Below are 72,089 nucleotides of genomic sequence, written 5' to 3'. Positions count from 1 at the left end.
TCATTTCCAATAGTTTCAACAAGGAAAAATAGACATGCTTTCAAATCTGGCAATTTAAGTCAAATCAGTTTATACAAGCCAAGTTCAAGTAAATATCGAATATAATATCTTCCAGAAGTTCAAATAGTGATATATGGAAGCTATCTGAAACAAAAATGAAAGCAAGTAGAACCTCTTAGGGTAACAGTCACTCAGACTTCCTCAATAGCTCATCACTCGGCACTCAGCCCTCAACACTCGCACTCAATATGTTCCTGTGCTTACTAGGGAAGTACAGACTCTGGAGGGGCTCCTACAGCCTAAGTGCTATATCCGCACGGACAACTCACATGTTGTAGCATCATATCAGGATCCACACAAAACAACTCATGTGCTATAGTATAAATATCTGGATCCGTACAGACAATTCACGTGCTATGGTATCAATATATTACAATCTAGCCCTCGGCCTCACTCATCATCAACCTCTCTAGTCTCACGGGCTCTTAGTAATCATAGAAATCAGCCCAAAACAGAAACGATACAACATATCAACAAGGAATAACGGAGACTGAGGTAAGATATACTGGTAAGACTATGACTGAGTACAAGTAGCAATTAGCAAGTAATTCAACAGGTATCACAGCCTCTGTAGGTCCCAATTGTACCAACACAAAGCCTAAACATGATTCTTGTCAAATTTCTATAACACATGGAGAGCATACAGCTAACAATAAGTTATTCAACTTTACAGTTCCACAGAATAGACCAAGTCACAATTCTCACGATTCACGCCCACACGCCCATCACCTAGCATGTGCGTCACCTCCAAAACAATCACATAACACATCATTCGGAGTTTCATACCCTTAGAACCAGATTTAGAACTATTACTTACCTCAATCCGAGCCAGAACTCTACTCCAATACGCCTTTGCCTCACAAGTCGGCCTCCAGTTGTCCCTAACCTAGCCACAAGCGGTACAATACAATCAATACAGGCTAAAGGAATCAATTCCACAAAACAATACAAAATTACAAGTCAAAATTCGAAATTGGCTAAAAGCCGGCCCCAGGCCAACGTCTCAAAATCCAACAAAAATTACAAAACCCGAAAGCCCATTCACTCACGAGTCTAGTCATACCAAATTCATCAAAATCCGACACCAAATGGTCAATCAAATCCCCAAAAATCAACTCTCCACATCCTTAGCCTCAAACCCCCCAAATTTCACCTCAAAAACACACCAACTAGGTGGAAAATAAGTAGAGAGACATAATTATTGAAGAAAAATAAACATAAGGAACTTACCTCAAGAATTTCCCTTGAAAACCCTCTCAAAAATCTCCAAAATCCGAGCCTAAAATGTTAGAAATTGTGCAAAATCTCGAAACCCTCGTATATATATGTTCTGCCCAAGCATTCCCGCACCTGCAGAGCCTGAAATGCACCTGCGCGTCCGCTTTTGCTGAAAGTCAAGCGCTTCTGTGAAAGTCACTAATCCCACCTGCCTCCACTCCTGCGACCAATATCCGCTTCTGCCCCAACACGTTCGTATCTGCGGCCTCGCATGTGCGGATGAATCTTCGCACCTGCGCCCTCTGCTTATCACTCCCTTGGCCGCTTCTATGACTCTCTTCCCGCTTCTACGGGCACGTATCTGCGGTTCCCACTCGGTAGGTGCAATTACGCCAGTAATGAAAATTTTCAGCAACCTTACAACTTTAAAACTTGATCCGTTAATCACACGAAATCAACCCCCCCCCCCCCCCCCCCGGACCTCAACCAAACATACCAATACGTCTTAAAACATTATACGAACTTAGTCGAATTCTCAAACCACCTCAAACAATATCAAAAAACACAAATTGCACATAGATTCAAGCCTAACGAACTTTGAAATTTCCAAATTCTACAAACAACGTCGAATCTTATCAAATCACGTCCAATTGATCTCAAATTTTGCACACAATTCAAAAATGACACCACGAACCTCTCCAACTTCCGAAAATTCAATCCGACTCGATATAAAAAAGTCCACTCCTGGTCAAACTTTAAAAAATTCCAACTTTTGCCATTTCAAGCCTAATTCCACTACAGACCTCCAAATCACAATCTGAACATGCTCCTAAGTCCATAATCACCCAACGGAGCTAACGAAACCATCAAAATTCAAATCCGAGGTCGTTTACACATAAGTCAACATCTGGTCAACTTTTCCAATTTAAGCTTTCAATTATGAGACTAAGTGTCTAAATTCACTTTAAATCACTCTGGACCCGAACCAACCAACCCCGTAAGTCATAAAACAAAAGTAAAGCAAAAAATGAGCAGTAATTAGGGGAATAGGGCTGCAACTTTCAAAACTACCAGCCGGGTCTTTACATCCTTCCCTTCTTAAAGAAACGTTCGTCCTCGAACGGGTCTAGAAACATACTTGGAGTCACAAATAGGTATGGATATCTGCTCTGCATCTCCCGCTCGATCTCCTAAGTAGCCTCTTCAATGGGTCGACCTTTCAATACCTTCACTGAAGTTATATACTTTAATCTCAACCTTCGAACCTGCCGATCCAAAATGGCCACTAGCTCCACATCATAAGTCATATCACCATCCAAGTGAACCGTGTTAAAATCCAAATCATGAAACGGGTCGCCGACATACTTTCGGAGTATAGAAACATGAAATACTGGATGCACACTCGACAAACTAGGTGGCAAGGCTAGCTTGTAAGCCACCTACCCAATCCTCTAAAGTACCTCAAACGGACCAATAAACCGTGGGCTCAACTTGCCCTTTTTCCCAAACCTCATAACACTCTTCATGGGTGAATACTTCAGTAGAACCTTCTCCCCAACCATGTAAGACACATCACGGACCTTCCTGTCGACATAACTCTTATTTCTAGACTGTATCGTACGAAGCTGCTCCTAAATCAGTTTAACCTTGTCTAATACATCCTGAACCAAGTCAGTACCCAATAGCCTAGCCTCACCCGGCTCAAACCAACCCACTACAGATCTATACAATCTCCCATACAAAGCCTCATACGGAGCCATCTGAATTCTCTATTGATAACTGTTGTTGTAAGCAAATTCCATGAGCGGCAGAAACTCGTACCATGAACCCCCAAAATCAATGACACATGCACGTAGCATGTCCTCCAATATCTAAATAGAGCGCTCGGACTGTCCGTCTATCTGAGGGTAAAGTGTTGTACTCAACTCGACCTGGGTGCCCAACACTCGCTACACGTATCTCTAAAACTGCAATGTAAACTACGTGCCACGATATGAAATGACGGACACTGGCACACCGTGAAGGCAAATAATTTTTTGGATGTAAATCTCAGCCAACTTATCTAAGAATAAGTAGTACCAACTGGAATGAAGTACGTGGACTTGGTCAGCCGATCCACAATCACCTATATAGCATCAAACTTCCTCGAAGTCCGTGGGAGCCCAACTAAAAAATCCATGGTGATTCGCTCCCACTTCCACTCTGGAATCTCTATCCTCTGAAGTAGTCCACCGGTCTCTGATGCTCATATTTTACCTGCTGACAATTAAGACACCGAGCTGCAAATCCCACTATATCTTTCTTCATTCGCCTCCATCAATAGTGTTGCCTTAGGTCCTGGTACATCTTCGCGGCACCCGGATAGATAACATACCGCGAGCTGTGGGCCTCCTCCAGAAACAACTCCCGTAGCCCATCTACATTGGGCACAAATATCCAACCATGCATCCTCACCACCCCTATCATCTTCAATAATACCATATTTGGCATCGCCGTGCTGAACCTTGTCCTTGAGGACAAGTAAATGAGGATCATCATACTGACGCTCTCTCATGCAATCAAATAAGGAAGACCGAGAAACCACACAGGTTAGAATCCGACTGGGCTCCGAAATATCCAATCTCACGAGCTAGTTGGCCGAGGCCTGAACATCAACTGCAAGAGGTCTCTCACCAACAAGAATGAATGCAAGGCTACCCATACTCACTATCTTCCTACTCAAGGCATCGGCCACCAAATTGGCCTTCCTCGGATGATATCGAATAGAAATATAATAGTCCTTTAGCAGCTCCAACCATCTATGCTACCTCAAATGTAGATCCTTTAGTTTGAGCAATGGCAGCTAACTCCAAATCATGAACATGGTATTTCTTCTCACGAGACTTCAACTGGCGTGAAGCATAAACAATCACTCTACTCTCCTGCAATAGAACACACCCAATACCGATCCGAGAAGCATCACAATATACTGTATAAGAATCTGAAGCTAAAGGCAGAACTAGAACTGGAGTTGTGGTCAAGGCAGTCTTGAGCTTCTGAAAGCTCTCCTCACACTTATCCAACCACATGAAAGGAGCACCTTTTTGGGTCAATTTTTTCAAAGGCAATGAGATAGACGAGAAACCCTACATGAAGCGACGATAATAACCAGCCAACCCAAGAAAGCTCCGAATCTTTGTAGATGAGGACGGTCTGGGCCAACTCTAAACCGCCTCACTAGACACCACATGCCCCAAGAATGACACTAAACTGAGCCTAAACTCACACTTAGAGAACTTGGCATAAAGATTCTCCTCCCTCAACCACTACAACACAATCCTCAAATGCTGGGCATGCTCCTCTTGGCTATGAGAGTACACCAGGATATCATCAATGAACACTATAAAAATGATTCGAGATAAGGCTGAAGCACATTGTTCATCAGATGCATGAACGCTACTGGGGCGTTTGTCAGCCCAAAAGACATCACGAGGAACTCATAATGACCATAACGGGTCTTGAATGCTGTCTTAAGAATATCAGACTCCCGAATGTTCAACTGGTGATACCCAAACCTCAAATCAACCTTGGAGAACACCCTTGCCCCTTGAAGCTAGTCAAACAGATCATCAATACGCGACAAAGGATACTTGTTCTTGATTGTGACTTTGTTCAATTGCCTATAATTGATGCACATTCGCATAGTACCATCCTTCTTCTTCACAAACAATACCAGTGCACCCCAAGATGACATACTAGGCCTAATAAACCCCTTATCAAGGAGTTGCTGAAGCTGCTCCTTCAACTCTTTCAACTCAGCTGGTACCATGCAATGTGGTGGAATATAAATGGGCTGAGTGCCCGGTACCAAGTCAATACCAAAGTTAATATCCCTGTTGAGCGGCATACCTGGCAGGTCTGCAGGAAATACATCCTAAAACTCCCGCACCACCGGAACAAAATCAATAGTGGGAGTATCAGCACTAACATCCTATACGAAGGCCAAATAAGATAAACAACCTTTAACAACCATCTATTGGGCCTTCAAATATGAAATCACTCTACTGGGAAGATAGTCTAGAGAACCTCTCTACTCAATCCTCGGCAACCCCGGCATCGCCAACGTCATGGTCTTAGTGTGACAATCTAGAACAACATGACATGGAGACAACCAACCCATACCTAAGATTACGTCAAAATCAACTATACTAAGCAATAAGAGATCAACTCCAGTCTCCAAACTCCCAATAGTCACTACACACGACTTATATACACGGTTCACAATAATAGTATCGCCCCCGTCGTAGAGACATGAACAGATGAAACTAAGGACTCACGAGGCATATCCATATAATGAGCAAATTATGATGAGACATACGAATAAGTGGAACTAGGGTCAAATAATATAGAGGCATCCCTGTATCAAATTGAGACAATACATGTGATCACTAGATCTAAGCAACACCATCTGGCCTGGCAGGAAGAGAATAGAATCGGGCCTGACCGCCACCTAATCGACATCCCCCTCTAGGGTGACCTCTAGCTGACTGAGCCCTACCCAGAGCTAGCTGAGCGGGTGGTGTAGCTTCTGGCGCTGGTGCCATCGGTGGAGAACTTTGTTGTGGAGTCCAAAGATTGTGGTTATATCTCTTGATATAACCAAGATTTTTGCACTCGAAATAACCTCTCCTCTAACGGAACTGATGCTCCTAATACCCCGAGGAACTACCTATAGAAACTTGAGTGGACGAGGCATGGTGAGAAATCTGCACTGGTACTGAACTGAATGAAGACTGGCCTGAGCGAGCACTGTTAGAACCGTGGCTAACTAATGCACCACAATGAGCTGGTCAAGCCACCTGAGCATGCCTGTAAGAACGACCCCTGTCGTGGTAGAACTAACCCCTAGAAGGAATACCGCTAAAACTACCCGGTCTACGAGGCCTCTTGGCCTCCCTCTCTCCTGGCTCCTGACTGCGGACCATCTCTATCAGCCAAGCAATGTCGACTACCTCATCAAAGTAGTACCAGATACCCTTTCTCGAGTCATAAGCAACTGCAGCTGATATGTGAGGCCATCAATGAGCCTCCTGATCCTCTCCTTATTAGTGGAACCAACAAAACTGAATGACGAGCCAACTTAGAAAACCACATCTCATACTGCATTATATACATATCATCTTGACGTAACTGCTCAAACAGTCTGCGTAGCTCCTCTCTACAAGACTGTGACATGAACTTCTCCAAGAATAGAATGGAGAACTCCTACCAAGTAAGTGGTACTACACCAATCGGCCTACGCCTCTCATAAGTCTCCCACCATCTGAAGGCAGCCCCAAAGAACTAAAAAGTAGTGAACGAGACCCCACTAGTCTCTAGAATACCTGTTGTATGGAGAATCCTCTAACACTTGTTCAAGAAGCCCTGGGCATCCTCCGCCTATGTACTAATGAAAGATGGAGGCTGGAGTTTCCCTAACCTATCCAATCTCCGTTGCTCATCATCAGATAAAATAGGAACCACATGGGCCTGAGCAGCTGCAAGTGGCTGGGCTGGTAGTGCCCCGGTGTCTAGAGACACTGCATCACCTGCTCTAGTGTGGGGGCGGCGGGAGTCTAAGTACCTCCCTGTCCTGAGAAGCGGCTACTGCAGCCGGAACAATGACCCCCTGATCAAGACTGGTGCACACGGTCAGAATCTAAGCCAAGACCTCCTAAAGGCCTGGAATCACAATAGGCACAGTTGGTGCTTGTACTGGCTCCACAGGCTCAATTGTATCTAGTAGCGCTCCTAAGCTTGAGCGACTGGTAGGTTTGCAGGTGTACGAGTTGCACCTCTACCCTTACCATGGCCCTAGCTGGTGGATTAGTGGTCGTCCATCCTGCCCAGTAGTATGTGTCCTCACCATCTGTAAGAGAACAGAATAACAGAAGTTTAGTTACTAGAATCAACAGATTCGCACGACAAGAATTCAAAAATGTGAGGTTTCCTAAGGGTTCGGCAACATCTCGCAGATAATTACAGACGTCTCTGTACCAATCCGCAAGATTCTACTAAACCTGCTCATGACTCGTGAGACCTATGTAACCTAGCTCTGATACCAATTTGACACGACCTAAATCCTACCTGTCATCATGGTGCCTATCGTGGTACTAGGCAAGCCGACATTTACAAAGTACTCCCAAATTTAACAGAAAACGAGTCAAGTAATTTTAAATATCCAAAGTTTTCATAAAACAGGTAAAGAACCCAAAACACAAATGTGGAAAACAACTCCCAAATCGGGGTATCACTGAGTTCATGAGCATCTAAACATCACCAGTCTAGAAAATAAATGTCTACAAAAGTTTGGATCAAAATACAATTAAAGAAAAGATAAGGAAGGAGAAACAAGAATTACGAACGCCAGGCAGCTACCTCGTAATCTCCAAAGGTCAACCGTGCATGATATTAATGCCCACTGTATCCAAAAATACCTGGATGTGCACACGAAGTGTAGGGTGTATTGTGAGTACAACCAACTCAGTAAGCAGCAATACTAAATAAAGAGTTGAAGATAGTGACAAGCTACACAATTATAGTTCATTTGCAGTAGTTTCAACAAGGAAAAATAGACATGCTTTCAAATCCGGCAATTTAAGTCAAATCAGTTTATACAAGCCAAGTTCAGGTAAAAACTGAATATAATATCTTCCTGAAGTTCAAACGGTGATATATGGCAGCTATATGCAACAACAATAAAAGCAAGTACAGCCTCTAAGGGTAACAGTCACTCAGACTTCCTCAATAGCTCATCACTCGGCACCCAGCCCTCAACATTCGCACTTAATAGGTACCTGCGCTTGTATAGACTCCGGAGGGGCTCGTACAGCCCAAGTGCTATATCCACACGAATAACTCATGTGCTACACGAACAACTCACATGCTATAATATCATATCAGGATCCACACGGACAACTCACGTGCTACAGTATAAATATCTGGATCCGCACGGACAACTCACGTGCTATGATATTAATATATCACAATCAAGCCCTTGACCTCACTCAATCATCAACCTCTCTAGTCTCACGGGCTATCAGTAATCATAGAAATTAGCCCAAAATAGAAATCATACAACGTATCAACAAGGAATAACAGAGACTGAGGTAAGATATGCAAGTAAGACTACGATTGAGTACAAGTAGCAATTAACAAGTAATTCAACAGGTATCACGACCTTTATAGGTCCCAATAGTACCAACATGATCTCTAACATAATTTACAGTCAAATTTCTATAACACATGGAGAGCATATAACTAACAACAAGTTATTCAACTTTGTAGTTCCACAGAATGGACCAAGTCATAGTTCCCACGGTTCACGCCCACACGCCCATTACCTAGCATGTGCGTCACCTCCAAAACAATCACATAATACATAATCCGAGGTTTCATACCCTCAGAACCAGATTTAGAACTATTACTTACCTCAATCCGAGCCAAAACTCTACTCCAATATGTCTTTGCCTCGTTAATCAGCCTCCAAATGACCCGAATCTAGCCCCAAGTAGTACAATGCAATTAATACGGGCTAGAGAAATCTATTCCATAAGAAAAATACAAAATTACAAGTCAAAATTCGAAATTGGCTAAAAGCCGGCCCTCAGTCCAACGTCTCGAAATCCAACAAAAATCACAAAACCCGAAAGCCGATTCACTTGCGAATCTAGTCGTTTACACATCAGTCAATATTCGGTAAACTTTTCCAACTTAAACTTTCAATTATGATACTGAGTGTCTCAATTCACTCTGAAATCACTCCGAACCCGAACGAACCAACCTGGTAAGTCATAAAACTGTAGGAAAGCACAAAATGAGCAGTAATTGTGGGAACGGGTCTACAACTCTCAAAACGCCAGGCCAGGTAATTGCATCCTCCCCCTCTTAAACAAACATTTGTCCTCGAACGGGCCTAGAAACATACCTCTTCTATCTAGACTATGGCGAGCGAAACCGCTCCTAAATCAACTTAACCTTGTCCAAAGCATCCTAAACCAAGTCAGTACCCAATAGCCTAGCTTCACTCGGCTCAAACCAACCCACTAGAGATCTATACCTACTCCCATACAAAGCCTCATACGGAGCCATTTGAATGCTCGACTAGAAGCTATTGTTGTAGGCAAACTCCACGAGCGACAGAAACTGATCCCATGAGACTCCAAAATCAATGACACAAGCTGGGTGAAATGATGTACTCAACTCAACCTAGGTGCCCAACTCCCACTGTACTGCTCTCTAGAACTATGATGTAAACTGCATACCCCAATCTGAAATGATTGACACTGGCACCCCATGAAGGCGAACAATCTCATGGATGTAAATCTCAGCCAGCTTCTCCAAAGAATAAGTAGTACTAACTGGAATGAAGTGTGCAGACTTGATCAACCGATCTTCAATCACCCAAATAGCATCGAACTTCCTCGAAGTCCGTGGGATCCCAACTATAAAATCCATGGTGATCCGCTCTCATTTCCACTCTAGAATCTCTAACCTCTGAAGCAATCCACCCGGTCTCTAATGCTCATGCTTCACCTACTGACAGTTAAAGCACCAATCTTCAAACCCCATTGTATCCTTCTTCTTTCTCCTCTACTAATAGTACTGCCTCAAGTCTTGGTACATCTTCGCGGCTCTAGGATAGATGGAATACCGCGAGCTATGGGTCTCCTCAAGAATCAACTCCCGTAACCCATCTACATTGGGCACACATATCCATCCTTGCATCCTCAACACCCCATCATCCCTAATAGGAACATTTATGGCATCACCGTGCTGAACCTTGTCCTTGAGGACAAGCAAATGAGGATCATTATACTTGTACTCTCTGATGCGATCAAATAAGGAAGACTGAGAAACTACACAAGCTAAAACCCGACTGGGCTCCGAAATATCTAATCTCACGAACTAGTTGGCCAAGGTCTGAACACCAACTACAAGAGGTCTCTCACCAACAGGAATAAATACAAGACTACCCATGCTCACTGCCTTTCTACTCAAGGCATCAGCCACCACATTGGCCTTTCCGGATGATAAGAATAGTAATATCATAATCCTTTAGCAACTCCAACCATCTCTGCTGCCTCAAATTTTGATCCTTTTGTTTGAACAAGTGTTGGAGGCTCCGATAATCCGTAAACACCTCACAAGACACACCGTAGAGATAATGCCTCCAAATCTTCAATGCATGAACGATGACAGCCAACTCCAAATCATGAACAAGGGTAGTTCTTCTCAGGAGGCTTCAACTGACACGAAGCATATGCAATCACTCTACCCTCTTGCATCAAGACACACCCAATATCAATCCAAAAGCATCATAATATAATGTATAAGAGCCTGAAGTTGATGGAAAAACTAGAACTGGAGTTGTGGTTAAGGTAGTCTGAGCTTCTAAAAGCTCTCCTCACACTCATCCGACCACCTTAAAAGAGCACCCTTTTGGGTCAATTTGGTAAAGGGCGATTCAATAGACGAGAAACCCTGCATGAAGCGACGATAACAACCATCCAAGCCAAGAAAGCTCCGAATATCCATAGCTGAGGACAGTTTGGACTAACTCTAACTGCCTCTATCTTCTTTGAGTCCACATGAATCCCCTCACTGGACACCACGTTCCCCAAGAACGTGAGCCAAAACTCACACTTGGAGAACTTGGCATAAAACTTCTCCTCCTTCAACCGCTGCAACACAATCCTCAAATGTTGGGCATGCTCCTCCTAGCTACGAGAGTACACCGGGATATCATCAATGAATCTATGACAAACAAGTCAAAATAAGGCTGAAATACATTGTTCATCTGATGCATGAACGTTGCTGGGACGTTGGTCAGGCCAAAAGACATCACAAGGAACTCATAATGACCATAACGGATCCTGAACGCTATCCTTAGAATATCCGAGTCCCGAATCTTCAACTGGTGATACCTAGACCTCAAATCGATCTTGGAGAACACCCTCGCTCCCTGAAGCTGGTCAAATAGATCATCAATACGTGGTAAAGAATACTTGTTCTTGATTGTGACTTTGTTCAGCTATCTATAATCAAAACACATCCTCATAGTAGCTTCCTTCTTCTTCACAAACAGCACCGGTGCACCCCAAGGTGACACTAGGCCTAATAAACCCCTTATTAAGGAGTTCCTGAAGCTGCTCTTTCAAATCCTTCAAATTAGTCAGTGACATACGGTACAGACGAATATAAATAGGCTGAGTGCCTAGCACCAAGTCAATACCAAAGTCAATATTCCTGTTGTGCGGCATGCCCGAAAGGTCTGCAGGAAACATATTTGGAAACTCTCGCACCACCGGGACAGAATCAATAGTAGGAGTATCAGCACCAACATCCTTCACAAAGGCCAAATAGAATTAAAAAAACCTTCCCAACCATCCAATGGGCCTTCAAATATGAAATTATTCTGCTGGGAACATAGTCCAGATAATCTCTCCACTCAATCCTTGGCAATCCAGGCATCGCTAATGTCATGATATTAGTGTGATAATCTAGAATAACATGACATGGATACAACCAATACATACCCAAGATCATGTCGAAATCAACCATACTAAGAAACAAGAGATCAACTTTAGTCTCCAATCCCCCAAAAGCCACTATACATGATCGATATACACAGTCAACAATAATAGTATTGCCCCCTGGCGTAGATACATGAATAGATGAAACTAGGGACTCACAAGGAATATCCAAATAATGAGAAAAATACGATGATATATACGAATAAGTGGAACCAGGGTCAAATAATACAGAGGCATCCCTATGGAAAACTGAGACAATACCTATGATCACTGTATCTGAAGCAACAACATCTGGTTTGGCAGGAATAACATAGAATCGGGCCTGACCGCCACCTGATCGGCCTCCCCCTTTAGGGCGACCCCTAGCTGACTGAGCCCCACCCCGAGCTGGCTGGGCAGGTGGTGAAGTAGCTGGTGCTGAAGCCGCATCCTGACTCCTCCACTGCACTGGACCTCCTAGATGATGAGGACACTGCCTCCACAAGTGCCTAAACTCCTCGCACTCAAAGAAACTCCCTGGAACTGGTGGTGGGGACTGAAGGGAGCCCCGAGCAGTGGGATAACTAGTAGAAGGACCTGGCACAAATGAGCCCTGGAGAGATGGAGTAGGGGATGAAATCTAAGCTGGAAGGGCACTAAGAGATGATGACCTTGATGAGAACTGTATGAACCATGGCTGGATGATGTACTATGGTGAATTGGACAAGCCGTCTGAGCTTGCCTATAGGGACAACCCCTGCCGTGGTAGAACTGACCCCCAGAAGGAACACCGTTGAAACCACCTGATCCACGAGGCCTTTTGGCCTCCCTCTCGCTCCGCTCCTGACTGCAGGCTATCTCTATCTACCGAGCAATGTCGACCACCTCGTCAAAAGTAGCACCAGACACCCTCTCCCGAGTCATAAGCAACCACAAATGATATGTGAGGCCATCAATGAACCTCCTAATCCTCTCCCTATTGGTGGGAACCAACCAAACTGCATGACGAGCCAACTCAGAAAATCTCATCTCGTACTGCATCACAGACATGCCATCCTAATGTAGCTGCTCAAACTATCTGCGCAGCTCCTCTCTACGAGATTGCGGCACGAACTTCTCCAAGAAGAGAACAAAGAACTCATGCCATGTAAGTGGTGCTACACCGACCAGCTTGCGCCTCTCATAAGCCTCCCACCAACTGAAAGCAGCCCCAGAAAATTGAAAAGTAGTGAACGAGACCCCCACTGGTCTCCAGAATACCTGTTGTATGAAGAATCCACTGACACATGTCCAAGAAACCCTGGGCATCTTCCGACTCTGCCCCACTGAAAGTTGGAGGCTGGAGCCTCCCAAACCTCTATAGCCTCCTCTGCTCATCATAAGTCATAACAAGAACTACATGGGCCTGAGTAGTTGCAACCGGCTGGGCTAGTAGTGCCCCTGGTGTCTGAAGTCCCTGAATCACCTACTCTGGTGTACGGACGGCGGGAGTCTGAATACCCCCCGCAGCCTGAGAAATGACTTGCGACCAAAACAAAAATCGCCTGAGCTAGGCAAGTGCATACAGTCAATATCTGGGCCAAAACCTCTTGAAGGCCTAGAATCACAATGGGCACAGCTAGTGCCTGAGCTGGCCCTACTGGCTCATCCACAACTGGAATCTGCCCCTGAACTAGGGCAACTAGCGGATCTGTAGGTGCTGCCCTAGCGGCTGTACGAGCTGCATCTTTGCCTCTGCCACGACCTCGGCCTCTCGTAACCCTAACTAGTGGTACTAGTGGCTGACCATCCTACCCGGTAGCACGTGTCATTACCATCTGCGGTAGAATAGAATACAGAAGTTTAGTTACCGGAATCAACGAATCTTCACGACACCTAAGGGTTTGGCAGCCTCTCAAAGATAAGTACAGACGTCTCCATACCGATTCGCAAGACTCTACTAAACCTGCTCATGACTTGTGAGACCTATGTAACCTAGGCTTTGATACCAATTTATCATGAACCAAATCCTAACATGTCGTGATGGCACCTATCGTGGTACTAGGCAAGCCGGCATTTACAAATAACTCTAACATCTTTAACAAAAATTGATTTAAAGTAGTATAAATAGCAACTTCTCATAAACAGGATAGAAAGGTTTAAAACACAACGCGAAAAAACTCCCAAATCTGGGTGTCACATAGTACATGAGCATCTAAATATCACATGTATGGAATACACTGTCTATGTTAGTCCGAAACAAAACACAATAAAAGGAAAGATGGGAAGGAGAAAACAAGGTCTGCGAACATCGGGCAGCTACCTCGAAGTCTCCCAAAGGATCAACTGCATAGAGTATCGACACCCACCGTATATGGAAACACCTAGATCTACACACGAAGTATATAGTGTAGCGTGAGTACAACCAACTCAGACTGAAGATAGTGATGAGCTACATAGTTTTAGTTCAATTTCAGTAATCTCAACATAGGAAAGTAGGCATGCTTTCAATCTGGCAATTTTAGAATCAGTTGATTCATGTCAAGTTCAAGTAAAAACAGGATGTAATATCTCTCAAAAAATTTCAAAACAGAGATCTATGGTAGCCAAGTACAACAATAATGAAATCAAATGCATCCTCTCAGATCAACAGTCACTCAGTCCTTCCTTTCACTCCAGCCTTACAATCACTCATTCCTTACAGTCAGTTATTCCGCTTAGTCGCTCGGCACTCGGCACTCGGTACTCGCACTCAGTAGGTACATGCGCTTGCTGGGGGTATGTACAGACTCCGGAGGAGCTCCTTCAGTCCAAACGCTATATCAAGCCAATCATGATATATATCAATGAAATATATTGTGGTGTGCAGCCCGATCCCATAAACATCCTCATAATCAGGCCCTCGTCCTCACTCAATCATCAATCTTTCCAGTCTCTCGGGCTCTCAAAAATCATAAAAATCAGCCCAAACAGCAATGATATGATGTATCAATAAGGAATAATAGAGATTGAGATATGATATGCGAGTAAAACTGAGACTGAGTACAAACAGCAATTAGCAGGTAATTCAACATATAACACGGCCTCTATGGGTACCAACGACACCAACACATAGCCTAAACATGATTTCTAACATGATTTACAGTCAAATTTCTATAACACAAGGGGGACATATAGCTAACAACAGGTTGTTCAACTTCACAGTTCCATGAAATGAAACAAGCCACAATTCCTATGGTGCACGCTCATAAGCTCGTCACCTAGCATATGCGTCACCTCCAAACCAATCACAAGGCACATAATACAGGGTTTCATACTCTCAGAACCAGATTTAGAATTGTTACTTACCTCAATCCGAGCAAGTCTCTACTCCAACACACCTTTGCCTTGCGAATCAGCCTCCAAATATCCTGAATCTAGCCACAAGCAGTACAATGCAATCAACATGGGCTAAAGGAATCAATTTTACAAGAAAATACAAAGTTATTAATCAAAAATCCAAAATTGACTCAGAGATGGCCCCCGTGCCCATGTCTCGAAATCCGACAAAAGTCACAAAACTCGAAAGTTCATTCAACCACGAGTCTAACCATACCTAATTTATCAAAATCTGACACCAAATCGTCACCCAAATTCTCAAATCAAACTCTCTAAATTCCTAGAGTCAAACCCTTAAATTTCACCTCAAAACCACACAATCTAGGTGGAAAAATCAATGGAGAAACAAGATTATTAAATAAAAATGAGCACAAGGGACTTACCTCAAGAATATCCTCAAAAAGCCTCTCAAACATCGCCTTAGACCGAGCTTGAAATGTCCAAAATAAAGAAAAATCGCGAACCCTTATTTTTTATATGTTCTTCCTAGTCATTCCGCTTCTGCGGACATCTAGCCACTTCTGCGGTCCATAAACCGCATTTGCGAAAATTCCTTATGCTACCAATCACTTCTGCATCCCTCCAAGCGCAAGTGCGAGTCCGCACCTGCGGAAGTCCTTCCGCATCTACGCTCCACAGCTCACTCGTTCAAACTCCATTTCTGCGCATCCCCAGCTCGCACATGCGAGATCGTACCTATGATGAAAATTCCGCATGTGCGATTACACCAGCGATGTCCAACTTCAGCAATTCACTTAACTCCAAATTCAATCCGTTAACCTCTCGGAATCAACCCGAGGTTCCTGGGACCTCAACCAAATATACCAAGTAGTCCTAAAACCCGAATGAACTTAGTCAAGCCCTCAAATCACATCAAACATCATCAAAAATATGAATTGCACCTCAATTCAAGCTTAATGAACTAAGGAAATTCCAACTTCTACAAACGATACCGAAACCTATCAAATCACGTCCGATTGACCTTAAATTTTACACACAAGTCACAAATGATACCACTGACCTACTCCAACTTCCGGAATCTAATTTCGACCCCGATATCAAAGAATTCACTCCCGGTCAAACTTCCCAAAAATTTAACTTTCTCCATTTCAAGCCTAATTCCACTACAGACCTCCAAATCACAATCTAGACACGCTCATAAGTCCAAAATCACCCAACGGAGCTAATGAAACCATCAAAACTCCATTCTGGAGTCGTTTACATATAGGTCAATATCCAGTTAACCTTTTCAACTTAAGCTTTCAACTTTGAGACTAAGTGTCTTTATTCATTCTGAAATTCCTCTGGACCCGAACCGACTAACCTGACAAGTCATATAACAACTATAAAGCACAAAAAAACAATAAATGGGAGAAATGGGGTTATAACTCTCGAAACGACCGGCCGGGTCGTTATAATTTTGCTTTAGATAAAGAGCTCCTACTTCATTAATAAAATTAACTCCTTTCATTCAGCAACCTTCCTCTTTAAACACCATCATACTTGACGAACTTAAACGATGGAGGAGGAGCTTGAGCCTTCTTCTGAGCCATTGATGGCCGAACTGCATAGGGAATATGTAACGACCCGACCGGTCATTTTGAGCTTTTGCACTTCGCTCACCAGTTCTTGGGCATTACTTGCCTCGTGTGGTGCATTATGACTTATGTAAATCATTGGTGTTGGGTTTCAGGTTAATCAGAATGAATTTGGAAGAATAGTCTCAGTTGAAAGCTTTGAATTTGAAAGGTTTGACCAAGAGTTGACTTATGTGTAAATGATCTCGGATCAGAATTTTTATAATTTGTCTAGCTCCATTAGGTGATTTATGACTTAGGAGCGCGATCGGAATTGGTTTTGGAGGTCCGGTGTGGAATTTGGCTTGAATTGGCGAAAGTAGTATTTTAGCGATTTCCGGTTAATAGGTGAAATTTTTAATCCAAGGGTCGGAATGGAATTCTGAGAGTTGATGTAGCTTCATTATATGATTTGGGATGTATGTGCAAAATTTCATGTCATTCGGAAGGTGATTTGGTCGGGTTTTTGATCAAATGCGTGTTTCGGAAGTTTTTGGAAAACTTAGGCTTGAATTCGACGTGAATTGATGGTTTTGATGTTGTTTGAGGTGTTTTATTGATTGGAAAAAGTTTGAATGATGTTATGGGGTGTGTTGTCATGTTTGGTCGGGGTCACATGAGGCTCGGATAAGTTTTGGAAGATTTTTGCCGTTTTGAGCATAAGCACGTAATGATCCAAATGTCCATTTTTAGTTCTCGACATTGAAATTTGATTTCGAGACTTCCAGAATTTTGATAATGAATTATAGTACTGATCTGGAAAGTTTGGTCCAATTCCATCAAGTCACGATTGGGTTTTCGACGCGAAACATCTGATAATTGTTTAACGAGCGAAATGGATATCGCACTAAGCAAACGATCTCCGAATTGAGTTTCGACTGAAGGGATATGTTTGTATCATTATTTGTGACTCATAGGAATAAGAATCATCGAATTCCGAGGTCCCAGGCAAGAGAAATGAATTTTTGAGAAAAAATTGTTTTCTGAAAATATTTAAGGAAAATGGAAATGAAATTTGATTAGAAAGTGATGATATCGGGCCCGTATTTTAGTTCCGGTACCCCGTACAGGTCTTATATATGGTTTAAGCACTTTCTGTAAAGTTTGGTTGAAAACGGACGTCATTTGATGTGTTTCGGACTCAAAATGGAAAATTTGATGTTTTATGAAATTTGAAAGAATTCTTGGATTTTAAAGCTTAATTCATGGTATATGACGTTATTTTGGCGATTTGATCGCACGGTTAAGTTCGTAGGATGTTGTTGAGTTAGTGAATATGTTTGGTTAGGAGCCCCGAGGGCTCGGAGTGTTTCGGAGGTGTCTCGGAGTGATTTCGGACTTGGGAAAATTTGGAGAAAAATTGCAGAAATAGTACCCAGTGAACAGTACCGTGAACAGTAACTGCGCGTGAACAGTAACCGCGTGGGGTGAACGGTGCCGTGTACAGTACCCGTGAACAGTACCGGACAGAATGTTATGTTCGGGAGATTTTCCATTTTTAACAATTTGGAGCTCGGATAAGGCGATTTTTCGGGAGATTTTCGGAGAGAACAACGGAGTAAGTATTCTTAACTCAATTTTGGTTAGATTACTCGAATCTATTACAAGTTTTGGCATTAAATCCGTGAATTTAGCGGGAAAAGTTAGAAACCCTCTCGAATAGAATTGAGAATTTGAGGGTCGAAATGTTATGGGAATTTGAAAATTTTGGTATGGTTAGACTCGTGGAGAGATAAGGAACTCGTTGATGTAAAAATTTCTGAATTTCGAGACGTGGGCCCGGGCTCGGGTTTTTGCTAATTTTGAGAATTTTGATATTTTTTCGAGTGTTTTCGATTGGGTATTGTCCCTTTAGTATAATGCGACATATTCGTTGTGATTTTGAGCAGATTCGCCGCACTAGGAGGCTAATTTAGGCAAGGCCATAGCGAGCTAGAGCTTTGGCCGGTTTGAGGTGAGTAATGAGTGTAAATGATGTCCTGAGGGTTTGAAACCCCGGATTGCACATCATAGTGCTATATTGAGGTGAGACACGAGCTGGATGAAGAGTGCGGGGTCCTTTACTACTGAGGATTGTGACTTGGTCCATCCCGTATTGATGATTTTACTGCATATTTGATTGAAACTGATTTGTTATCATCCTGATTTGGGTTGTTTGTCATATTTGGGTTTCGTGCCAATTATTTGAATCCTTCGGGAATTTTTATCACCATTTCCTCACTGTTTTGACTTATATTTAAACTCAGTCCTGTTGATGATTATTGTTTTACAAACTCAGCCACTTTTATACAGATTTGAAACTCAAATGATATTTCTAGATGATATTTTGGGCTGAGAACTACTGTTTTACAAATGCCCAAGGGGCTTGTGATGATTTTCGGACTGAGTGAGGCCAAGGGCCATATGTGAGGATATGCTGAGTGATATGAGGCCGAGGGCCTGAGTTACTATTTATGCCACGCGGTGGCTTGAGTGATGTGAGGAGGCTTTCAGGCCTTATGAGTGATGTGAGGAGGCTTTCAGGCCTTATGAGTGAAGTGAGAAGGCTTTCAGGCCTTAGAGTCTGCACACCCACAGTGAGAGCGGGTACCCATGTGATTTGAGACAATGGTAACAATGACACTGTATGATGCAATTTGGTCAGGTAACAATGACTGACCAGGAATAACACCATGAGGCCAAGTAACAATGGCTGACCAGGAACTAATTTGTGCCCGAGGGGCTGGTACTATTCTATATGATTGCCCGAGGGGCGAGGTTTATATGTTCATTTTGTATACTCACTTGTCTTTTACTTGTTTAATTGTGGTATTTGTGCCCGAGGGGCGGATTTCTGTGCATAGCGGCACTAATTGTTTTGAAATTATTTCACAACTGTTGAAAAGATCATTTTCAAAAGAGGTTTAAAACTGAGCCAAGGTATTTTCTAAAGAATTCACAGTTTCACTGATTTTTCTCAAGGAGTTTTACACTGCTTCTATATAGCATGTTGGTTGCTTTACGTGATTTCTTGTTGCTCAGTTATTATTTACCTTTATTACTCACTTATTTGGAGTACTCACTTTACTCCCTACACCTCGCGTGCAGTTGCAGGTATTTGTTCACCCGGTAGCGTTTATTGGCTGCATGGAGGCAGAGTTGTAGAGGTTTTAGCGAGGTGACTGCCAGCGTTCGCAGCACCACTGTCTTTCTATGTTATTCATTATTCTTGTTCAGTGTATTTCTAGACTGTAAAGTGAAAATTTCATTCATATAGATGCTCGTGACTTGTGACACCCCGGTTAGGGCTGTGTCGGGCTGGACTTCCGCATTATTATCTATATTTGTGTTAATTAACTACTTTAAAAGATGAATTGGGTTAGACTGGCTGGCCTTGTCTTCAAGAGAGGCGCCATCACGATCAGGTTTAGGGTTAGGGTCGTGACAGAATAGGGTGAGGGGAATAGCGAAGGTTAGGGTAAAAGAGGAGGAGGGGATATCTATTTTTTCAGTGTGATTATTCAGCACAAGTTTGGAACAGTCTACTACAATGGTAGGGGGTTCACAGAGTAGCAATGCCATGGCATGGGGAGTTGAAATGGGCCGAGGACTATGCAAGAGGAAGGAGCTCAAATACAGCTATATACAGAATGTCACTAGCCGCTTGTGTTTACCAGATTTGGATTGAAAGAAATGCCACAATATTTCAAGCCAAACAAACTGAAGCAAGGATAATAGCTAGAAAAATCATACAGGAAGACTTTTATATAGAATCAATGAAGAGTAGGCTAGCTAAGAGTCTACATAAGCTAAATTTTTACCCTGTCTAGTAGCGCTCAAGCAGAATTAGAGGTAAGTTTGAAGTTGCTGCAGATTAGAGATGTCACTCTGCAGGTTTTTTTCTTGTACAGATTGTCATTGGTTTATTTATAAAAAAAAACATAAGACATATGAAAAAGAAACTATACATAAAGGAAGAAAAATAGAATAAATGAGAAGGCAAATATATTATTTAATTTAATGAGAGAAAAATATATAGAATTTATTCACTCTATCCTACAACAACAAACCCAGTTTAATCTCATATGTGAAATCTAGGGAGGATGTGTGTACGCAAATCTTGCTCTTACCTATTAAGGAATTCACTCAATCCTACCTTTATCAAATTTAAAAAATGTAAAAATTTGAAATCTTGTATTAATAATTATTTAAATATAAATTATACATATTATATAAAATAGTAGTAATTCATATTATCAGACCTTAAATATTTTGGGGCCTAAGGCAAATAGTACACCTGCCTTACCCTAAAGGTCTAAACTAAAGCCACCCTTGCTAACAAGATAAAGAAGAATAATAAAAATTGCATGGGCCGCCCTATTTGGTTGCCCCCATTTAACCTATACCTATTTTTTTTTAAAGTTTTAACTTGTACCTACTTTTTAAACAACTTCAGTCCCTTTCTCCTCCTCATTCTCCTCTTTCGTTTTCTTCTTCTTCTTTCTTCTGCTGCTGTTGATGCTGCTATGAAACTTCAGTTCATGGGGATGATTGCCATAAGTATATTTACCAGATTATTTAAAAACAAATTACAAATAAAACTATTAAACGAAGGAAAAATAACTAGAAATTATATATATGAAGAGGAAGTTTAGCGAAGAACAAGTTAATCTTCTTGACCAAGCTTTGAGGACGAACACAAACCGGAGACAGAGAGGAAGGACAGGCTTGCTTCTGAGCTTGGCCTTGATCCTCACCAAGTTGTTGTTTGGTTTCAGAGCAGGAGGACACGTTATAAAAACAAGAAACCGGAGGAGGAATATTCTAAATTAAAAACTGAGTATGACACTGCCATTGTTGAGAAATGTCGTCTTGAATATATAATTTGAACTTTCTCCATTAATAATACAAAATTTTAGCTAAAACATGCTGAAGTTAAGCAAATAAAGAACAAAACTTCAGCTACTAGAATGCTTAAGTTCAGCAATTACAAATAAAAACTTCAGCCAACGCTAAGTTTACGTGAAAAACTTCAGGTAAAACATGCTGAAGTTCAGCAAATAAAGAACAAAACTTCAGCTACTAGAATGCTTAAGTTCAGCAATTACAAACAAAAATTTTAGCAAATAGAGAACAAAACTTCAGCTACTAGAATGCTTAAGTTCAGCAATTACAAACAAAAACTTCAGCAAATAGAGAACAAAACTTCAGCTACTAGAGTGCTTAAGTTCAGCAATTACAAACAAAAATTTCAGCAAATAGAGAACAAAACTTCATCTAACAAACAAAAACTTCAGCACACTTGGTTCAACAATTTTTGCTACTTTAGGCCCATCTACTAGAATGCTGAAGTTCGCGTGATTGCCTTTGTTACTTCAGCCCCGTATACTGACAACAACAACAACAACAACGACCCAATATAATCCCACAAATGGGGTCTGGGAATGGTAATATGTACGCAGACCTTACCCCTACCCCGAAAGGTAGAGAGACTGTTTCCAGGAGACCCTCAGCTCAAAAAGGTAATAGGAGCCGATATAATAGTACCATAAAAATGCATAATAAAATAACAGCAATATAAGAGATATGAAGTACAGAATACGAAATACGAAATAGATGGCTGGTACCCTCAGCCCCGTATACTGAAGTTACACGAAAAAGTGGGTACACTTACAATTTTTTTATAGAGCGGGTACAAGTTAAAACGTGACCTAAAAAGCGGTAATAGATGCAAATCCCCCAGAAGAATATTACTTAAGAAGGTTGTTGTGCAAACTCGGTAGCTGTTTCATTTTATTTCTAATTTCTATCATCCCGTATAACTTCTTTTTTTTTTTTCCCCACAATTCATGGTTTGTTTCAATTAAATTTTAACAAAAGTTCAATTATGTTTTTACTTGTAATTAGTCTGAACTAATAATTGAGGGAGAGAAATGTGATTGGTCCAATTTTCATTCGAGGAATATTATATGACTCTTCCTGAAAATATTTCTCTCACCGTTCTAATGACGAGGCGAAAAAAGATTGAGAAAGTTACTTATTTTCTCAAATTATACTTGCTTCTATTAACTTCTATAATATTTTTTGCGTGCATATAAAATATAAAAATTGAAAAAAATATATATCATCATTGGAAGTTGAATTAATTGTATGATCGAAATTGAACTATCGACTCAGGAAATGGAGGATATTTTGAACTATCCAGCGTCAAAAGTGTTTTGCCTTTTTTGTTTCCTTTGTTCCGCCAATTTCTCGTTCCTCTCTTTATCATAGTTCTTTACTATTTTATTTTTTATTTTATTATTATTACTATTATTATTATCTAGTTAGGAATGGAGTGTACTTATTATTTTTCTTAATATTGTTCTACTAATTTGTTAGAATTTGTATGAATTTTATTGCTTAATCTATTTATAAGACATATTTGGTGATAAATTAGTGGAAAGAGATTTTCTTAAATTATTTTTATGCGTAATTCTTAATAAATTTAATATTTAACAATTGAGGGTATTTTAGTAAATTTATCCGTTATAGTATAATACGATACAATCAAATCAAACAATAAAATATTGTTTAACAGTAGCAAACAATATAATCTATTCAAAATTATACTCATAAAATAATACAATACAATACAATCTATATCTATATCTATCTACATTATTATAAAAGCACGAATATTCTACGCTAAATGTTGAACGACAAAAATAAACTTAAAATATTAGCCGCCTATTATGCCCTTCCATAATTAAATTATATCTTAAACGTTATGCCTAGAAAAGTAAAAGTAATTCAAATATTGTAGAGTCCAAGTCAAGATATCATTCTTAGAGTCCAGTTCGTAAAGGAAAGTATTTGTCCATTCATTATTTGAATGAAAATTAAATTCTATATTCGTTAGATATAGTTCTGTGCTATAAATATTAGACAATTGGGAAGTTGATTGTGGATTAGAACCAAAACAAGTCAAATATTAGATATATTTCAATTCTTCTGCAGAACCAAGTACAAAAATCACCACAAATAGCAATCTTTACACCTCAGTTATCAAAGTTAATTTATTACATGACATGATCATAAATTTTGAATATATATTCTCCATAAGTTTTTGTTGCATTCTCGAAGTGATTTTAAATCTTTTAACATAACTCTCAAAATGTTTAGTTCCATTTTTACTTTGTAATTGTGTCAAAATTTTATTAATGACTTAGTTTGGATAATATATACTACTTTTTTAAACAGAATTATTGAACTTCATACATATTCAGTAATAAGTGACGTCAAGTACTTATCGTAATAAAAAGTTTATTATTTCGATATGCATTTTATAATGTTTGACATAAATTATTTCTTTGCCATAACTTTTGTACAATATGATTTCTTCGTATGTTAAAACAAATGTGTTTTGGATGTGCGGTCAAGAAATTTAAAAAATTTAGACATAAAAATATATAATAGTTAAAACAAAGTAACTTCCAACGCAAAAAGAAAACGTTAGGGCCATGAGGCATGAAGTAGAGTTCAACACGCTTAACACATTAGACTTTCATAAAGCTCTAAGGCTTAACTAAAGTAAATTATCGCTTTACAAATAATAGTGAATAATATTGTATTTTACAGCTTTAATCACATAACGTTGTGATTCTAAAAAATTTTAATATATTAAGCCAAAAACGTTATTGATAACTTGATTTGAATTATATATTATATTACTTTTATTTTAAGAAATTGATTATTAAACTTCCTACTGTATACATATTCAATAGTATAAGCAATTGAAAGTTTATTATTTTTAATATGTATTTCTTGTGCAACGCACGAACATAGGGACTAGTACTATATTAAAAGCATGAAGTCCCTTAGCGAAATGTCGTTTGCCTTTTTTGCCCCTCGTAAGTATATTTTATGTTGGATAAAATTGTAATATGTAAATATAATAAACCAAATTTTCGAAATTGAACCAGGAATTAATGTCAATTCTGACTTAGTATTCTTTTACCAAAATTGTGCCAAACACGTAATAAGTGGGTAACTCTAATCAATATGGCTAACAAATAGCATCCAAGCAATTACGCTCACTTTAGATTTAGGATTCTTCTTTCAAAATTTACGCAACAATTAATGCTCTAGAACTAGGATTCTTTTACTAAAATTTCTGTATAATATCACTTTATATAGATCATGTTGTTAGACGAGACTAACAACTTGTTTGGATGGTTGTTACCTATTGTATTGTATCGTACTGTTACTTTAAATACGATATTTGTTTTAATTGTTACTTATATTTTATAGTATCATATCGTCAAATCTCTCATTACGTAACGATGAAATATATAGTATAGTTATTATACTATAATATATTTGTATGATGAAGCACGTATCGAAATAAACTGAAGTACGAACCACTCTACCCGACTTCCTAAAAATGATTAATGTTAATCAGTTTTAGGAAGACACAATTTTTCAATAAGTTTTATTTTATAACGCAAACACATATTTTGGATATTATTCATATAATTCTAAAAAAATTATTATTATTGACATATAATATGCGTACCCAAAGACTACATTATAAAAACAATGGGTAACACTGATCAAAAAGAGTTTTTGAAAAAAGAGGTGGGTGTCGAGTGCAAATCCAAGGGGCCAAAATAAAAATTAGGAACTTCTTTAAACCCAGGGTTTTTCTCCGCCATTTTTCCCCTTTGCAGCTCTTGGTGTGTTCTACAATGGCGGAAACAATCAACAGAGCTCTCCGTGACGGAGCATTCGAAGGAGAACACGCTCCCGTTCTTAGCATAAAGGATACTATCCACACCCCTCTCGGTTCCTTCGTCTTCAACCATAATCTCACGCAACTCACGTCCAACATCCTCGCCGGTAAATCACAGTCTCGGTCAGTTCACCTCTTCATGCAATTTATTACTTAATATTTATCAAACTAATAAGAATATCATGTTTTAATTTATGTGATAATTTGATAAATTTGTTGACGGATGGTTCATACAGAGGCGTTGTGCTGGTTGCTTTAGCTCGGCCTCCGTCGTTCTATGCTGAACTGTTGAAAAATAAAGGTTTCGACATTTCTTCATCAAGTAAATGGTTAGAATCATCCTTCTTTTAGTGAATCAATTTTATTTATTATGAGAATAAAATGCGTGTTTTTTGTTAATGTACTGAATTTTGCTCAGGCTAAGAGTTTTAGATTGCTATTCGGATCCTCTTGGATGGAAAAAAAAGTTGATGGAGAGAGGAACTGTAAGAAATCCGTACGAAGACACCTTACTTAGAACTAGTTTATGTAAAAACTTGAAAGAATTGGACAAGGTTTTTTCTTCAATTGTTGAACTAGGAAACGGTAAGGCTTTGAGAATTTTTGTTAATGTAAAAATCATGTTGTGTTTTGATGAATTCAGACTGATCTTATTTGTTGTAATTGGCAGAAATAGTTGAAGAGGGAAAAGGGAGATTTGCAGTTGCAATAGACTCGGTAATGCTACTTAATGTCAGTTTTGGTTTAGTGAGCTAAGGGTGGATGTTGCTTGTGTGTCAAGTGACTTCGTCATTAATTAGGAACAATTGGTTTGGTTTTCATATCTGCATACTGTAGTTTGTTGCGAAGATGTGTAGTGATCAATAGATATTGAGCAACCAATAAGTAGTTTGTCCTTAGTAAGTTTTTGTTGAAGGAAACTTCTTCATAGAAGAAGTCGTGTAGAAAACTTGGTCCTGCATTCACAGGGAAGGTTCTCTTTTCTTATTACTCTGAAATAGGAATCCTGACTTAAGCGAAAAGTACTTATACCTTCGGTCATGAGTTTCGACGGATGAAACTTTATTCTATACATTCTCTAAAGTTGAAATATCAGTCACATAGAAAGCATGGCAATCAGCAGACTTAATGTACTATTGCACCTACTATTTTGTCACTATGTTATTGGTCCTGCTATCTATGGCAGTTAGAACTGTGTGCTCGTTTGATGAGGAAACTTCCTAGATTTTTCTTAGTTTAGTTTTTCTGCATTGCTTTCCAGATATAAGACATGATAGTTCTTTTGTCACTTAGTGAATGGCTGATTGCACGCATTCAGTGTTGATGTACTTTTACATGAGGAAACTTCTCTGTTTCTTATTTTAACAACTTTAATACATCCAGTACTAAATCAGAGCTATCATTTTGTTTTACTACAATTAGCAGTGCCTATCTTCGCATTAGTGGCTATACACAGATAATTTCTTATCGTCTCTCATCAACTGATCCACTCTAGTTTTTTTGCATTGAGTGATGCTTAGAAAATTGTGGATATAATAAGTTGGGGTTCCATGATTTGTCAAATTATGGAAAATGTAACTGATTGCCTCATCTGGTTGACCACAATGGGAAAATCTTCTGCATATGCAGTCGAGGCATCAGTTGTTTTGTCAAATTTCTTAAGTAATAAAAACCTTGATTAGGTTTAGAGCATTCTGGTTTTACCATTCTTGATTTAACTATCAAAAGATGGAACGTAAATAAGATATGGTTCCTAAATAGTTGCGTAACCTTGAACTCTTTCTACTCAAAAGAACTGTTTTAGTTGAATGGATCGAGATATTTTTATGATGAGTTTGTGCAGAAGCTGACACTTCAGAAATAGAAAATGTTTTATGAAGGCATTTATATCTCACTGAAACATGTTGTTCTATTAGATTTCTCACTTCTTTTAAGTTTATTTATTTGTCTTCGCTAAATAGGAGGTGAAGCATAATTTATCTGTAGATCACATTTTTCAGATCATGCATTAATTCATTCAAAATAACACCACTAGCTCTGTGAAACTGAGCTCTGTTTAGAATGCAATGGTCCATCGCATGTGCACCTGCTTTTGGACATTCACTGCACCATAGTAATTCATTTACTTGGGCATGATAAAGTCTGTGATATACCATCCTTAACTTGCTTATTTAACTTCTCAAAAAATAACTGATATTTCATTTTCATCTTAGATCAGTTTATAAGCTCCAAAATGGTAAGAGTTTCTCTTGAGAAAGGTTGAGTGGAGGCAGTATATCCAGATTGGCAATTTTATGTACAAGTACATTTTGAGATGCTCTTTGGTAATGTATTCATTGCCTAAAACTTTATATTGGTTAACTAGATATATCCTCCTCTTTTGAGGTAAACTAATGTTCTGTTTCTGATGTTTAATTCGAAATTCTAATGCGAAATTTTTCCAACACTAAAAGGTAAAATTGAAATAAAAGTATTAAGCAAAATAAAAGAAGAAAAACTGACCGCTTAAATCTGCACTTTAGTATTAACTCTAAAATGAATCACTTTAAATAAGCTACAGCTTTGGTTGATTGCTTATGATAGCAGTGAATCATTTTTTTAAATGTTTTATCATTACAAAATATACTAGGGCACGTACAGTGAAGGCTATGATGATGAAATGAAGAAGTGAGCTACGTAAGTTTCAGTTTTTGAAAGAGACCAACTGTATTCCGCACTAAGATTTAGTCATGCGTAGCTTTTAATACTCAGTAATTCTTTGATATTAGTTTGAACATTTGCATATTAGTGTTCATTTCGATACAGAAAATCTCTCCCTTCTTGTGCTTCCTCCATTTCTCTTAATACCATCATATTAACTTTCGAATTCCTTTTCCAGGTAAGTGAGATCTTGAGACATTCATCTCTACCTTCTGTTGCAAGAATCTTAAGTCATCTTCGCAGTCATGGTAGGCACAATTTTTTCCGGCTATCATGTGTTGTAGCTTAGTAATGAAAATATGTGGTGAAAATGTTATGACAGCTGGCTATGAAATCAAGATTTGCTGTTGGTTTCCATCTTTATCAATTCCCCACATTATATGTTAACCTAGACAACTAGATATTCCTGCCAGAAACTCATGATATCTGCATCTCCCAGATTTAGGCCCCAAAGTTTTCCTTGTGCTAGATATATGCTGTATTCATTTTATCGTGGTATGCTTTAGGAGATGTCATGCTGCCTTCATAACTTCTTTCTGATTTAGATGTGGTGGCCTTGCTATCTATAGCAAATTGTAATTTGTTCTTATAACTGCTGCTTTGTCTGGATGTATCTTATTCTGGAAACATTTGATCCACTATTTTTGTTTACCTGGCATAAACATGATGTAACGCATGGAGGAAGTCGAAAAAAGAAGTTCACAAGTTTTGTTAATGCCGTCAAACAGAGCCCAAATGGAATATGAATGCCAGGTGCATTAGCCATTGAACCGAACATATTGACTTTGCTCTGTATTGCAAGTTTTATAGCTAAAAGATTACTTGGTATCAAATATCAATACAGTGTACAGTATCCTGTCTGGAAAAGACACATTGGCAGAAGAAGCTTAGCTGTCATTTGCCCAAGAACTCTTTTTTCTGTTAAGGTGCATCTAATGTAGTGGGTTCATTTACATAGCTGATCTTTGAGGTAGGCTTAAGGTCCTCATATCAGTTCACTTCATTAATTTATTCTCGGAGTCTCTTAGCTATTACTGTGTGCACTAAGAAATCAGAAATCAGAAATCAAAATCCTACAAAGGCATCATTTTAATCATCGTTAGCTTGAACCTTTTTGATATAGATAAGGATGGACATTCTTCAAAGGTTAGATTCCAAAACTATCAATTGGTCACCTTGTTCTCCTATTTGGAATGTATTAGGCAACTTTTTTTTATCACCTGATATGTGAAAATGCTTTTCTTGGCTGAAATATTCCTTTCAGTAAATTCCTAAAAAATAAAGGAGGGAAAAATTGAGAATGGAAGAATTTGTCAAAGAATTTCTTTTTTGTATTTTTGTTGCAACCAAATTTGCTTTCACTGGTTTGCATCGCAAGGAGTTGCTTAAACTAATTTATATTTCTCACAGACCAGGTCTCATGCATATTTTGCTTGTTGCATGTGGACCTTCATGAGGCCAAGGTGGCTGCCACTCTTGAATATTTGTCCACTATGCATGCGGATGTGGAGCCAATAGTTCAAAGAACAAACGGACAGAGAAGCACCTCAGAGGACCTCCCAATGGTGGAACAATGCTTTAAAAGAGGGAAATTTCATGTACGCTTTAAACGCAGAAATGGACGTGTCAGAGTGATGGTAAAGGAAAAGCTATTGTTCCTTTGCAAATTAAGATAGCACGAGCACTTTATTTATCTTATACTGTTAATGATCTATTCTTAGAGGGAAGAGCTTTATGTTGAGGGATCAGACATCAAATTTAAAGAAGTTTCATCTGAAGATGGAATGACTGCTCAAAGTCTTGTTCCAAAGGTGAGTTATTTTGCAGTTCAAACCTAGTAGTAGTTTCTTCCCATTTCCTTGAATGGTGCAGCATACAGCTACAGTTAGCTCCTTTTGAGATACATCCACGTGTTAGGAGGAGTTAGAAGTCAGATCATTTTACATCTATGTTAATGAATAATTTTTGTGGTAGGTTCAATTCAATTTAGAGCTGTCAGAGAAGGAGAGACTGGACCGGGCGAAAGTCGTACTCCCATTTGAGCACCAAGGTATGGGTGGACCTCTAGTTTAGGTGCCCTTTTCTCATTTTCTGTGAAGATAAAATGGAAACTCAGCCTATAAACCTACTTTTTCATTCCTTTCGGCTTGTTTATCTTTTAGTTTGGAAGTAAAAATTGTTGTTTTACCTCTCTTAGGAACTGGTAAACCCATTCAAATCTATGATGGTCGCAAATCGCTTAATGAAAGCGAAATTGAGCAGCAACAAGCGTCAGTTGAGAAACCACAAACAACTGAGGATTCTGGCAGGGGTGAAATAATATATTTTCGGGATTCAGATGATGAGATGCCAGATTCAGATGAGGACCCCGACGATGATTTGGACATATGATAATGCGTATTACCACTTTTAAACATCAGGATACCAGATTTATAGGATGAAGCTTCTAGCGACCAACTTACAATCTAAATTATGTCAAAAGGTCAGGCTGCTATTACCAAGTCCATGTCCCAAATCTTTTGCTGGTAGGATACATGTACAATGGAACATCCTTGACCTTACTCGAATTGTAGGTTGACTGGCATGCCTGGTAAGTTGTCGGTTTAGTTGGTACGCTGCAAGTAATTTAAGCGCAGGGTTATCACCAAGTAGTGTTTACTGTGTGGTGCCTGTTGCCTTTGACTACTCGTAGGTATAAGGTATTGGATTTTACTGAACCAGTTAACCATTTTGGGATTAGTACGGGGTAATTTTGCTCATACCTGTGATTGTGCAACAGTGTTGCAACTTTTACTAAACTATAATTTAGATTGTTACATGTGTTACCTGAAGTTTGGCTGTGTGCATTCAACTGCCCCAATTGCTAGCTCTCTTTGAATATTAATGATATATTGGTCCAGTATAGGGGAGCTAAGTAGAAAGTAGATTGATTCAATTTCTTAAAACAGACTTCAGATTTCGAGAACTTGCACTACAAATTCTGTACGTTGTAACTTTTTAAATCAAAATGACAGAACGGATATGATTAAGAATTTCAGTTATCACCTCGTTCAACTCTGCGGAAGTGAAATGGACCAATGGAAGGATTTCTAAATAGAACAAGTTCCTTGATGTATCTAATGTGAACTAGAAGCCAGGGTATTTGATTTTGCTATACAAAAGTAAGTCATAACTGTACTAATCCCTTCTAAGAAGGGTAAAACAAATGTGGCCAGGTTTATGATAAGAGCACCCCTGGACAAAAATGAATGTCGCATCTAATGTTGGTGAATGCTATACAACAGCCATTTAAAGAATAAAAAGAAAGATGAGACGACAAGTTTGCTCTGCCATATTGTAAGGACCTTAAACCCATTCGAATGAACCTAAAAAGGTGAAAAGAATCAGATTCAGATGTAAACCATAACTAAAAGCTTTATGATGCACATAACTCTAGCCCCTTTAGTCCAAAAGAATTATATAGAACAATGTAAGTCACAGAGAACCTAAATGAACAAATCAATTTTTCTCATAGCATTAATGAAGACCATGTAAAATCTGATAAACACCCGTCATACAGACTGATAAAACCGTAGAGATAAAAAAAAAAAAAAAAAAAAAGAGGAAGTTTGCAACCAGGAAAATACCTCAAGATAAAAGGACAAGTCCAAGGTACATAGCTCCACAAAGAAAAACAAATGATATCATTCCCCTGCAAAATCTCCACAAGTGAGCAATCCATGACCGCAAAATGATGAGAAAAATCAGATCCTGTTTAATGCTATGACTAACCAGAGAACTCCCCAAAAAATACCAGCACAACAACACGGACAAAGTTCAGCTAATTTCTCAGCATCGCTTGTGTTCACTCTTCGAGATATTAAATCATCATAGATATCTGCAATGTCAGAGGCGGATTTGGATTTAAATTTTGTGGGTTCAACTTTTAAAACTTTAGTATTGAACCCATTATATTTTTAAAGTTATGAGTTCATATCTACTATTCGTGTAATTTTAATGAATTCTTACATATAAATTTTTATTCCGTGTCAAAAGTTATGGGTTCAGTTGAACCCATAACTTAATACACTATATCCGCCACTGTGCAATGTCATATTTGTTGGGCCATCTCACATTCCAAATGCAGAATTTTATAATTCCACAAAGAAAAAGGATAGTTCGTACCATATACTGAAAACAAGCTGTTCATAACACCTGCAGTATATAAGAGAACCCATATCAGCAACACAACTGAATTGTAAGAGAGAGAAAGGAAGAAGAGAAGCACATACCTATGAAGAGAATTACGTAACGAAGCATACGAACTTCCGTTTGTATTTGCAGAGCCCAAATTCCACCAATGAAAATGATAAATCCTGGAAAATCCAGTTTGTTGAGATCAACGACTAAACATAAAAAGCAGTTGTAAATCAAGTACTAAAACTTATCAGGATAGTGAATGTACAAACCGATGCAAAGTCCTCGAAGTGTCCACTGTTCAAGAACGTAAAGCAAGTTAGATTACACAAGTAAAAAGTTTGAGATATAATAAGTTTAAGGACTTGATTATCTGCTATCATTGTACAACACATAAATGCAAGTTTTTCTTAGTTTCATACATTTTTTGCAAGGAAGAACACGATAAGCAAACCGGCAATAAAACAACCAGCAGCTATCATTGCTGTGAGAACATATGTCGACACAAGTATGAGAACCATTCCCCAAAAAGACGAACCCAGATCTTTAGGCAAAAAAAAAAAAAAAAAAAAAAACGAGCACAACAATAGTCAGTGAAAGAAAGGTCAGCACTGAAATAGACAAAGCAAGCTATAGTAGATGAGCTAATTTGAAATGCATATGAATTTGGAACTTAAGCGGACACTTCATTATGTCATTTAGGAAATGAAAGCTTAAAGTTGTATTGGAAATTGTTTCAAGGAAGAGAAATTACATCCAGCAGGCAAGATAAGCCAAGAAACACCTCCACGGGTCTGTGTCACTCCCCCCTCATTGGCATGAACTTCTATGCCCACCACCTGTACTAGTAAACCAGAAAAAGTGTGGTTCAGAATATAAAGACTAAGAACTTATTATATTATGAACTTGTATTGATCTGGGGAACCATCCGTCATAAGTTCTTAGGTTTCTTCTTCCTCTATCCTTTCTGTTTCTAGTTTTCTTTTTCCATAGGTAAGGGCCAGTGCCAGCCATTCCACTATTTGTACATTGTCATTTTTTCTTTTCCTCTATCCTTTTTATTTCTAGTTTCCCTTTTTTATGTAAGGGCCAGTGCCAGCCATTCTTTGGATATGTCGAAATAGCCAAGCCAGCTTAACCATTTCTCTGAACTCAGCTTCAATAGTCAGTACTAAACTATTTCTCAAATTTCTTTTTCTTACTTTATTCCTTGAAGTTCTTCATATCTTGTTAATCTTTCTTGTTGTGCCACTAAGCCATCATGATGTTTGTCATGTATTTAATATGCTAATTCTTGGAAAAAAATAAAAGAAAGAAAGGAAATAATAGAAGTTCATTAAGGTTTTATAGCTAGTTCTTTGATACAGTGTATAAACTATAAAGAAACAGATCCCGTTGACCCAAAAGAATTCTGTTTTCCTTTATGGATTATCCCAAAATTTTCTGCACCTTTCCGAAGGTGAAGTTTCTACAAAATAAACTATACCATAGAGAAATACTAACTCTGTCTCATTTTAATAGCCCAATTTAACTTTGGAGTTCAGACTTCTCTTTTTGAATCTTATTGATCCTACCATAATATTTTCCTCTTAACTTCTCATTATGAATTAGTAAGTCCTGTAAAGTACATAGGACTTCTTGAGAAATTCTGGAACTCAGACAAATTCAAATGACTTCTCATGGTAAGAAGTTGTAAAGTTCATGCATGACTGTTTGAATTAAGTAGCACATGCTCAAAAGACAAGAAGGGAATAACAGAGAAATCGAAACCAAAACAGGAAAGGGTCAAATTCATCTACAAACTACAATGTTGGACGAATATCTAGTCTAGGTTCAACTTGATCTGCACAACAGTTCAAAGTGAATATAAACATGTGATGTAAATTGAGTCTTTAGGGTTTCTGAAATAACTGATATCTATATTTCTCTGTCTACACATTAAAGAGCAAAACAATTAACCAAATGCTAGCAAATTGCAGAACATATATATACACACATGGTGGTGAAGCCAAAACTGTTACTTAGTAGAATGGAATTGGATCAATATCCGACTAGAAGAAGCGATAATTTTGATGAGATTCCTAAATCATTTAAATTTAAAGTGTAGAGGAGAGACATTATTACCTCACCACATGTGAGCTTACAAGCAATTGCATGGCTTAGTTCATGAAGAAATACAGTGAGTGATGAGCTTGAAAGGGGTTATAATAAATGTTCTCCATAGCTGTTATCCAAAGAATCAGTCAATTATTGAATATCAAAATTCAAAAAGAAAGCAATATTATATTCCATGATAAACATTAGGTAATTAAGATATAAAAAGAGAAGTAGATAGAGAGAGAAGGTTACGATAAAAATGAAGACGGTATAAACACCAATGGTGACAAGGAAGATGACTTGATCGTGGTTACAACAATCCTTAATCTCCCAGTTCGCCTTCATTTTCAGCTGTAATTACCTGATATATATCCAACACAATCCTTCAATTTTTAATCGATCCTCGGTTGCAGGGGTCGAGGTTTTTTTCTTTTAATTTTTCAAAGAATTGAAGAGGCTAAGTCAAGGTGATGGTTTATGTTTAGTTAACAATGGTATGTCAATTGGAATAGTTGCTGGAAAGAGTTGGTGTGGATGCTAGGAGGAAGCTTCCTCCTTTGATGTCATGACATCAAGAGGAGGTAGTTTGTTGTCACCAATGACATCAAGAGGAGGTCTTTACCTCTATAAATAGATACACTCCTTCATTTGTAGAAACCATCCCAAAAATAATACAACACATTATAGTGAGTAGAGAGTTAAGAGAGAAATTCTTTTAAGTGTAATTGGGAACTCTCCCCTTCCTTTGTTAATATTAAAAAGACAAATATTCTCTGGTGGACGTAGGATTATTTTGATCCGAACCACGTTAAATCTTGTGTTCTTTCTTTTACGTTTCCGCTAACAATTGGTATCAGAGCAACAAGATTCTTTAACGATCCAAGGTAGAAGAACAAGCAAAGATGAGTTCCATGAAGTTTGAAATTGATAGATTCAGTGGACGCAACAACTTCAATATCTGGAAGATCCAGATGATGGCGTTACTGCGGAGGGAAGGTTCAATCCATGCTATTGACGGAAAGTATCCTAAGGATATATCAACTCCCGACAAGGAGAAGATTGAAGGGGATGCATTGAGTGCAATCCAACTATCCCTTGCACCTAACGTGCTTTGTGAAGTGAGTACGAGTACCGAAGAGACGGCCAAACAGTTATGGGAAAAGCTAGAAGGGCTATACCAAGACCGATCAGTGACAACAAAAATGTTGCTACAATGGCGTCTTCACACATTTAAGATGGGGTCAGGTACTTCGTTACAAGATCATTTAGATGCGTTCAATAAACTTGTCATGGACTTACAGATTGCAGGAATTAAAAAGGAAGAGGAGACGCTTGCATGTGCTTTGCAATTTTCATTGACTTCAGGATATCGTGATATTGAGAATTCAATGATGTATAGCAAGGAGCCTATCAAGCTTGAGCAAGTGCGGCAGGCACTTAACTCTAGTGATGTGCGGAGGCACATTGAAGGAGATAGAGATGACCAGGCAAGTGGGCTCTTTGTGAGAGGCCGGACTAGCCAACGGGGAAAGAGCAAATCAAAGCACAGATCAAAGTCTCGTGTGAACAAGAAGAATACAGAGTGTTGGGGTTGTGGCAAGAAGGGGCACTTTGAACGAGACTGCCCAATGTCAAAGTCCAAGGAAAAGGCGAGTGCATCCACAGTTGAACAAGTACATGATTTTGATAATGATTATGTACTAACAATATCGTGTAATAATAATAATAGTTATGGAAACAAATAGGTGTTAGACTCTGCTTGCACTCTGCATATGACGTTCCGAAAAGACTGGTTTAGCAGCTATGAGAAAAGTGGAGGAACCGTAGTAATGAGCAATAATGCAACTTGTGCAATAGTTGGCATTGGCTCAGTTCGGGTTCGCTGCCATGATGGAGTCGTGAGGACTATTACACAAATCTGTCATATTCCTAATCTGAAGAAGAATTTGATCTCCCTGAGTACTCTGGATGAACAAGGCTACAGGTCAATTATAATGATGAATCGAAACACGATGAGGATGAAGCTTTCGAAGAGATAAACAGAGAGTTAAGCCAGTTTGAAGAGAAATCCAAGCCCAACTTAAATGACATAGAAGCCATCAATTTAGGGGATGCAGATGATATCCGGGAAACTAAAATAAGCATCCACATTGCACCAAATATCAGGGAAGAACTAATCAAAGCACTTATTGAGTTCAAAGATATTTTTGCATGGTCGTATGATGACATGTCGGGGTTAAGCACGGATTTAGTGCTTCACAAATTGCCCACTGACCCGGCGTGCCCTCCCGTCAAGCAAAAATTGAGGAAGTTCAAGACAGATATGAGTGTGAAGATTAAAGAAGAAGTAACCAAGCAGCTGCAAGCAAAGGTTATTCGGGTCACTCGATATCCTGATTGGTTGGCTAATGTGGTGCCAGTGTTGAAGAAAGATGGGAAGATCAGATTTGTGTCGATTACCGCAATTTGAACAGGGCAAGCCCCAAGGACAACTTTCCATTACCCAACATCCATATCTTGATCGATAATTGTGCCAGACGTGAGATCGGGTCTTTTGTAGATTGCTATGGTGAGTATCATCAGATTCTGATGGATGAAGAAGACGCGGAAAAGATGGCTTTCATTACGCCGTGGGGACTTACTGCTACCGGGTAATGCCATTTGGTTTAAAGAATGCTGGGGCAATGTACATGAGAGCAATAACTACTGTGTTTCATGACCTGATACACAAAGAGATTGAGGTGTACGTGGACGATGTGATCATAAAATCCAAGCATCAGGAAGACCACGTAGCAGACTTGAGGAAGTTTTTCCAAAGACTTCGAAGGTATGATATTAAGCTCAACCCAGCCAAATGTGCATTTGGTGTTCCATCTGGAAAGCTGTTGGGATTCATCGTCAGTCGGCGAGGTATTGAGTTGGACCCGTCAAAGATCAAATCCATCCAAGATTTGCCACCGCCGAAGAACAAGACAAAAGTAATGAGTCTGTTGGGAAGATTGAATTATATCAGCAGGTTTATTTCTCAACTCACAACAACTTGTGAACCCATTTTTCGGCTACTGAAGAAAGATGATGCGGTAGAATGGACGGCAGAATGTCAGGAAGCATTTGACCAAATCAAAGGATATTTATCAAATCCACCTGTGTTGGTTCCACCTGAGCCGGGAAGACCGTTAATTCTTTATCTAACGGTCCTGGAGAATTCGTTTGGCTGCGTACTGGGGCAACACGATATTACAGGAAGGAAGGAGCAAGCCATCTATTATCTCAGCAAGAAGTTTACAGGCTACGAGGTTAAGTACACTCAACTCGAGAAGACATGTTGCGCCCTAACTTGGGTGGCCCAGAAATTGAAGCATTATCTGTCATCGTATACTACTTATCTCATTTCACGCTTGGATCCACTGAAGTATATTTTCCAGAAGCCTATGCCTACAGGGAGTTTGGCGAAATGGCAGATATTACTCACAGAATTCGACATCATCTATGTGACGAGGACGACCATGAAGGCCCAAGCATTGGCGGATCACTTGGCTGAGAATCCTGTTGATGAAGAGTACGAGCCATTGAGGACATATTTTCCTGATGAAGAAGTGATCCATATAGATGAGTTGAAATTATCTGAGGAACCAGGTTGGAAGCTCTTCTTTGATGGAGCCGCAAATGCGAAAGGAGTTGGAATAGGAGCGGTACTTATTTTTGAAACAGGACATCATTATCCTATTACGGCTCAGCTACGTTTCTATTATACCAACAATATGGCTGAGTATGAGGCATGCATTCTGGGCTTACGGTTAGCTGCAGACATGGATGTCCAGGACGTCTTGGTCTTGGGAGACTCGGACCTCTTGGTGCATCAGATTCAGGGTGAATGGGAAACAAGGGATTTGAAGCTCATACCATATCGACAATGTTTGTACGATTTGAGCAAGCGATTTCGATCAGTGGAGTTCAGACACATCCCAAGAGTTCATAATGAGGTTGCCGATGCTTTGGCCACTTTGGCATCGATGTTGCATCACCCAGACAAAATTCATGTTGACCCATTACATATTCAGGTTTGTGATCAGCATGCTTATTGCAACATGATAGAGGAAGAAATGGATGGCGAACCATGGTTTTATGATGTCAAGGAATATCTCAGGATGGGGATATACCCGGAGCAGGCCACCGGAGATCAAAAGAGAGCCATTCGGCAATTGGCAAATGGATTCTTCCTCAGTGGGGGAGTGTTATACAAAAGAACCCCAGATTTGGGATTACTGAGATGTATAGATGCTAGTCAAGCCACAACAGTTATGACAGAGGTACATGCTGGAGTTTGTGGGCCACATATGAGCGGATATGTATTGGCGAAGAAGATTCTTCGAGCAGGGATCCCAAAAGTGATCCACGGACAATGGTGCTAATCTTAACAGCGATTTGATGAAAGAGGTATGTCAATAGTTCAAGATTACACACCGCAATTACACACCATATCGCCCCAAGGCAAATGGAGCGCTCGAGGCGGCCAACAAAAACATAAAGAAGATACTGAGGAAGATGATAGAAGGATCCAGACAATGGCATGAGAAATTAGCATTTGCATTGTTGGGTTATCGCACTACTGTTCGTACTTCAGTAGTGGCAACTCCTTATTTGTTGGTATATGGAACTAAAGTAGTAATACCGGCGGAAGTTGAAATTCCATCCCTTCGGATTGTCGCTGAAGCTGAGATTGATGATGACGAGTGGGTCAAAACCCATTTGGAGCAGTTGAACTTGATTGATGAAAAGAGATTGGCAACTGTGTCATGGCCAGTTATATCAAAAGAGAATGGCAAGAGCATACAACAAAAAGGTGCGTCCCCGGAAGTTTGAAGTGGGCCAGTAAGTGCTGAAACACATCCTCCCACATCAGGCTGAGGCGAAGGGCAAGTTCGCCCCGAATTGGCAAGGGCCATTCATTGTAACTAGAGTGTTGTCCAATGGCGCTTTATGTTTAACAGATATCGAAGGGAAATGCGTCGACATGGCTATCAATTCTGACGCAGTTAAGAGATATTATGTATGATTTCTTTTGATTGTAATTGATGTTTGTTTGTACTTGGCATTTATCGGAGAATGAAATGACGGAGACAATTCTTTCTTCTATCAAACACTTTAACCTTTGCTTCCCCCTTTGAGCCTTATTTATTCTTTCATATCTCTCTTTTGGAATCAGTAATGAAAATGAAAGAAAAAGAGAAGAGAAAAATAATGATAATAAAGACAAAAGAAAGTCACAAGAAAAATAAAGGAATTGGGAACTACATTTGACCTGTTTCCTCAAAGAGGATACGTAGGCGCCTCACGGCTCGGTCATAGTGTAACAAAAAATGAAAAAATCTCCAACCAAGAAAAACTGGGGCAGAAGTTGTGTTTATAATTTCGAAGAGTTGTAATGTTTTACCCATCAAAATTATTTTGAACCTTTTACCCTTTTTCTTTTAGCCATACACAAAAACCCATATTGATGTCCAAAAAAAAAAGACCTCCCGATCAGTATCCGAGAAGTGCCAAGTCATGCAAACGGAAGTCGGGAATAACACTCTGATCACCAGCAGAGAAGAGGATCATAAGCTGGAAATGAATTGGTAGCCGAAAGAATCCCCAGCAGAGAGAGTCATATCGGTAACACTCCGATCCCCAGCTGGAAAAAATAAAATAAAACGAGAGAGTCTTATCGGTGAAAACCTCCACAGGCACCATAAGGCGACGTAAGTTGAGAGAAATAAAACGAGAGAGTCTTATCGGTGAAAACCTTCACAGGCACCATAAGGCGACCGGAGTTGAGAGAAACGAGAGAGTCTTATTAGTGAAAACCCCTCGAATGGCACTATGAGGCGATAAGACAAGATTAGTGGAAAGGATCCGCATTTGGCAAAGAGTTGAGTGCCTGTTTATCCCCAGCAAGTTGAGGCCGTTCGAAAGATTGATTGATACAAGTAGACTGGGTGGATTAATCTGGAATGCACGACATGATCGTTGGGATCAGTTATATCATTCAGATAAGTTCTTTTCTTTCCTTTTCCCCAGCATTTGTTCAGAAAGTTTTCTTCTTTTTCTATCTTTTGAAATCATCACTTTTTCATTTCTTGGTCTAAAGACTTTATCTCCCCAGCAGTTTGTTTTTGAAAAGGATTTTCAGAGCTTACTACTAGTTGCCAAAATGGTGCAAAGCAAAATGCGAATAGGACAGGCCAAAGATAAGGCGACACAGCAAAAAGAAGTTTGTCGCAAGTCCAAATGATGAATGGGTCTAGATTCCAAGAAGACCAAATTTCCATGGGAAGTTGGAAAAAATACAGAAAAACAACAGTTGAGAAGTTATGGATCAAATTCCAAGAGGATCCCTGGCAGATTTGCGAGATGCAGGAACAACTCCGACAGATTATCGACCAAGTTCCGCAATGGTCGGACAACACAGAGCGGGGAAGAAAGAGAAAAGAAAACCATCCCCGGCAGGAATATCATCCCCAACAAATAATATCATCATCAACAAGTTTTGTAATAAAGCGCAAAGCAGGGAAAGGAAAAAGGGAAAAACCATCCCCAGCAGGAGTGGCACGACCACTCACCACGTTTTAAACTAACAAATTTTTCTTTTCTTTGAAGCAGGGAAAGGAAATGTTATTGACAGAGGGAAGACATGGCCACAAAGAAGATTATCCAACTGGGGCAGAAAATTTTCTCTCATTGCAAAAATTTTCTTGAAATCAGATAACCACTTGGGGGAAAGATGGAAGGTAACACAAGTTTTGAATGAAGTGGAATCCCCAGCAGCTTACGGGCGAAGGCAATACAAGTTTTAAAGAAAGCAATCTTGGAAGAAGCAAGATAACCCACGTTTTAAGGGTAGTCGTCTCTGAATCAATGCCATCCCCACCATTGTTAAAGGGAGGAAAGTAACTAGTCTTAAAGAAGGAAGATAATTCCCCAGCAGTGTTATCCCCGACAGGTTTCAGAGAAGTGAAAACACCAGCTTGAGGAAAGTAGTTCCAGTGGAAGGAAGACACCAGCTTTAAAGGAAGTAGACTGTAAAGAAGGAAAATAACATAGTTGTGAATAAAACACCGGTGTTGTTCCCAATAGTTTTCGGAGGAGTAAGACACCAGTTTTGAGGGAAGTAGTTCTGAAAGAGGATGATTCAAGTTAGAAGGGAAATGGTTCGGGAGGCAGGAAGGAACAACATCAGTAAAACACATTTTTTAAGAAGTAGTTGAAGTCAGGAGCCCGCCCGGAGAATGGAGGTGTTATATTTTGAAGAGTTAGTTGAAGTTAGGAGCCCGCCTGAAGAATGGAGGTGTTATATTTTGAAGAAGTAGTTGAAGTCAGGAGCCCGCCTGGAGAATGGAGGTGTTATATTTTGAAGAGTTAGTTGAAGTCAGGAGCCCGCCTGAAGAATGGAGGTGTTATATTTTGAAGAGTTAGTTGAAGTCAGGAGCCCGCCTGGAGAATGGAGGTGTTATATTTTGAAGAGTTAGTTGAAGTCAGGAGCCCGCCTGGAGAATGGAGGTGTTATATTTTGAAGTGTTAGTTGAAGTCAGGAGCCCGCCTGGAGAATGGAGGTGTTATATTTTGAAGAGTTAGTTGAAGTCAGGAGCCCACCTGGAGAATGGAGGTGTTATATTTTGAAGAGTTAGTTGAAGTTAGGAGCCCGCCTAGAGAATGAATGTGTTATATTTTAAAGAAGTAGTTGAAGTCAAGAGCCCGCCTGGAGAATGGAGGTGTTATATTTTGAAGAGTTAGTTGAAGTCAAGAGCCCGCCTGGAGAATGGAGGTGTTATATTTTGAAGAGTTAGTTGAAGTCAGGAGCTCGCCTGGAGAATGGAGGTGTTATATTTTAAGAAGTTATTGAAGTCAGTAAAGTAGAGGAATACAACAAAAATCCCCAGCATCAATTCAAGTTCGGAAATCAGAAGGAAGGCAACAGTGGTCGGAAGAAGGCAGTCCATCCTTCGAGGAAAAATGATTCGAAGCTCACAAGAAGGGAATAAGAAGTTCGAGATTGGCAATCAAGGGGGAATACAAGTCAAATCAGAAGCAAAGAAATACCAGAGGAAACACAAGGCAGCAAGACAACAACAGTCACAAGACCAAGTTTGAGAATAAATTTTGTAATTCATAGATCATAGCTTAGTATAACTTCTTTATCTTTCATCAAGGTGTAATAAGGAGGTCAGTAAGCGGTAACATCAGCAGCAACGGCAGTAACAGCAAAAGGCAGTCCCATGGTAGTCCTAGCTACCGAAACTTCCCGAACTACATTGACCTGATTCCCTTTTAGCCAGGGATATGTAGGAAACCTTTGAAGCAAAGGTTCGGTTAAAATCTTTTCAAAAAATGCTTCACACGGAGTATTCCAACGGGCAAAAATCGCTCGTATCCGCTCACTTTATCTTTGCACGAAAACTCTTCGTGTTTCCGGACAAAAAGGGGCAGCTATGAGCACGTAATTTTTTCCCTACGAGAACTACTCCCAGAAAATTCAAAATAAAATAGTTTGTGTTGTTTGCAGTTGTTGCGAATTTTGCGTTATTTTTCTTGTATTGTTTGCATTCGTTCTTGCTTGTTTATTTGTTAAATTAAGAATAAAATACCAAAAAATATGGCATTTGCATTTAGGATTTGATTTTTGCAATTGTTTAGTTAATCAAGAAAATTGGTGTTTTGCCAAAAATGAGAAATCACAAAAATAATGTACTTTGCATTTTTTTAGCATTTAAGGTCTAGTTGTGTGATTTTATTTTAAATTGGTACTTAATCATGTGTGATAATTATTATTAAGAGCTAATTAGTATTTTAATAAGTTAATTTGGTTTATAATTTAACTTAGAATTTTAGTTTTAATAATTAGAAAAAGAGAAAAAAAAGAGAAGAAGAAGAAAGAACAAAAATAGGAAGGAAAATCGGATTGGGCTCAAATCCCTGGCCCAATGGCATGTCCCAAACCCGGTCCAGGCAGCCCCTCTCACAGGACGGTGAAACGACGTAGTATAGGAGCCAAACTACGTCGTTTCAATGGCAAAAATCTCAGTCATTCAACCAAACCACATCCAACGGTCACAGATCAATACCCGTATCCAAGAACCGAACCTGACCCGTTTGTCCAGAAACCAACCCGGTCTCAAGAGTGTCCAAACGACACCGTTCTATTAAGTGAATTTATCCAAACCGTTGATCTTAATCGATCTAACGGCCTGGATCAAACCCTTCCCCGGTATATAATCCTAAGACCGCACCCCGCCCCCCTTAGAACCCCCTATTCGTCTCCCTCAAAGGGTCTTCAGAGACCAAACCTCGTTCCGCCACTGACCGCCCGCCGGAAATCGCCCATGGCGGCGGTCAGTCACCATTGGCCACCCAATTAACACCCCTAAGCCATCTAACCACCCTCGTTGCAAATCCAGTACTCGTTTGCTTCGAATCATCCTCAAACTTCTCGAATCTTCATTTGAAGATTCGAGCAAAACCTGGACCTACCCCAAGCCGCCCTGAACTCACACCCTAGCACCCCCTGACCTCCCTCATGCCCAAAACACACTTGGTTGGGTTCGAATCTGACCAGAGATGGACGAATCCCAAATCGAACCCCCAAGAACCCTAAAAAATCGAAAGTTGAAATCTGTCCAAATTAAAGGATGATTTGGGGTCTAATCAACTTTAGTCGAAGTGTTCTCAGTTGAGAACACTCGATTAAGGTCCGTTCGACCTCAAAAATGGTCCGAGTCAGGGTCCAAGTCAGGGTCGTCCATGTTTCCGAGTTCTTGAGGTATTTTTCCTTTCTTGTTTGTTCCGTTTTTAGGTTTGGTTATTCTGTTTACTTTGTTTAGTGTAGCTTTATTGATTTTCAATTGTTGTCGATTGATTCTGTCCTTCTCCACCAGACCTTTTATTTGGTCCAATTTTATCATTGCTTCTGTTTGCTGTCAATTGTTATGTGGTATAATTTGTGTAATCGATTGAATAAGTGTCGTCGATTAGTCTGGTATGCTTGAATGTTAGATTAGCATGATAATAGTCTAAGTTTTGGTTCATGCTTGTCTGTTTCCCCTCCTACCTCGTTTGTGTTCTAAGGTTGTATTAAAATGAGCTCGTTGGTATATTTGAACTTAGAACTGAGCCTGTTGGTATATTCAGTTCATTGAACTGGATTTATTGGTCATTTGTTATCCTGAATCTGTCAATACCTTTAAAGCCCTGGTGACTGTTTCTTCTTTTGTATTCCAATCTGATTAAGGCACATGCTCGTCTAGTTGATTTCAGCTCATCTGTTGCTGAGCTAAATAAGATTGTTTCCCCAATATAGCTAGTTCAATGTGTGCTACCCTAAACCCTTAGTCTTCATTTTAATGCCATTTGATTTAATAGTTTGAATTACTGATTGAATTATTAGCTGATTTGAATTGGTCGTAGCTGTTAGTTTTTGGATTCAACTTGGTTAGTGGGTAGATTTGAATAGGTTAGAGTTGAAAGGTTCAATGCAGGATGAAAGGGAGTGGGTAGGACAGTAATTTCAGGGCTTTAGGGGGTTATTTGGGAATTGAAAACAGGAAGAAATGGGTAGTTTGAGTGTTCTGTCCACTAAGTACTAAAATACCATTAAACTAATACAATTGTTTAGTGCTAATGGGGAACAATACATAATGGTGGGGGAAAGGTTTAAAGAAAAGGGTGCCCATACCTATTGGGATTTAAAGAAAGAGAAGACAAGTGTAGTGGGGAACAAAACACATACTAGTGGAATTAAAAAGATAATGGGCAAATTAGTGGGAAAAAATTCTGCCCAAAGTGCTTTTGAAAGTTGAGGGGCAGGGCAGTGTTTGGTTATAAATAGAGTCACTTAGGACAGATAGAGGGGTGGTTTTTTTTTTGGACACACGGGATTAATCCTGAAAAATCTGAGGAGAAGATTTCTGAGTCTTGAATCAGTTCTGAGAGAGAGTTTAAAAGAAAGGATCCCAGTTTTGAATTAGAATCTAGTCCCTTAATCTATTTATTTCGAGTCTGTGAGTTCGAGTTAGTGGATAAATCAGCTGACTGCATATATTTCAGTCCCTGATTCGTTCTTGGGTTTTGGCATTATTTGAGCTTGTTCTATCAACTCTGTTGGGTTTTCATACTGTTCTGGGCTTCGAACTTGGGTGGATTTGCTCCTGGTTATTGTTTGTTGTCCTGCTGTATTGTATTGCTACTGCTGCTGCTGATCCTCCTCCTCTTCTTCTTCTTCTTCTTCTTCTTCTTCTTCTTCTTCTTCTTCTTCTTCTTCTTCTTCTTCTTCTTCTTCTTCTTCTTCTTCTTCTTCTTCTTCTTCTTCTTCTTCTTGTATTGTCAATACCAGGTACACATTTTGTATATTCTTGGATATTGGAATGAAATGAAGCAAGTTTCCTGCTGCGGAATTATAGTGAAAATTTCTGTTACATATATAGATAAATTGTTTATGATGCATGTATTCGTCCACTGTAGTTAAGTATTCTGAACTCCAATGGATTGTGATGGACTGTTTGCTTTAACTTGTGGACTGTGTTGGACTGTTATAATAGATTTTAGAATTTAGAACATCAATCTGATTTAGTTAAACTAATTAGATGTGTATTCTTGGAAGCCTAAGAATTCTATAGCTAACAATCTGATTTAACTTGTGTTGATTAATGGAAGATCAGTTTTTTTTAGACACATTCCACTAAATTGTTTTCCTAGGATACAATTGATTTTGAAATCAGTAGGACGGCCACTTTAAGTTTGATGGCCCGGAATTCATTATTACAGCATAAGTGTTGGTAATTCTGGATTGATAGTTCATAGCAGTAGTTAATCGAATTGAACATGCCTTATTAATAAGACTGCTTTGAATCTGCTCGTGGATGTTAGCTGTTTAGTCCAAAACACGATCCTTCATTAGGAGTCACCATTAGTTAAACAGGTGGAGTAAGCTGAATTTTTATATGAGATTCCAATGATTAATTGTTCCTTAGTTTGAGTAGATAAACGTGATTCTCTCTTCTCATAACTTGTTGAGTGCATGTTAGATAACTTGAAGTTGTTCCATTGATTCTGCGTTAAACTAGAATTGAAGCTGAGGTCAGTGATCCACTTTGGACATTTTGGGCTTCGGTACTGTCAACAACGGCCCAAGTCCAGCTCTGATTGCATGTTCATTTGGACCTGGGCCCAGATCTATAGTTGGTTTGCTCTGTGTACACACTTAGATAAGGGTCTATTTATACGGACCGCATTCAGAACCTAAAAATGAACAAAAGTTGATTTCTATGAGTTCAATAGACCCAGGTCTTCTAATCCTTAAATAATGCAAATAAAAAATAAAATGATAGATTGCTTTAGGATTAGCCCTTTAAAAATGATGAGACAAGCCTCGCCGAATAAAAAATGCAAATTGCGGGGCCCTCAATGAATGGTTGAAATGAAACCTTTTGAATTTGGGACAGGCCATTTAGCGAATTTTACGGCCTTCCTCAAAATAACAACGCGCTAGTCTCTTCAGGCGCGTATTTTAATAACATTACCTCCCTAAACTTGGGTGCACATTTATGTGACCCAAATCCAAATCTCAACGAAGTCGAAATATGTCGATAATCACGGGTACATTGATTGTGACGTGGTTCGAGATGCATTTCCATGACGTTGCAATCCTTTTTAAAATAATGAATGGGACGAGCCTCGACAAACAAAAGCTGCGGGGCCCTCTATAAGTGTTTGTAAAATTCCTTAGACTTCGGGATGAGCCGTTTAGCAAAAGTTCACGGCCTTCCCCGAAATGACAATACGCTAGTCACTTTAGGCACGCCTTTAATAATTTAGTTTCTTAAACTCGGGTGCACATTTATGTGACCCAAATCCAAATTCCAACGGAGTAGAAATGTGTCGATAACCACGGGTACATTGATGTGACGTGGTTCGAGATACGTTTTCACAACGTTGCAATTCTCTGTTAAAATAATAATAATAAAAGCGGTACGTAGTTAAAATTTGCATATAGGTTCAACATGTATTAAAATCAGATAAATAAGCCGAATATGATAGTTGAGTGACCGTGCTAGAACCATGGAACTCGGGAATGCCTAACACCTTCTCCCGGGTTAACAGAATTCCTTACTCGGATTTCTGGTTCGCGGACTGCAATACATAGTCAATATTTTCCTCGATTCGGGATTCAACAGGTGACTTGGGACACCATAATTCTCCTAAGTGGCGACTCTAAAATAAATAAATAAATCCCATTTCGATTGTCCTTTAATTGGAAAAACTCCCTTTTACGCCCCTTTGCGGGTGTGGCTGAAAAAGGAGGTGTGACAGCTCGTATTGATAGCCCTCTAGATTTCGTCATTCCATACCATGTTGGTTCTGTTAATGTTTTGCCATAACAATATCTTCTTCCAAATGCCACCAGTTATCTCACATCCAAATAAGAGATGTTGAGTGATTTCATGTTCTTTATTACAAAAGGGGCATAGAAGATCAATGGTAATGCCATATTGAATAATTCTATCTTTTTTGTAGCCAACCTTCCATAAATAGCTAGTCTCAAAATGAACAGCCATTTAGGAGCTCCCTGATTATTTCATATAATCTTTCCCTATGACACTTTTGGGAATTCCCCTAGTATTTTGTGGTACACCTCTCTAACTGAGTATTTGTTCAATTGTTGATATCATTGTGGGTGTAGCCTGCCTCTTCTAGGTAGTGTCTCACCTTGAAAATCTATTATACCACCCATGATGCATTCTTAGGGTCAATATTCCAATATGATCTCCCTTTTATATAGTATGTGTGGACCCAAATGACCCAAAGCTTTTCCTTTCTCCTACATGCATGCCACAGTAATTTCCCTATAGCTGCTTGGTTCCAACAGTTAACATATAAAAAATTGAGGCCACTAGCTGCTTTAGGAGCACATATTTTATTCCATGCAATTAAGGACTTCCTTGCGAATTCAGCAGTGCCTGTCTATAGGAACTTTCTGTTGATTGCCTCTATAAACTGGACATGCTTTTTTTGAAGAATAAACACTTGAGCCAAGAAAATTTGAATAACATATAATACACTCTTGATCAGCTATGTTCTGCCAGCATATGAGAGGAATTTAGTTGTCCACGAGGTTATTTTTTCCAGCATCTTTTCAATAAATGGATCACATTGCAGAATCGACAGTCTCTTGGTACTTAGGGGCATACTTAAGTACCTAAAGGGTAGCTCTCCTCTTCCAAAGTTTAAAGCCTTCATAATCAGCCCCTGCGTATTCTGACAGACACCTCCAAAGTAGATTGAGCTTTTGTTGGGGTTGGCTATTAGTCCTAATACTTTAGAGAACATTTGAAACTTATCATGTAAAGCATGCACTGACTGAACATCTCCTCTACAGAATAGCAAGAGGTCATTTGCAAACCTAAGCTGGACCAAGTTGAACTTACTACACCTAGGATGATATGTGAAACCTTTTCTTGTCTTCAAGGTATTCATTAGTCGACTTAGGTACTCCATTCCTAGTACAAATAGGTAAGGGGAGAGAGGGTTACCTTGTCTCAATCCCTTCCTGGCTGCAAATAGCTGTAACGGCTTGCCATTGATAATGATAGAATAAGTAACAGTGGTGATGCACTCCATTATCCAAGCAATAAATATTTTTGGCAATCCAATCAGCCTCAAAATTTGTTGTAGGTATGGCTATTCTAAGGAATCATATGCCTTCTGCATGTAACACTCCTCAAATCTGTAAAAGTTTCAAAACTCACTAAATATAGAATTTAAATTATTTTATCTTAAAATATACTCCTATTACGGATTTAAACCCTTATGATTGATTCTTGAGTTACTTCTCTATTTATAAAGAATTCAATATACAATTAGGGAAATATTAATGATTTTAATATCAGTAATATTTAAAAATGGATATCATTAATTATTAGTTAAGGCAAAACAAAACAAAAAGAGAAAAATAATAAATAAATAAAAAACGAGAATGCAATTAAGCAAAAAGAAAGTCACGTGACTAAAGGGTTGGAAGGGCACAAATAAAGGCTTAATGCCTTAGAGAAAATAGAAACACAAACACACGGAATTACGAACAGAGGCAGCTAGAAATTGCACGAAAAAATATAGGGTTCTTCACAACTCGCTTATTCTTGAACTCAGGTATATAAAATTCATTATGGTCAATTATCCTACAGTAGTAATAGGTAAGAATTGAAAAGTTAATTCCCTTCTCCTCTGTATCAACAATAAGTTCCATGTTTAGGTTTGAAATTTTAAAATTAATTCAAATACACTGGTTGTTGTAGAATCAATTGTTTAACGGATATAAATTGGACTGGAGCCTACGTATTGGCTCAAGGAGTTTTGAGGTGAGTGGATATAACCCTTTACTAAAGTGGTTCTACTCACAAAAATATGCCCACAAAGTGTTTGATAAAATGCTTTAACGAGTCATCATGTGCTTAATTAGAACGAATAAGTTAATGTTGACTAAGTATATTCTAGTTAAAGCATATGTATTTTACTCGAGAAGTATAAACGTCTATTTTTCATATTTTTATGCTTTATTACATGATCTTACATGTTAAAGTTTCAAGAGTTAGATATAACTTTTAAAAATAGTTTGTGTAATTTTATTTCATGCTTATGCTATATACACACTCAAGAATTTTATTATGAATATTGATAAATCACTTTCAAACAAGATTTAGACTTAAAAAGTCAAAAGAAGAAGTTTTAGAAAGAAAAGATTTTTGGGAGTATCCTCTATTCTGAGAAAGGGTGATCGTCCAGGCCGAGGGTCCTGACCAAGACGTTGACTTCCTAAAACTACTTGTGCCAAAGTAGGGAGCACACGAGCCGAGGGTCTCATTGCTGAGAATTTACTTAGACAGGATAAGGTATGATACATGAGTGCCGATAACCATGAAGCAAGTGGCATCTCGCGGATTGGGCCTATTCGATCAGGTTGGGATCGAACCCGTGCCGATCACACAGTGACTAAGACAAAAATAAGTCAGGATAGTTGGAACTCCCGAAGTATAAAGTGAAGAATTTTTATAAGAAAGAAAAAGAAAGGAATTTCTTTTAGAATATTCATAAACTGGTATACTGCAATTATTTTAGAATTGTCCTTAGATGCTTTATATTTTCCATGCATTTAGAATGTTTGCTCGTAATGTATATTTTATTAATATTTCGTCCCCTTGTTGTTGAGACTCACTGAGTAAAATGGATGATACTAACGTTTTCTTTGTTGGTCTGCGGTACAACGTAGGACCGGTTTTGCAGGCGAGCAGGCTACGGGTTAGGACTTCCCTCTCTTCTAGTGTTATTGGTGAGGTCCGCTTTTGTTCGTGGAGTATTCCTTAGAGTCATATTTATTTAGTTATTTCTTTTTTTACTTGGAGAACTATCCAGTCAAGCTCATGTCCTGAGCAGTGCGTCAGTTTATCAGTAGAGATTTCATAGACACAGTCGGTGGGTTAAGATTCAGATGTTTTTGATAATTACTTAGCAGTATTTCTTTGGTTACTACGAATAAAGTTTTGGAGTTGGTTTATTTTAGATATTTAAATTAATTAAAAGTATATATTTGGTTACAGTAATGCCTTGTGGAATATTGTCATGACCCCAAATCACCTGGGTCGTGATGGCGCCTATCACAGTACTAGGCCAGCCGATTCAACACTAATAACATAAATGTCTTTTGTAAATTCATTTTTTTCTAATCAAGTATGATGACAAATCTTTCATTTTAATATCTCAAAATAAGCGGAAAACAAATACGCAAATACATCAATACTGCCCGATCATGATGTCACTAGTCATGAGCCACTAAGATACAGTCCAATACTGTCTACTCAATACAAGATAAGACTCAAATATATAATACTAAGGATAGGAAGGAGGAAGGCGGGGCTGCGGATGCCGTGCAGTTACCTTGCTATCTCAGGAAAAAATGCTTAGAAGCTTCTGGATGCTCTCACTCGGATGCTCTGGCACCTGGATCTGCACACAAGGTGCAGGGAGTAACGTGAGTACGCCAACTCAGTAAGTAACCAAAGAAAATAAAGGCTGAGTGCAGTGACGAGCATTTAAATCATATACAGTCTAACAAGGAATCTCAATAGGAATAACAAAGTCAAATCCGTAGTTCAATTTTCGAACATCTCGTAAACACTCCAATTTCAATGAAAGTTATTTAAAAAATTTGTTCAACATTATTCAATATATGCTCAGTATAAAAGAAGAGTAAAAATAGTAATTTTATAAACAAGCCCCTCGGGCAAAGTATCACTCATATATATATAGCCCCTCGGACAAGCCTCTCAGTCACTCGTGACTCAACTCTCGTCAATCAGCACTCACACTCAGCACTCCCGCTCAATAGATATCTCATAATAACAATCGCTGCAGCGTGCAACCCGATTTGTAAATATATATATATAGTTGACTGCGCTCACTGGGGGTGTGCAGACTCTAGAGGGGATCCTACAGCCCAAGCGCTATATCGCTACGGCGTACAACTCGATCCAACATATCGCTGCAGCTTGCAGCCCGATCCATATAAATATAAATATCGCTGCGGCATGCAACCCGATCCATAAATATATATAATCCTCACCATCAGGTTCTCGAACTCTCTCAGTCATCAACCACACAGCCACTCGAGCATTTTAGCGAAAAAAATCAGGGAACTCAGCCCAAAGAGTTTTCATATATTTGAAAGTAGAGTAATGAAACTGAATCAAATAATAAACAGGAAAAATCATGACTGAGGATATGCTTTTGAATTAAAACAATACGAGGATAGTAGTAAAATATCCCTGAGGGTCAAAACAGTTCGGCACAAGGCCACAAACATGGCATTCAGCCCAAGTTAACAGATTCATTTCTAAACACATAGATATCATACAGAGTTTATCAAAATATGCAACTCTACAGTTGCCACGGGACGGACCATGTCACAATCCCTACGGGTGCACGCCCACACGCTTGTCACTTAGCATGTGCGTCACCTCATTTATCAAAGTAGTACGAATTTTTCGGGGTTTCATACCCTCAGGTCGAGATTTACAATTGTTACTTACCTCGACGCAGACAAAAATATACTCCGCAAAACCCTTACCTCTCGACTCGGCCTCAAATCATCCCGAATCTATCCAAAATCAGAATCATATCATCAATATATGCCAAAGGGACAAAGCCCACGCGAAAATTATCAAATTAAATTCAAAATCACGAAATTGGCCAAACCCGACCCTCGGGCCCACGTCTCAGAATTCGATAAAAATCACATCACTAGGATCCTCATCCTCTCACGAGTCTATACATACGAAGATCATCAAAATCGGACCTTAAATGACCCATCAAATCCCCAATTTTAACTTTTCAATTTCAAGCCCTAATCTCCCAATTTATTCTCTAATTTTCCCATAAATTTCATGATTAAACGATGGAATAATCACCATAAACACAAGATACAAAACCCAAGTAGCTTACCTCTCTGAATACACTTGATTCCCTCTTGAAATCACAACTTGGATCAACCAAAAATGGTGGAAGAATGACTAAAATTTGTGAAGTGATGCTTATATAGTTTCTGCCCAGGGATTCCGCACCTGCGGATCCTTTTCTCGCTTCTGTGGACCGCTTCTAAGGTCAAACCAATCGCACCTGCGGTTTCACTTAAAGCCCCCAGGTCCGCATCTGCGCCCAGGCACCGCACCTGCGGTCCCGTAGATGCGCTCAATATACCGCACCTGCGGTTCTTCTTTTGATGGCCAACTTCCGCATCTGTGGTCTCCTCCACGCACCTGCGACCTTGCACATACGATCCCAATCCGCAGGTGTGGAAAATGGCAGAAGTAGCAGCTGAAGTTGCTCAATTTCAAGTACAATCTTTTCGATAACCTTTCGAATTCATCCCGAGGACCATGGGACCTCAACCAAAAATACGAAAAAGTCACATATCATTACTCAAACTCATACCAACCCTTGGAACACTCAAAACAATGTCGAAACACCAAATCACCCTCGGATTCAAGCCTAAGAATTTCCAAACTTCTGAATTCCGCAACCGATCCAAAAACCTATCAAACCTCATATAAATGACCTGAAATTTTGCACACACGTCACAAATGACACAATTGACCTATTCCAATTTTTGGAATTCCATTCCGACCCTAATATCAAGATTTCCACTACCGACCGAAAAATGCCAAATTTCCAATTTCGCTAATTCAAGCCTAAATCTACCACGGACCTCCAAATTACATTCCAAACACGCTCCTAAACCCAAAATCACCTAGCGAAGCTATCTGAACCATCAGAATTCACATTCGAGAACTTGTACACATAAGTCAACATCCGGTTGACTTTTCCAACTTAAGCTTCCAAATAAGAGATTAAGTGCCTCATTTCACTCCATGACCATTCCGAACATAGAACAACCAATACAATATGATGAAATACAACTGAACAACATATAAAGAAGTAGAAATGGGGAGAACGAGACTGTAACTCATCAAATGACCTGCCGGGTCGTTACATCCTCCCTCTCTTAAACAAACATTCGTCCTCGAACGAGTCAAGAAACATACCAAGAACCTCAAATAGGCAAGGATATATACTCCGTATCTCCTGCTCGGTCTTCCAGGTAGCCTCATTTACGGGCCAACCTCTCTACTACACTTTCACTGAAGCTATATCCTTCGATCTCAACTTTCGGACCTGTCGCTCCAAAATAGCCACTGGCTCCACACCATAGGTCAAATCACCATCTAACTGAATCGTGCTGAAATCCAAAACATGAGACGGATCGTTAATATACTTCCAGAGCATAGAAACATGAAATACCGGATGCACACTCGACAAAATAGTGGCAAAGCCAGCTCATAAGCCACCTCCTCAATCCTCCGAAGCACCTTAAAAGGCCCAATGAACCGAGGACTCAATTTACCCTTCTTCCCAAATCTCATAACATCCTTCATGGGTGAGACCTTCAGTAGAACCTTCTCCCCAACCATGTATGACATATCACGACCTTTCTGTCAGCATAACTCTTCTGTCTTGACTGTGCTGTACGAAGTCACTCCTGAATCACTTTCACCTTGTCCAAAGCATCCTGCACCAAGTCTGTACCCAAAAGCCTGGCCTCGCCCGGATCAAACCAACCTACTGGAGATCTATACCGTTCCCATATAAAGCCTCATATGGAGTCATCTAAATACTCGACTGATAAATGTTGTTATATGCAAACTCCGCGAGCGGTAGAAACTGATCCCATGAATTCCCAAAATCAATGATGTATATAGTGAAATTGAGGAGTCCAATTCCCCGTCATTAAGGCATTTCGGGAAGCCATCTCGAGATCTCAAGGCTGTAGGGTCACGATCGAGTTATCTCCCTCGACGTCCATTTACACCCGACCCAACGATGATGCCGGGGATGGGGAGTTCCCAAGGCGAGCAGATAGCATTGACAGAGCCTGGTGTCACGTCTAGCTGTCCCATCTCCATACCTTTACAATTAATGCATTTTGTACTATGTTGGGATTCCCCTCCTATATAAAGGGGATCCTTGCCATTTTGTAAGGCTCCTAGTTGTTGCACCAACTAATCTACACAAGATAAATTACAACTCTCTCTCTCTCTCTCTCTCTCTCTCTCTCTCTCTCTCTCTCTCTCTCTCTTCTCTAACATATTCCTTTGATATTATTGCTCATATTTATTGCCTTCATACTTGTTCTCCATTTATTGCTTATCATTGGCCATAAAGACCCTCCCTTAATTATACCCGAACTGTTAGCCCTTTCCCGATTATCCCCGATAGATCGAGCCCGAGCCCGGCATCGACCTCGAGGCCCCTCATTGGTTAGTTCGAGGCCGAATAGCTAACCCCTCGGTTTGGTTATAACTTCACTTTAGTTTGCATTTCCTCTTTATTCTTCACATATCTAGCATCAACTACTTAACAACTAGCATAAAAATAGATCACGTATTTTTAGAGTCCCATCAATAAATTTAATAGTTATTACCATTTTCACGGTAAACAATTTGGCACCCACCGTGGGGCTAAAAATAATAGTGATTATTTTCTTGCTGGTTTCGTTACACAACACAAGTTATCTTTCACATTTTTTCTTGTCCAAGATATTCGATTTCAGGTCAAAATTTATGGCTAAGTGAGCAGAGTTGAGAACGACAACCTTGAAAACCATAGAGAAAACGGTATGGCTATTCCAATTATTAGCGCGCCACTACAGAACCCAAATAACGCACCTGGACCGATTCCAGCGGATGCGGGTTTGCAAGACACACAGCAGGTCGACAAAACCTCACACACCGATAAGAGCATACAACATGGCGACCAATAGGAAGCCCAAAAAACCCAGCTCGGGAAGAACGAGAAGTTAGCCATCATGTTATTTTTGAAATGTTGCACGCACAACAGCTGGCTATCGCTCAGCTACAAAGCCACCCGAAGACTCCCAGCACGGTAGCACCGGGGACAGCTCCCCCAGCCGAATAAGTACCTAAGAGATCGAGCAATAACTAATCGATAGCCGCCCTTGCCATAGTAAAATGCTCAAAGACCTCACCAAAAGGATCAAATCAGGTGAGAAAATGATAGCAGCCAGCGATAAGAAGGTCGAGACCTACAACTCCAGGGTCGATCAAATCCCAGGTGCACCCCCTGTCCTGAAAGGTGTAGATTCGAAGAAGTTCGTGCAACGGCCGTTCCCAAAGGAAGCGGCTCCGAAACCCATTCCAAAGAAGTTCAGAATGCTAGAACTCCCAAAATACAATGGGACCTCAGATCCCAACGAACACGTCACTGCCTATACGTGCGTAGTAAAGGGCAATGAAATAAAAGATGACGAGATCGAGTCCGTCTTACTGAAGAAGTTCGGAGAAACGCTCTCAAAGGGGGCCATGATATGGTATCACAACCTAGCTCCCAACTCCATAGACTCATTTGCCATGCTAGCAGACTCTTTCATAAAGGCACACACCGGTGCTATCAAAGTAGCAACGAGGAAGTCTGACGTATTCAAGATTAAGCAGAGGGAGAATGAGATGTTGCGGGAATTTGTGTCTCGCTTTCAAATGGAACGGATGGAGCTACCGCCAGTCTCCGATGATTGGGTAGTGCAGGATTTCACTCAAGGTCTGAATGAACGAAGCTCAGTGGCTTCAAAACAGTTGAAACAGAATTTGATTGAGTATCAAGCTATGACCTGGTCGGACATCCACAATCGGTACCAATCGAAAATTAGGGCTGAGTATGACCAATTGGGAGCCCCCTCGAGCTTAGTATACCCAAGCAGGCTCCTAGCAAAGGAACCAAAATCAAACAAAGAAAGATATCAGACGTACGTCGAAGATAGGAGGAACTCCTCGAGGCACAAACTACCTCACAACGATCGGAGAATAGATCGAGGATAGGATCCTCGAGGACTCATCAACAAAGCCAGATTCGATAGGAATGCAGGGCCAACGGGTGCACCTTATTTGTCGGAATACAACTTCAACATCGATGTATCAGACATCGTGTTTGCCATCAGTAAAAATCAGAGACACCAAATGGCCCAGGCCTATACAATCAGATCCCTCACAAAGGAATCACAACTTAGTGTGCGAGTTTCACAACACATACGGCCACAGGACCGAGGATTGCCACTAACTCCGAGAAAAGGTAGCCTGATTACTTAGCAATGGGCATCTCCGGGAATTCCTTAGCGATCGAGCTAAAAATCAGTTTCAGGAAATAAAGGCAACCAAGAATAACGAGGCAAACGAGCCACAACATGTCATCCACATAATCATGGGAGGCATTGATGCCCCGCAGGAACCTATAATAAAAAGGACAAAAATATCCATCACCAGAGAAATGCGGACTCGGGGATATATTCCCGAGGATGCCCTTACATTCAGCAAAGAGGACACCGAGACCTTGTCTCTGCCTCACAATGACACACTGGTAATCTCTTTCCTTGTAAATTCTTTTCAAATAAAATGTGTACTCATGGATCCAGGTAGCTCGGCCATTATCAGGTCGAGGGTGATAGAGCATCTCGGATTGCTCAATCAAATCGTGCCCGCCACTCAAGTCCTCAACAGATTCAACATGGCAAGTGAAACAACAAAAGGAGAAATCATCCTCCCAGTCACCGTGACCAGCACGACCCAAAATGCCAAATTCCATGTCATTGAAGGAGACATGAGGTATAACGCCTTATTCGGATGGTCGTGGATACACTGCATGAGAGCGGTACCATCCACTCTTCACCAAATGATAAAATTCCCAACAAAGGACGTAATTAAAAACCGTCTATGGGGAACATCATGCGGCAAGAGAAATGTTCGCGGTGCATGACATGGCACCAACGCTTGCACCTTTGCCCGCAAAAGAGCCGAAAGGTAATCGATCCACACCATCGATCAAGCCCTATTAAATGAAATAAATGACCGTACCACATCCTCATCTCGAGTGATTGGAACATATCGATCCTCAAAACATTGTCGGCGCGTCTCACATTAAGGTACGACCATCTCCCTTTTCATTTCGTATTTCAGATTAACCTTTATGCAGGCTCCCGAACGAAGCGGTCAGAATGTCAACCCAGCTCGAAGACCTTAAGGTTTTAAAACATCAGTTGCACTCTTTTCCTTTGACCGAGTTTTTATCCCGAAAAAGGGTTTTGCCGGCAAGGTTTTTAATGAGGCAACATCTGCATGCTACCAAAGGGAAACTCAACAAATATTCGAGACTTATTTTGCAATCAACCCCGAACACTGGGGGACATTCTCACCGGAAGCCATTCGTTCAAAAAAACCAAGAAACGCTGAATAGGGTCCCTATAGGAAAGTAATTTACCGGGCTAAACGCTCAAACGAACTGTGTCCATATAACCGGGCCCCCGATGGCGAATACATGTACACTTATATCAAAGAACATATTTTGTCAAGCATCTCGCGCTCCAAAAGAGACTCGGGACCTTCGCAAAAACAACTCCTCCACCGGAAACGTCCCAAATACTCGGGGACTGGCGTCAACAATTCAACACTTAAATGACCTTCGAGTCGGGACTCCGAAATCGTAATCCCTCAGATAAGGCAACGCGAAAATCATTGAACATCTCCAATGCCAAAAGCACCTCGATTACTCGGGGACTGGCGTCAAAATCTCAAAAGTAAAGTGCACAACTTCAGGGTCGGGATCTCCAAAATCGTAATCCCTCGACGAGGCAATGCAAAGTTTACAAAAAATGGCTCCCGAGTCAAGAAGCTCTCGACGACTCGAGGACTGCCCTCAAAATGCCGCCTCTATTGACTCAGCAAAACACGAGGCCATAAGACCCCGAGCGGGTAGACTTGGTCCTGTAAGACCTACATAAGGCAGCAACTGTATATGTAAGACCTCAACGACATGAAAAAACCTGTAAGACCTCAACGACATGAAAAACCTGTAAGACCTCAGCGACATGAAAAAACTATAAGACCTTAACGGCATGAAAAAACCTGTAAGACCTCAACGGCATGAAAAACCTGTAAGACCTCAATGACATGAAAAAACTGTAAGACCTCAATGACATGAAAAAACTGTAAGACCTCAACGACATGAAAAACTTGTAAGACCTCAACGACATGATAAATCTGTAAGACCTCAACGACATGAAATTTTTTGTAAGACCTTACTACAGGCATAAACTCAATCCCAAAGTTTATGCTATATATTGAATTTGTAAGACCCCTAAAAAGTCATACCCTCGATATATACGCCCAAACTACTGCACTCAGGACCAAAAATAGCTCCGGCCAAACACAAATGACTACGGTCATACGGCTATACCAGCTGAATTAAAGCGACTCGGGGACGCCCGACCGTCGTTACAAAATCATAGGCCATTACTTTGAATCTACTTCGAAAAGAACTGGTTAAATAGGTTACCCTTGACAGGCAAAAGAGCTTCGACCATGTCAGCTCCAAATCACGAGGCTTCAAGCTACTAAGCCTATGAGCCAAACCTTCTGAGGTGCTCGAACATCACTGCAAACGACTTGAAATCGAAGTTCTTCCCGAACCGATGATAGGTCAGGCAAAATCATTTCAAAAAGTCCTTAACGAGAGGAAAACAATGCCTACATATGCCTAAGGGCAAAGCGTAAGAGCCATTGTCGCCAGCCTAATGAGCCTCAGGGCCAAACACACTAAACGGTCGCATCGACCAAAAGCGTAAGGGCCACTATCGCTATCTTAAAATTTGAAAGACTTGAGGGTCAAAATAAGCTGGAGTCTTAACCCGATTCAGAGACCGAACCTAAAATAGCTAATTATCCATGCCTAAGGGAAAAGCATAAAAGTCATTGTCGCCAGCTTATTGAACCTCAGGGTCGTGCATATAAAAGGTCTCTTTGACCCAAGGCGTAAGAGCCGTTGTCGCCTGCCCATACAAACACAAAAGCTTTAGGGTCAAATGAGCTCGAGTTGAACCTCGACTCGGAGAATAAACCCAAAATAGTTGAGCAAAAGCATAAGAGCTCTAATGCCAGCTTACACTAAAGGTCGCATCGACCCAAAGCGAGAGAGCCATTGTCGCCAATCCAATGAGCCCCGGGGCCACATCACTGCTCTGAGGATTCTTACCAACCAAGAACCAGCTCGCCTGGCCAAGATCATGGCAAAAAAAGATGCAAAAGGAGTAAAGCCGCAAGGTTTTCTTTTATACACATGCAAGAGATGCAACCTCCACCTACAAACATGCTTTGGAAATGTTATACAGATGACAAAATCTATGCCCTCCCCCTGGGGGCTACGGCTTGCCGGTTTCATCCTCGCTTTCCTCGGCATCGGGTGAAAGTAATCGAGCATCACGCTTATCTGCCTTTGCTAGCGCCAGCTCCTCCGGGAGGGCGAAACCCCTATCAAGGGTCTCCTTGAGGGTCTTTCTTCAAGCTTGCAACGAGCATATTCTTCAATCCTCCCTTCACGATCGAGGATCTTTCTCAGCTCGGCTTGAGCAACAACAGCATCCTTTGAATAGATAGTGATCTCCTTATCAGCCTCAATCTGGCTCATTGCAGCTTCTGCCCGGGCATCAATGACCTCAACTCCGACTTTTGAAAGTTCAGACTCGAGCTCTACAATCATTTCTGTCTGAGCCAAAGCACTGTCGCAAGCTAGGCGAAGTTGATCTTCAAAAGCAGGAACTTTTGCCAGAGCATTTATCCCCCCTAAAGCCAGAGCCTCCGCCCGAGCTTTCAACTCATCACGCTCACACCTGGCCCAGCCAACTTCACCTCGAAGGCGCTCCAGGGCCTCCGTCTTTTTCTACAATTGAAATAAACTAAGTATTAGCCCCAGGAGCCAGAAGGCGGAATGCACACTCATCCGAGAAAGAAAACTACCCGCTCCTTCTGGTGGTTTTCGCAGTTTAAATTCCAGCTTGCCTCACACTGTAAAATGCACCAACTCGACCTCTTTTTCATCACAAAGGAGCCTCAAGGATCTCTCCTCATCCAAATCTTTCCATAGCCTGGCTTCACAACGAAGCAGCCTAGACTCGAGCTTGTTAGCTGCCTGCAAAAGAAAACTCAGTAAGGAAAGCAAGGCGCAAAGCTCGAAAAACCTATGCCGAAACTCACCGCAAAGTAAAGCCGCTGGGCTTCCTCGAAGGGCGAACGCACATCTGCCAATCTAGTCCCTTCGGCCCTAAAAGAGACTGCTCCGGTCAAAGCACGGTCACTCGATGTATGCAACCCTTTGTTTCTAGTATCTCCCGAAATGCCGTCAATTGAAAAGGAAGGTGATAGCAAGGAAGGAATAGCACAACGCTCACCATGGTATTTTGCTTCCCGCCTGCCCCGTGACAAAGCTCGCCACTCGCGTTCCTCACAGGTCAAGTGGGTCGCCAATTCTTGGACCCAATCCGGCAGATCATGAACGCCACCCGGCGCCCAAGAAATCGTTGTAGAGAAAGACAGGAAGGCACGATTATGAAACCAGCTTTCGCCATAGACAAAATTGATAAAGCACAAGATGCACCACTTACGAGTATAGCTCCATTCCTTAGTGAATGGAATGAGCTCCTCGGGTATAATGTCAATAGTCCGCACCCGGATAAAGCAACTCATCCATACCTGGTCTCTATTTTCCTCGACAACAACAACAAAGGGCGTAGTCGATCGACACTGCAAAGTTAGAAGACCTCGATGGTCCTGAAGACCGGAGGTGGAGCTCTCCCCACCCTGTCAGACAGACCCCGACACAACCGCCGTGGCAGTCACAAAATTAGAGAACTAAAAATAGGAGTATGTGCAGATGCGTTAGTGCTGGAGGGCCGAAAGGCTAGCGCAGAAAGAGAAGACAACTACTTAAAATGGGGTAACCCACGAAAAGGCAGAAACAACCCTATTTATATATGGAAAAAATGGCGACGATTCGCCTGCCTCAAAGCCGTTTAAGAACACTAACCGATAACACCTTATCCAGTCCTGAGGTCATATCCGACCTTAAGGACCTCCATTAGAACAAGGTTAGGCTCCAAGAATCCAATAGTACCATCACCAGTCCCGAGGTGGTACCCGACTTTGAGGACCTTCATTAAGACAAGGCTAGGCTCCAGGGAGCCGATGATGCCTTCGCCAATACCGAGGTGGTACCCAACCTCGAGGATCTCTATCAAAGGGAAGTGTAGGCTCTAGGAAGCCAATAGCATCATGACAAGACCCGAGGTTATACTCGGCCTCGGGGGATTTTTGTCAAAAGGGAATCAGGCTCTAAGGAAATAAGCATTTGAACTCCACCCATATGGGCTTGGCCCCGGGTACCGTCCAAGATCGGACAAACCCTATTTCAAAACCTATCTACAGTGCCATAAGGCTATTCACACTAAGCCTAGAGCACGTTTCTAGGTGGTCTGAATTTGAACGAATCTCCGCTCGGGGACTGCCTTCAAGGGATCAAAGGCAGCCTTGTCCACAGGCCCCCAGCAAATTTCTTCTCAAAGGTTAACATGGAGTTTAACTAGTAAGTCATAATTCCAAGGCCAGAAACATTATTCTCATATCACTCGAAGTCAAGGTCCCGGTGACCCGAGTCTATCGACTATATTCAGGTTCGATCCAAGGGATCTCAAAGGATTCTGTGCGAAGCCGTTTTTATCAACCAAAGGCCGGAAGGTATACTCGCATCCGGGTTCGGTATTAGCAACGACAGACAGATTCATGCATTCGGAGTCTCCACAAACATAAAAGAATGTAGCAAGTATCAAAGACAAATCGGGAAAAGAAATCTTTGTATTCATGAAATATTCCATTACAGAATCTCACAAGGGGTCCTTACATATGATTACAAAAGCCCACGAGGGGTCCTTATACGGGAACAAAGAAGCAGAAGAGTGTACATACAATAAAAGCCTAAGAACCTAGCCTATTCTCAAAGGTGCGTCCTCAATGGCAACATTTTCGATATCATCTCCTCAAGCACGCGTCCTCAAAGACAATATCTTCCAAGCACAATCCCCTCGGGAGTCTTATCTCGATTCCCTAGAATGACTTCTTCAAAAGGAGAGACGATGAAGGGGAAAGCGATGGAGAAGAGCAAAGTGACGCGGAAAAGGCAAGAAGGAATGAAGAAGTGGCTGGATGAAAATCTGGCTAGTATGAATTTCGCCAGGCTATTACTGTAAAGACACTTCTTGAGACGTTGCCCCGGCATGGGAGGCAACAATTAGTAGACAATGTTGCCACATCCCAAGGAATCCCAAAGGGGTGTAATGCGCCAAGCCGAGGGAAGAGGGTGAGCAGCAGTGTATAATCCGAGCCCCCTCTTGAGCAGTGGTGTATAATCCAAATATTTCCTCGGGCCGGAGGAAATCGATTCTCTGCTTCGTCGTCCCGAGCCGACGGAGATGACAACAAAAACAACAACAACATGAAAACAACATAATCTCGCTCCATCAGAGAAGGTCCGGGATATAGGCCGTTGCATGCCCGATATCGCCATAAAATCTTAAGGCCATGAGCCCCAAACATGGTAAGTGACAAAGAATAAAGATAGCGAGAAAGGAGGAATGGATAGGTATGGAAAGATACTTGGGTAAAAGGATGATCCCAGGAGACCCCCATTTATAGAAAGAGGGGTAACGTAACCGACGGCGCTATTATCGCCCTCGAAAAATGTTACGACAGGCGCATTCAATGCATCCATGGGAGTTGAATCGATGGCGACACTATGGCTCTGAAGAATGAGAAACCGCAACGCGTTGAATGGTCTTGGAAAAGCGAAACGACGAAATGTTTTGGTAATCATGGAGGCTTGCGTTATCAGAATCGTTTCTTGTCGCTTCTCTCTAAGAAATGCAAGGACTATTTGTATACGGTGAAATTGGGGAGTCCAATTCCCCGTCATTAAGGCGTTTCGGGAAGCCATCTCAAGATCTCGAGGTTGCAGGGTCGCGGTCGAGTTCTCTCCCTCGACGTCCATTTACGCCTGCCTAACGACAATGCCGGGGCCGGGGAGTTCCCAAGGCAAGCAGATAGTATTGACAGATCCTGGTGTCACGTCTAGCAGTCTCATCTCCATACCTTTACAATTAATGTATTTTGTACTATGTTGGGATTCACCTCCTATATAAAGGGGATCCTTGTCATTTTATAAGGCTCCTGGCTGTTGCTCCAACTATTCTACACAAGATAAATAACAATTCTCTCTCTCTCTCTCTTCTCTCTAATATATTCCTTCGATATTATTGCTTATATTTATTGCCTTCATACTTGTTCTCCATTTATTGCTTATCATTGGCCGTAAAGAGCCTCCCTTAATTATATCCCAACTGTTAGCACTTTCCCGATTATCCCCGATAGCTCGATCTCGATCCCAAGCATCGACCTCGAGGCCCCTCATCGGTTATTCTGAGGCCCAAATAGCTAACCCTTCGGTTTGGTTATAACTCCACTTTAGTTCGCATTTCCTCTTTATTTTTCACATATCTAGCATCAACTACTTAACAACTAGCATAAAACTAGATCACGTATTTTTAGAGTCACATCAACAAATTTAATTGTTATTACTATTTTCACGGTAAACAAATAACACAAGCGCGCAATATGTCCTCCAATATCTGAATAGTGCGCTCGGACTGCCCATCCATCTAGGGGTGAAAATCTATGCTCAACTCAACCTAAGTACCCAACTCTCGCTGCACGGCTCTCCAAAACTGCAAAGTGAACTGAGTACCTCTATCTAAAATGATGGAAACTAGGACACCATGCAAGCGAATGATCTCTCGGATATAAATCTCTGTTAACTGCTCTGAAGAATAGGTAGTACACACATGAATAAAGTGCGCGGACTTGGTCAGCCGATCCACAATCACCCAAATAGAATCAAACTTCTTCAAAGTCCGTGGGAGTCCAACTACAAAATCCATGGTGATCCGCTCCCACTTCCATTCTGGAATATCTATCTGCTGAAGCAAGCCACTTGGTCTTTGATGCTCATATTTCACCTGCTGACAATGGAGACACCGATCTACAAATCCCACTATATCTTTCTTCATTCTCCTCCACTAAAAGTGCTGTCTCAAATCCTGATACATCTTTGCGGTACCCGGATAGATGGAATACCGTGAGCTATAGCCCTCCTCCAGAATCAACTCCCGAAGCTTGTCTACATTGGGCAAATATATCCAACCCTGTATCCTTAATACCCCATCATCACCAATAGTCACATCTCTGGCATCGTCGTGCTGAACTCTGTCCTTAAGGACAAGCAAATGAGGATCATCATACTAGCGCTCTATGATGCGATCAAACAAGGAAGACCGAGAAACCACACAAGCTAAGACCCGATTGGGCTCCGAAATATCCAACATCATAAACCGATTACCCAAGGCCTGAACATCCACTGCAAGAGGTCTCTACCCAATATGAATATATGGCAAACTGTCCATACTCACCGCCTTCCTACTCAAGGCATCGGCTACTACATTGTCCTTCCCCGGATGGTACAAAATAGTGATATCAGAGTCTTTTAGCAGCTCTAACCATCTCCGCTGCCTCAAATTGAGATACTTCTGCTTGAACAAGTGCTGGAGGATACGATGATCAGTAAATACCTCACAATCAGTAAATAACTTAGACTGCCTAAGCCAGACCAGTGCACACTGATAGAATCTGGGCTAGGCCTCCTGAAGGCCTGGAATAACAATCGGCACAGCCTGTGCCTGAGCTGGTCCTACTAGAGCGTCCGTAACTAGGACCTGATCGTGAACTGGGGCGGTTGGTGGATCTGCAAGTGTTGCCCTAGCTGTTGTGTGGGCTACACCCTCTGCCCTTACCATGGCCTCGGCCTCTAGTGGCCCCAACTAGTGGTACTAGTGGTCGTCCGTCCTGACTGGTAGCACGTGTCCTCACCATTTGTGAGAGAATAGAATAATAGAAGTTTAGTACCAGAATCAACAGATTCGCATGACAGGAATTTCAAGAGTATGAATCTTTTCCTAAAGGTTCTGCAGCCTCCCGAAGATAAGTACAGATGTCTCCATACCGATCCGAGAGACTCTACTAAACCGGCTCATAACTGGTGAGACATATGTAACCTAGGCTCTGATAACAACTTGTCACGACCCCAAACCACCCCGATCGTAATAGCGCCTATCACAATACTAGGCCAGCCAATTCAACACTAACAACATAAAGGTCTTTTGTAAATTCATTTTTTTCTAATCAAGTATGATCAACAATCTTTTATTTTAATATCTCAAAATAAGCGGAAAACAAATACGCAAACCCGATCCTGGTGTCGCTAGTCATGAGCCACTAAGATACAGTTCAATACTGTCTACTCAATACAAGATAAGACTGAAATATATAATACTAAGGATAGGAAGCAGAAAGGCAGGTCTGCCGACGTCGTGCAACTACCTTGCTATCTCAGGAAAATACTCAAAAGTTGTTGGATGCTCTCACTTGGATGCTCTGGCACCTGGATCTGCACACAAGGTGCAGGGAGTAACGTGAGTACGCCAACTCAGTAAGTAACCAAAGTAAATAAAGGCTGAGTGCAGTGACGAGCATTTTAATCATATACATAGTTTAACATGGAGTCTCAATAGGAATAACAAAGTCAAATTCGTAGTTCAATTTCCGAACATCTCATAAACACTCCAATTTCAATGAAAGTTATTTAAAATATTTGTTCAACATTTTTCAATATATGCTCGATATAAAAGAAGAGTGAAAACAGTAATTTCATAAACAAGCCCCTTGGGCAAAGTATCACTCATATATATATAGCCCCTCGGGCAAGCCTCTCAGTCATTCGTGACTCAACTCTCATCAATCAGCACTCATACCTAGCACTCCCGCTCAATAGATATCTCATAATAACAATCGTTACAGCATGCAGCCCGATCCGTAAATATATATATATATATAGTCAACTGCGCTCACTGGGGGTGTGCAGACTCCGGAGGGGATCTTACAGCCCAAGCGATATATCGCTGTGGTGTGCAGCCCGCCCGATCCATATATATAAATAGCGTTGTAGAGTGCAGCCCGATCCATAAATATATATAATCCTCACCATCAGGTCCTCGACCTCTCTCTCAGTCATTAACCTCACAGCCACTCGGGCATTTCAGTGAAAATCAGGGAACTCAGCCCAAATAGTTTTCATATATTTGAAAGCAGAGTAATGAAACTGAATCAAACAATAAACAGGAAAAATCATGATTGAGGATATGCTTTTGAATCAAAACAGTGTGAGGATAGTAGTAAAATACCCCTAAGGTTCAAAATAGTTTGCACAAGGCCCCAAACATGGCATTCAATCCAAGTTAACAGATTCATACCTAAAATACATAGATATCATATAGAGATTATCAAAATATGCAACTCTACAATTGCCACGGGACGAACCAAGTCACAATCCCTACGAGTACATGCCCACACGCTCGTCACCTAGCATGTGCGTCACCTCATTTATCAAAGTAGTACGAATTTTTTTGGGTTTCATACCCTCAGGTATAGATTTACAATCGTTACTTACCTCGAACCGGACGAAAATCTACTCCGCAATGCCCTTTACTCTCGACTCGGCCTAAAATTGTCCCGAATCTATCCAAAATCAGAATCACATCATCAATACATGCCAAAGGGACAAAGCACACACAAAAATTATCAAATTAAACTCAAAATCCCAAAATTGGCCAAACTTGACCCCGGACCCATACCTCAGAATTCGATAGAAATCACATCACTAGGATCATCATCCTCCCACGAGTCTATACATACTAAGATCATAAAAATCAGACCTCAAATGGCCCCTCAAATCCCCAATTTTAACTCTCCAATTTCAAGCCCTATTCCCCAATTTATTCTCTAGTTTTCCGACGAATTTCATGATTAAACAATGGAATAATCACCATAAATATAAGATACAAAGCCCAAGTAGCTTGCCTCTCTGAATACACTTGATTCCCTCTTGATATCACAGCTTGGAGCTCCAAAATAGACCAAAAATGGTGGAAGAGTGACTAAAATTCGCGAAGTGGTGTTTATATAGTTTCTGCCCATGGATTCCGCATATGCAGCTCCTTTTCTCGCTTCTGCGGTCAAACCAACCACACCTACGATTTTCACTTAAAGCCCCCAGGCCCATATTTACACCCAGGCACCGCACCTGCGGTCCCACAGATGCGCTCGACATACTGCACCTACGGTTCTTCTTCTGATGGCCAACTTCCTCATCTGCGGTCTCCTCCACGCACCTGCGACCTTTCACCTGCGGTCCCCAATCCGCAGGTGCGGAAATGACAGAAGCAGCAGCTGAAGCTGCTCAATTTCAAGTACAATCTTTCCGATAACCTTCCGAATTCATCCCGAGGCCCCCGGGACCTTAACCAAAAATACAAACAAGTCACATATTATCACTCACACTTATACAAACCCTCGAAACACTCAAAACAATGCCGAAACATCAAATCAGCCTCGGATTCAAGCCTAAGAATTTCCAAACATCCGAATTTCGCACTGATCCAAAAGTTTATCAAACCTCATACGAATGACCTGAAATTTGCACATACGTCACAAGTGACACAATGGACCTATTCCAATTTTTGGAATTCCATTCCGACCTCGATATCAAGATTTCCACTGCCGACCGAAAAATGCCAAATTTCCAATTTCGCCAATTTAAGCCTAAATCTACCACGAACCTCCAAATTATATTCCAAACATGCTCCTATGTCCAAAATCACCTAACGAAGCTATCCGAACCATCAGAATTCACATCTGAGAACTTCTACACATAAGTCAACATCCGGTTGATTTTTCCAACTTAAGCTTCCAAATAATAGACTAAGTATCTCATTTCACTCCATGACCATTCCGAACACAGAACAACCAATATGATATGATGAAATACAGCTGAACAACATATAAAGAAGAAGAAATGGGGAGAACATGCCTGTAACTCATGAAACGGCCAGTCGGGTCGTTACACATATAAAGTTTGAAGTTATAGTAGATTTATAAGCACAAATGGTTCGTTTAGTCATGTTTAGTGATCAGGTGTCGGTCCCGATTTGTTCAGAAAATGGGTCGTGACAAACTTAGTATCAGAGCGTTAGGTTTATGGAGTCCTAGAGGTCTATGAAGCCGTGTCAGTAGAGTCTTGTTTATGGGTATGAAGCGCGCCATACTTATAAACAGGAGGCTACAAGCATTTAGGAAAAATCTCATATATTTTTTTTCATAATTTAGATCGTGCAGTAGAGCCTACCTCTAAGAAATTATCTAATGTAGTCATTTCTCCAAAACTCGTAGAAATGGTTCGTACTCGCAACTCTAATACCGACACTCAGGATGTTACTCAAGAAACTATTGCTACTATTATGGCTAAAGGTAGAACTAAGAAGGCTTCAACTCAGAAAAGGAAGAGTAAATACACAAAGGGGGTTCAAGTACCCAGGTTGAACATGAAGAAGGGGTGGAGCATGATGATCCTGTACCTTAGGATCCAGTGCAGCCCCCAACAGCAGCTCCGGCTCAGACAGCTATATCTCCAGAGGTGGGTCAGATGTTTAATGCTGTCAACAGTGCTATGGAGATGTTTAAAGCCTTCATGGCCAGCCAGAATGAGAGAAGAGATGCGATCCCACCTCAATCAAATAGACAGAACAATTTTGAGTCCTCAAAAGTGAATGAATTTTTAAAGTTGAGTCCTCAATTGTTCCATGGTTCTATAGCTGATGAAGATCCAATGTTATGGCTGGAGGGTGTCAAGAAAGCCCTTCGAGCGATGAAGGTATTTGATAATGAAGCTGTGGAGCTGGCTGCTTACCAGCTTAGAGATATGGCTGGCGCTTGGTTTGAGATGTGGGAAAAGGAAAGAGATGAAGATGATGGTCTGCCTACCTGGGAAAAATTTGAAGAGGCCATCATGTCTAACTTTATCCCGGAAGAGGATAGGGAAGCTAAGGCTACAGAGTTCGAACAGCTCAAGCAAGGGAATAAAAGTATGCAAGAGTACTACATGGAATTCATAAGGTTGGCTAAGCATGCTCCTCACATGGTTAAGATAGAAAAAGCAAAGATTCACAGGTTTGTTGGCGATTTGGATTACCATATTAAGGATACAACATCAGCTGCAACGGTAAGAATGACAACTTTCTCCTCTGTTGTGGGATTCACCAAGCATTTAGAAAAAGATAGACAACAAATGAGAGAAGAAAAGGAGCATAACAAGAAAGCCGGGACAGTGGGTAGGTTTAATGGTACATCTAGCGGAGGTGGAAGGGGTTCCTCCAATAAGGAGTCATTAGCACCAGCTTAGTCCAGTCATCAGTCAGATGGTGGGTCTTTCTTCAGAAGTACTCAGAGTTATGGAAACCAGTCTCGCCAGAATCAGAATTTTAGGACATCATCCTCACATAGTCAGAGTCATGCTGAGCAACATTCACAACAACAAGGTCTTTGTGGAACATGTAAGTGGCAACATTCAGGTCAGTGCAAGCTTGGGTATTATGGTTGCTATCATTGCAGAGACATTGGTCAATATAAAGGCTAACTGCCCAAAGTTGCGACATAATTTCAGTGGTGGATCAACTCGCCCTTCTAGTTCCTCAGCTACTACAGTTGCACCACCACAGGCTCGTAGTTCTCATAATCAGGTCGAGCCTGGAGTAGGCAGAGGTGCAAATTGAGTTACTCAAGGAGGGGGACAATCCCGTTTGTTTGCGACACTTGATCGTCAGAGTACATAGGCATATGCAGAAGTTATTACAGGTATACTTCTAGTCTTCTCACATAACGTTTACGCCATAATGGATCTAGGTTCAACAATTTCATATGTGACTCCATACTTTAAAATTAACCTCGGGGTAGAACCAAAACAACTTAGTGAGCCATTCCTAGTATCTACTCCAGTTGGCGAGTCAGTGAAAATCACAAGAGTCTATAGAGATTGTATAGTTTCAGTCCAAGGTCGCAACACCGAGGCCGATCTCAGAGAGTTAGAAATGGTAGATTTTGATATGATCATGTGTATGGATTAGTTGTCATCCTGCAATGCCATGTAAGATTGTCGTGCCAAGATAGTCAGGTTCCAATTTCCAAATGAAGAAGACTTAGAGTGAAAGGGTAGTTCAGCATCGCCTGTAGGTAAGTTTATTTCTTACCTTAAGGCACAACGAATGATCGATAAGGGGTGTCTCGCCTATTTGGCTCACATCATTAATCTAGAATCAGAACCACTAGCTTTTCAGTCTGTGCCAGTTGTTAGAGAATTCCCAGAAGTTTTCCCATATGACCTTCCCGAACTTCCTCCTGAAAGAATCATAAACTTTGGCATCGATCTCATGCCAGGCACTCAGCCCATATCTATACCTCCTTATAGGATGGCTCCAGTAGAACTTAATGATTTGAGAGAACAGTTGAAAGACCTTCTTGACAAGGGCTTCATCAGGCCGAGTGTTTCACCGTGGGGTGCTCCGGTCCTATTTGACAAGAAGAAATATGGGACTCTCAGAATGTGCGTCGACTATCGGCAATTGAATAAAGTTACCATTAAGAACAAGTACCCACTGCCAAGAATTTATGATTTATTTGATCAACTTCAGGGTGCAAAGTACTTTTGAAAAATAGACTTGAGGTCAGGGTAACATTAGTTGAGAATCAGAGAAGAGGATATATCTAAAACAGCCTTTAGAACTCGCTACGGGCATTATCAATTTCTAGTAATGTCCTTTGAGTTGACAAATGCTCCAGCTGTATTCGTGGACCTCATGAACAGAGTTTTCAAGCCATTCCTTGATACCTTTATTATCATGTTTATAGATGATATTTTGGTATACTCTAAGAGCAAGGAAGATTATGCAGAATACCTCAGGATAGCCTTGCAGACCTTGAAGGAAAATGAGCTTTATGGCAAGTTTTCAAAATGTGAGTTCTGGTTGTAGTCAGTGACATTCTTAGGCCATATGGTATCTAGTGAAGGCATAAAAGTAGATCCTTAGAAGACAGAAACAGTCAAGAACTGGCTTAGGCCGACAACGCCAACCGAAATTAGGAGTTTCTTGGGGTTAGCTGG

General features: G+C 40.6%; 1 protein-coding gene and 2 long non-coding RNA genes across 3 annotated transcripts; 1 reads left to right on the top strand and 2 right to left on the bottom strand.

The window, feature by feature from the left end:
* The first annotated feature begins 25,323 nt into the window (after nt 1-25,323).
* LOC107769854 (elongator complex protein 5) lies at nt 25,324-31,027 on the top strand. The gene is made up of 9 exons (XM_016589112.2): nt 25,324-25,619; nt 25,733-25,825; nt 25,915-26,081; nt 26,167-26,213; nt 28,375-28,444; nt 29,607-29,833; nt 29,918-30,007; nt 30,171-30,246; nt 30,394-31,027. Exons 1-9 carry the CDS (start codon nt 25,453-25,455, stop codon nt 30,585-30,587), a joined length of 1,131 nt encoding a protein of 376 aa, XP_016444598.1. The 5' UTR covers nt 25,324-25,452; the 3' UTR covers nt 30,588-31,027.
* Nucleotides 31,028-31,260: 233 nt separating this feature from the next.
* On the bottom strand, nt 31,261-32,087 carry LOC107769856 (uncharacterized). Its single transcript, XR_001644495.2, has 3 exons — nt 31,968-32,087; nt 31,823-31,887; nt 31,261-31,561 (listed from the first exon to the last, which is right to left on the bottom strand). It is a non-coding gene; the product is annotated as an uncharacterized LOC107769856 (long non-coding RNA).
* Nucleotides 32,088-32,233: 146 nt separating this feature from the next.
* On the bottom strand, nt 32,234-35,018 carry LOC107769855 (uncharacterized). Its single transcript, XR_001644494.2, has 6 exons — nt 34,722-35,018; nt 34,497-34,596; nt 33,127-33,211; nt 32,645-32,669; nt 32,468-32,551; nt 32,234-32,390 (listed from the first exon to the last, which is right to left on the bottom strand). It is a non-coding gene; the product is annotated as an uncharacterized LOC107769855 (long non-coding RNA).
* Between the last annotated feature and the right edge of the window lie 37,071 nt (nt 35,019-72,089).

The sequence above is a fragment of the Nicotiana tabacum genome, chromosome 3 (assembly GCF_000715075.1).
Source record: "Nicotiana tabacum cultivar K326 chromosome 3, ASM71507v2, whole genome shotgun sequence".
Lineage (NCBI taxonomy): Eukaryota > Viridiplantae > Streptophyta > Magnoliopsida > Solanales > Solanaceae > Nicotiana > Nicotiana tabacum.
This window is presented reverse-complemented; position numbering and strand designations above follow the sequence as displayed.

Excerpts from the sequence above, each read along its gene's own strand:
- LOC107769854 (XM_016589112.2), top strand. The coding sequence starts at position 25,453 with ATGGCGGAAACAATCAACAGAGCTCTCCGTGACGGAGCATTCGAAGGA. Across the intron at positions 29,834-29,917 it reads ATGGACGTGTCAGAGTGATG|AGGGAAGAGCTTTATGTTGA; the intron begins GTAAAGGAAAAG and ends ATCTATTCTTAG. Across the intron at positions 30,247-30,393 it reads ACTCCCATTTGAGCACCAAG|GAACTGGTAAACCCATTCAA; the intron begins GTATGGGTGGAC and ends TACCTCTCTTAG.